We start from the raw sequence: 72089 nt of genomic DNA on the forward strand, positions 1-72089 counted from the left end.
TACATTTAAATTAACCCATAATTCTTATCCATACTTTGCCACACGACTCGTGGTTTGCTACCTCATTTTCTACACATCTTGCTTCCTCAGTGGCAGGCTGGCATCTCCTCTGACTCTGCCCTTGTTCTCCCTTCATTCTCCTAGTTTGATTGATCCCCTTATAATTAATTCCTGTCTGTCTACTGGCCAATCAGCTTTTTATTAAACCAATCGGAGTGGCAAATCTTTACAGTGAATAAAAGTATCATTCCACAGCATTAGAGTAACTGTAGAAAGCAAGAAAGTAAAAAGAAATCCTTGCTGGAGTACAGGATGCGGGAGAAATGGAGAAGTTTGGAATATCTGGGTACATGTGATCTGATTGGTTTGAGCTTATGCGGTTCTTGTGCATGCTGTTACAGTTTCTGTGAGTTCCTGTACATATCAGTCCTGTTGTGTCTGGAGGACACTGTTTCCTTGAACCCACTCATTATCTCTGGTTCTTACAGTCTTCTACCTCCTCTTTCACATAGATCTCTGACCTTTGAGGAGAAGGGTTTTTAATTTTTATGAATGAATTTTTTAACCCAAGGATTTTACATTCATTTTTGAGCTTTCTTCTGCCTTTCTGTGAAATATTTTGGTAAAGTAATAAAATGTTCATGTTTTCTGGAACCCCATTGAATTTATTTGAAATGGCTTGCTCAAAATTCTCTGGAAGTTTTCCCATACTGCTTATGTTCTAATAGTTCCTTGCACCTTACGTTGTTTTATTAGTTGAAGTCACAGTTTCTTGAAATCCTTTAATGTTTGCTAGCATGGGATGCCATCTGGACATTTGAAGATCAGATATTTATTTATTCCAGTCTTCATAAACTGAATTTGTGACCTTCTTTACAAAGATTCTGCTTATTTTCTGTGACTGATATATTAGGAGTTTCATTTTGGATTATTTTTCTTGTTTCAGTGATAGAGGGAAATCTGTGATCACATTTGTTCCAACTACACTATTCTATTGTATTGTTCAGAATTAGTGAATAAAATACGAAGAGGAGCCTCAGAAGTCTCTCTACAGAGCTGGGAACAGCCAAGTGCTTTTTTCTTTTGGTTTTACGAGACAGGGTTTCTCTGTATTGTTTTGGAGGCTGTCAGTCCAGCCTGGCCTCGAACTCACAGAGATCCGCCTGCCTCTGCCTCCCGAGTGCTGGGATTAAAGGCGTGTGCCACCACCGCCCTGCTTAGCCAAGTGCTTTGTTCTGTGGTCAGATAATGCAGGTTTTTGCCCAACTCTAGGCAGAGTCATCATGAGCGAATCAGCTGTAGGATTACATGTTACACCTATGACCAACCAAACTGTGTCACAGTCTGGACCTGCAGTCCTTTCTTGCCTTCAACCACAATAAGACTAGATTTAGAACAATCCTCTTGTTGCTATGTGCTGTCTATAGCTGAATTGGACTAATGGACCAAGAGCATTGCAACTAGAGACATGCTATGATAGCTGTGCTGACCTTGGTTGCACTTGAGTCTCACAGCTATAGGACCTTGTACAGAAGAGGGCAGTTCATTCTGAACCTGGAACTGATGTGACTGAAACTTGGTTCTATTCCAAAGTACATAGGTCTCCTCCTCCTGCTATAGCTTGTCTCACAGGTCTATCAATTCTGGCCTATGTGTGGCAAGTTCAGATTTTAGTAATTGCTTGTTGTCACCATGGCAGCCTGGCACTGGGCTCAGAGAAAGAGGTCTGCCCTATATTTTGTGCCCTGCCCTTCAGTAGGATGAGTCCTGCTTCCTGCTCTGTCGTTCGTTATTGGGGAAGACACTTGATCCAGGCCAGTTACAGTGGCTCAGTTCACAGGTGTTGGCCTTTTGGTAGGAGTCATGGGCTTAACCCAACACTGCATTTCACTGTGCCTGGAATGGTACTGGATTCCAAATCTATTATAATTATCTCCTCACAAGCAAGAGGTGCCTCTTTCTGTGGCAACAGTTGCTAGTAGTTGGGGAAAGGAAGATGTACGCACTTCTTTTTCTTCAATGAGATATTAACTTTCTTGTACTAGCAGCAAGTACCATGGTCCTGTACCTGATTTACTCACATTTCCTAAAGGGAGCCTGGAGAGCTATTCAATCAGTGTGGAGAAAGCACCAAATGATATTTATTGGCTGATATCTTGTGCTAATTCCCTATCACAGTTTTTCAAACCTACTTTTCATTAAAGTATTTTATTCTGTTTTCTCTTTGCTCCAAATGTTATCACTGCATCAGCCAGCTATAATGTTAGATGTTTGCCACAATCTGTTTCACTACATGCCATCATGAAAAACTGATTCACTTGAAGCAAGTACAGACTGGCAGGAATTTTGCATTCCTGTAGAACCTCTAAATAGATCGCAGAGTGGCTATTCTGTGAAGACATGACTTTCTTGAACTTAAAAATCGATCCCATCCCCTTTGTTGCCTGTTAGACTGCTGGCTTCCATGCCTACCATGGGTTCTTGGTTCTTCAGGGCTTCTTTAAAGTTGGGAAGAGGGACATGCATACAGACTACCCAATGCATGCTGTTTTTAGTCATGTTAATTTAGTGCTCCCTGTCCTTATATTGCTTTAAGTCTTTAGGAAATTTCCCAATTGTGAAAAAGTTACATTTGACACTTTTTCCAGTGTTCTTTTTTGCTTTTATGAAGGAACTGGTTTTATAGGGCCTTCCTTTATGATTTCAGGAGTCGATTTCTCTTGGAGTACTTTTGAATATTTTCCAAGCTCATTTTCCCAGACTCACGTCATTATAAAAAGTAAAGTTTTCCAGAGGTACCTGCTCATCTTCTATAGATGAGGGCTTCTGAAGACTACTGTTTTCTTCAATAGCACGTGCATTTGATTAGACTTTGAAATGCTTCATACATAAACTTACTTGAGTTAATCCAATATGCATTTGGAGGTATATTAGTATTATTTATTTGTTTGAACTTATGAGAGCAAGTACTGTCATTACCAATTATAACTATTTATTAAGAAGAAATTATTATTAACCATGAGCATTATTATTACAACTGACTAGTTTATTGAGTTTAGCTAGGGAATAAATGATTATTATCAGGCTCTCTAGATATTTGTCGTGGTTCCATTTCAGTGCTGCTTATGGTAATATTTATGTGCTAGATTTTTCTTTCATCTTCCAGATTCTCTGTTTTCCAGAAAGTTCGTGTACTTTTGACACCATCTTGTTCAATATCCACTTCCTTAGTGTGAATTTTTCCAAGATCTTTGCTGCTTAAAAGAGTTTGTATTATGAGGTCACCTTGCAAGATTAAAAAATTCAATGGTCTTCCCCTTAATGATCCATATTAAACCTACATAGGAACATACTGTGGTTTCCCATCAATGTACTTTCTTTGCCTTCCTGCTTAAGATTGTACACCTCTTCTCATTCTTCACCCATTCCACTTTCAGTTGAAGTCGCTAGTTCAAAGAGCTACTTCAGGTCACCACAGCCTCCTCCACCATGCCTTGCTCAAAGGCAAACACCACCTGCTATATTGGGTTTCTAGAAATTACTTGTCAAAGGCAGTTGTCCCTATGTTTTTCTTCTGTGAAGAAATGTTATCCAGTACTTGTTGAGAGCTCTTGGCACATGTGTTTGCTTCCTTAAATTTGGTAACTAGGCACTGTGAACAAATGAGGGCATCAGATATAAATATCACTTTAGACTTCACAGTACCCAGTCTTGCATGAACAGATAGAGGGAGAGCCAGAAATAGCAAAGTAATTCCAGAAATGCTTGATGTGGCAGTATTAAAATCACCTTACTTATTTTATGTGCATAAATGGTCCATTTCCTCAAGAAGCTTTTGACTCAGTATAACTGTAAATGTCAGTACATATATGACAGCTGTATTTCAACTTGGACATTAAAATATTTCTATGTCCTTAATCCACTGTTTGTCTCTTATAAAATGAACTAAGTTCAATTGTTCTAATTCAATTGAAACAAAATTCGAAGTGAAATTACAACAGTAATTTATAAACTCACAGCTGAATTCTTCAGTGAGGCAGCCAAAGTTCTTTAACAAGCACCTTTCACACAGTCCTGTCATCTTCCTGCCCTTAAAAAATCCCTGCTTTAACTGACTTTGATCCTATGCCAGCCTGCCAGCATATTGCATCCTCCACTCAAAGCATTATAAAAATAGAAGTGTCATAGGGGAACTGGGAAGCAGAAGAGTTCTTGGTGGCAGGGGATGAGACAGTGTGGGGATAAATGATGCCAAAGAACCAGGCATTGGTCAGAAGGGCATATTTGAAATTTTTCAGTTTTAGCTCTCTATAAAATGGGGCCAAAGAGCAAAGAAAATATAAAGAGATTTACTTTGTATTGAATAGTTTTATCCATGGTATTAAATATCCTCATTCAGATTATTGTGTGGAGGAAAAGTATATTGCCGAATCAGTTGGTCACATGTCTCTAGTTAAATTCCACACGTTAATTGGACTCTTAAGCATTCAGACCTAAAGTATGTGTGTCCTAGAAACCAAGTAGAATAACAGTGTGTTGCTAAGCTGAAGGAAACAGCTTCTTTTTTGTCACTTGGCTCCTAAGCCCTTATGTTGAATTACTCCTTGACTTCTTGGACATTTAAAACACATCATAATGTGTCTCTATATATTTGGTTGGAAATCCCCTTATTGAGGTAAGAGTGACATCATCATATTTGTTGACATGTTATTAGAGTAGAAATACAGATTTTCATGTATTGAGTTGAATAAAAAACATCATGGGGATATTTTATAAACTCCCTAGTAACAGATGTCCTGTGTGATGAGAATGATCCTTTATATTTGCATTGCACATTTGAAATTTACAATGACTGCAATGTATATTATCTAACTTAGTTCTTTTAACAACAATGTGACTAGATAATTACCATTTGCTCTCATTTACTTATGTTAGAACAAGACAGAGGGTTGGTTTAAACTGAACGATTCAGAGTGACACCCTTTGTGGAACAGCTGAGGATATTAGCTAGATGTTTTAAATTCCAGTCTTAATCTCATTTCTTCATTGCGAGGGTTACAAGATGAGAGGTGAAAAGATGTTATGCAGTCCCTGCACCATTTGTTTTGTTTTTCCACTTCAGATCTTTTTTGCTCTTTCTTCAAATAGTTTGTAACATTTACCACCCTCCTATGATAACATCAAGTTGCTTCAACAGGGTCCACTTCATCACAACACCTTCCCGTCTAATGACCACCCCCTAAAGCTGACTTTCTGGCACACACTTATGCTTTTAATTTTGAGTTTTAGTTTATATTTAATTGCGTAGCTTTATTTTATTACATAAATTTTATTTTAACTAAAAACATGTATTATACTTGGGGAATACCTTGGAGTAGAATTCCTGGGTAAGTTTATACTTTTTAGGAAAAGATTAGTCAGGTGTGATTGTGCACGCCCTTAATCTCAATACTCTATGGGCAGAGGTAGATGGATCTTTGTGAATTTGAGTTTAACCTGGTCTATATGCAGAGTTCCAGGCTATCCAGTGCAACATAGGGAGAAAATGAGGACCTATTTCAAAAAGAAAGAAAAAATAGTTTGGTTTTTAAAATTTATGTGTGTGTGTGTGTGTGTGTGTGTGTGTGTGTGTGTGTGTGTGTGTGTGTGTACATGCCTGAGGGTACAGTTAGCTGTAGATGTCAGCAAAATGTGTTGAATCTCTTAAAGATGAAGATATAGTCTGTTTTGTCCAATGATGTACAAGGAATGGAATTTAGGTCTTCTGTAAGAGGAGTGAGCATTCTTAACCACTGAACCCTCTCTCCACCCCTACAAACTGTTTTTGACAGTTGGTTGCACTTCCATCTGACATGAAGGAAGAAACCAATTTCTATATACCTTCAACAAAACTTTTTGCTAATATATATATATTTATATATTCTGTCTTTGTTCATTTGCATTGTAATAAAATACTTAAATACTTAAATCTGGGTAATTTGTAACATGTACAAATTACTTTCTCATCATTCAGGAGGCTGTGAAGTCCAAGATAAACACACCATGGATTCAGTGTCTGGTGAAGGCCCATTCCTTACATATGATGCTTCACATGTTATACACACTAAGTAACCTTGTAGCCTCTTAAAATGCTTAGTCTTACTGCAACCTGATATGCTGTATTTTGTTGATTAACTGTGGGAAGCATGCCATTTCTTGCCATTTCTTGAACAGAAATGGAGGAGGAATGAATTGGGGCATGGGGAGGACTGGGAGGAGCGGAGGGAAGGAAAGCGGCAGCTGGGATGTAAAACAAACAAACAAAAAGCAAATAAATGAAATGGGTTCTAATCCCATCCATAAGGCAGAGATCTGCCTGCCTTTGTGATGCAAATTCTGATATTAAAGACATGAGCCATGACATGGACCCAATACAACAGTATTAAGAAAGGGGACACTTAGGAGGTGATTGGGTCATAAAGGCATAGGCTCCATCTTCTCCTAAGAAGGAGGCATGATCACCACATGTGGGTGGTGGGGCCTGGGTATTGAACTCAGATTGTCAGGCTTGGTGTCAATTGCAATATCACTTGAAATAAGTGGGTCTTAAAATATTATATTACTTCAAATGAGTCAGATTAAAATTTTATGATTCTATGTACATGAAATAACTAGAATAGACAAATTTGTGGCTGCAGAAGTATATTATAGGCTATTAGAGGAAAATGGTGGGAATAACGGTTATTGCTTAGTGAATACAATTTCTATTGTTGGAGATGAAAATTTTTGGAAGAGTGTATGGTTACACAATGATGTGAACATAAATAATGTTACAATAATTGTTTCCTGGAATTTTAGATATCAGTTTACTTTCTCTTTATCACACTACCTACATTCTCTATGTCAAAGAAGTTTGCCCCAATTTACAATCCTACACAACAGGAGCCTGAAGGAATTGCCCTTAGTTTTTCTTTTGTAATTCTCTACTTATCTCAGTTCTACCTTCTTCTGTATCAAAATATCTCTCAAAACTATTTGCTTCCATTTAACACCAAGTTACCTACCTTCCTCATGAAGACTCATCTGATTCTTACCCATTTTCTTATACATATTTTCTTTTACCTCTCTTCTCTTCTTGGATTAACTGAAAATATGCATAGAATTCTTAGTAAGTTAGCATTGTCTGCAGAGTAGTTTCCAAAAGTTTTAGTTTGTAGTTCAACTAGATCTGTCATGTTCTGCTTCTTCTGCAATGTCAGGCCTCATGCTTCCAACCAACCTCACTCTCAATTCTAAACATAAAACATTTGCAAAGTGTTTACTGTCTGCCTCTTCACTAAGTCTCCTTGAGGTATTATATCTTATTGATTTATTTATCCTCCAAATTTAGCTCAGGAAATCACATGCCCTCTGGTGCAATAGTGGCATGAACCTCATAGGAGTAAACCAATCACATTCTGCTTGCATTTGAGTCCCACTCCATAAGATGATACCCATACATAGTACATTACTAGGTCAAGACCCTGTGGCTAGATAGGTTACAGGCCCTATTACTATTATTCTGCTAAATGTACACAGTATTAAACCATCTCCTAATTGTACTCATAGATCAGTGCATCTACCAAAACTCACCTAAGAAACTTCTATTTGCAGTAGGTGGTAATGAACACAGAAATTTATCAGCCCTAAATAAAACATACATACCACATCCTTTTCCCCTTCATCCCAGAGAACTTTGCTAAAGAGGGAGCAGGAAGAATGTAAAAGATAGAAGTGGTATGTGTCTTCTGGATATAGGAGGGAACCTACATAGATGAACTCACAATGGCTGTAATAACATGCAATCCCAAGCCAGACCAAATCCCAGCAGAGAGCTGGGTACAAAAATTCAGCTCACAGACAAGAACTATTGGCATTGTTAGATCCTGGGAAAAGGAGAATCAATTAGAGTGTATCATCTGCTATGTCAACAAGGCCACACATCCAAGATTATTTGGGCAACGAAATTTGAACTTGATGGGTTTAAAAGGAAAGGACACAAAAAAGGAAAGGGAGAAGAATATGACTAAAGCATGTTGAATGACATTCTCAAAGAGCTGACAAATATTTAAAGAAAATAACCTGGAATATACTAGGTACCTAATAACTATTTGATCATTTAATAAATAAAATTCACAAAATTTTGCCTTGCTGGATGGTGGTGCACACCTTTAATCCCAGTACTCAGGAGGCAGAGACAGATGGATGTCTGAGTTCCAGGAGAGCCTGGTCTACAGAGCAAATTCCAGGACAGCCAGGGAATTGTAGTGAGACCCTATTGTCCTGAAAGACTGACGGGGGAAGTCCTGTGTATATGTCAATAAAGCACTGTTGGCCAATAGGGAACCAAGATAGGTGGGACTAGGAATCCAGGAGGACTCTGGGAAGGAGAAACACAGGAGAAACACAGGGAGTCGAGATGTAACACCATGGGGTAGGAAGCCCAGAAACCTCTCCGGTAAGAGAAATACTTAGATTATCAATTAAGGGATAAATACTTAAGTCAAAGCTAGCCAGTAAGAAACAAGCAAGGCCAACAGCTTCATAATTAATATAGCCTCCTGTGTGTTCATTTGGGACTGATGCGGCTCTGGAACCAGGCTGGCGGGAAGGCTTCCCTTTACAAAAGACCAATAAAAATTAGAAAAAAAAACCACCACAACCATCACCACCACCACCACCACCAACAAAAATATCTCTGTATTTTCAAAGAGCTTACCGTCTGCATTGTGAAGCCTTTCTGGAAGCAAGCACAAAATCAGAAGACTCAAGGAATTTTTTTCATATTTAGATATATCTATTTCTTATTTATAGTAAATTTATTTATAGTAAGAAACATTAGACTCAGCAAATGTTGTTGAACAATTAAACAAATGAAATCCTGGAAAGTAGAAGAAGTTGGTGTTTGGGTTTTTAGATGAGAATGCAACCTATTTGTAGACTATCTTTTTGACTTCTCTTGTAGAAAGACAAACCAGACCAAACCAGCAATCTGGTGACATCCATAACAACACAGACATCTCAATGCTGTCAGCCATCCTCTGTGCCAGGACATGGACAGAGTTTCCCACCTCTTAGATAGTTTTTTTGACAAAGATATTCATCAGCCTAAGATCTTTACAAATTGTCAAATCTATTACATTATTTGATTTGTAAAATGCTATTAGAAGATTATTACAGTAGCAGTTACCTTCACATTTATACAAATTTGTAGATGAAGGTCCAGAGAAAGTTTTTTTTCACTTATTTTTCTTCTTGCTTCTCAGTCATTTATTCTTCATGCAAAACTACATGATTACTAAAAGTCAATACATTAGCACAAAGTGGGAGAAAAAGTGACCACCGGAGCCACAGTTTGCACCTGCACTGATTGGAGGAAGAGATGGGTAGACAGCAGTGCAAGAATACATTCAACAACATAAAGAGCAATATGGCAGGACCAGAAACTAGTGGTTCCACAACAGCAATATCTTAGTATCCCAATGTAGATGGAACAGAAGGAAACCACCTTAAAAATAACATTATGAAGATGACAGAAGCCTTTAAAGAGGAAATGAAAAATTCCCTTAAAGAAACAGAGGGAAAGATACCACAGGTTCAGGCAGGAGGTTTACAGTAGGTGGGTTGGCATTTGCTAAAATGTTCTTATCTGAGGGTAAAAAGGAAATAAACCATCTCACACATGTGTTCCTCTCATGACTCCTTTTTATTAATTCTTAAAATTTAAAATAAAAACAATCTTATTTTATATACCAATCCCAGTTCTCTCTCCCTTCTGTCCTCCCATTGCCCCCACCATCTCCCCATCCAATCCCCCATCCTCTCCTCTGGGAGCGTGAGGCCTCCCATGGGGGATTATCAAAGCCTGTCGAATCATTTGGGGCAGGAAGATACTCTCCCTGGTATCTGGACTTAGACAGTATCTCTCCATAGGGAATGGGCTCCCAAAGCCCATTCATGAACTAGGGATAAATACTGGTTCCATTGCCAGTGTCTCATAGATTACCCAAACCCCCCAACTGACACCTACTTCAGGGGACCTGGTTTAGTCTTATGCAGGTTCCACAGCTGTCAGTCTGGAGTCAGTAGCTTCTAAATACTCAGGTAAGCTGTTTCTGTGGATTTACCCAGCATGGTTTCGACCACTTTGCTCATTGTCATTGCTCCTCCCTCTCTATAACTGGATTCCAGGAGTTCAGCTCAGTGCTTAGCTGTGGATCTCTGCTTCTGCTTCCATCAGCTACTGGATGAGGGATCTAAGATAGCATTTAAGGTAGTCATCAATCTCATTATCTGGGAAGGGCATTTAAGGTAGCCTCTCCACTATTGCTTAAATTCTTAGTTGGGGTCATCCTTGTAGATCTCTGGGCATTTCCCTAGTGCCAGATTTCTTGTTATGCTCATAACATCTCTCTTTCCTTGCTCTCCTTCTCCATTCTTCCCCCAACTCTCTGTCAATAGGGCATACATATCTCTCAGAGAGTGGAAGGTGGACAAAATCTTAACAAAAGCAGATTCCTCTGAGGGAGGGACATGACTTGTAAAATGCCCTGGAAAGCTTAAGTCTCAAAGGAGATGTGACTTTGTAAAACTGTTCTTAACTGATTAAAGGGGACTTCTCAGAGCTTTATCAAAGAGAAAAACTAAGGCTATGTAGTGTGAGATCTGGAGGCCACAGATCTTACTGCTGGTGCCTTGGTGAGAAGGAATTGCCATTCTCTGGGGCCTTTTTGAGAATACAAAGCACCCAGTATATATCCTATATAAAGCCAAATTCATAGTAACAAATATTCAGGAGTTAATACCTAGAATAATATTGCTGCTTCTGTAATAAATGATAAACGTTTGTAGCAAAAAGACAAACAATAAAAGAATAAAAAAGAAATCAATAAATCCCTTAAAGAAAGCTAAGAAAACTATGAAAAAAGCAATCAAACAAGTGAAGGAAACAGTCCAAAACTTGAAAATTGAAATAGAGGCAATAAAAATCCTCATGAACTGAGGAAATTCTGGAGATGGAAAATCTGGGTAAATGAACAAGAGCTACAGATGCAAGAATAAACGAAGACAATGCAAGAGATGGAAGAGAGAATCTCAGGTGCTGAAGATACAATAGAGGAAATAGATTCATTGGTCAAATAAAATGTTAAATCTCACATATTCTTAACACAAAACATCCTGGAGATCTAGGACATCATGAAAAGACCAAATAATAGAGAAGAAGGAGAATAATTCCAGCTCAAAGGCACAGAAAATATATTTAACAAAACTCTAGAAGAAAACTTTCCCTATCTAAAGAAGAATATGCCTATGAAGGTACGAGAAGCTTACAGAACACCAAATTGACTGAACCCATAAAAAGTCCCCTCACCACGTAACAATCAAAACACAAAACCTACAGAATAAAGAAACAATACTAAGAGCTGCAAAGGAAAAAGGCCAAGTAACACATGAAGGCAGACCCATCAGAATTACACCCGACTTCTCAATGGAAACTCTGAAGGCCAGAAGGTCCCAGACAGATGTTCTGCAAACACTAAGAGACCATGGATGGCAGCCCAGACTTGTACAGCTATTCTGGAAATCAGTATGGTAGTTTCTCAGAAAGTTGGGTATCAATCTACCTCAAGACCTAGCAATATCATTCTTGGACATATATATAAAATAATACTCAATCATACTACAAGGACACTTGCTCAACAATATTCATACAACCTAGAAGCCCCTCAACAGAAGAATGTATAAGGAAAATGTGTACATTTACACAATAGAGTATTATTCAGCTATAAAAAAACAATGACATCATGAAATTTGCAGGAAAATGAATGGAACTAGACAAAAACATCCTGAGTGAGGTAACCCAGACTCAGAAATACAAAGCCAATATGTACTTACCTATAAGTAGATATTAGAGATAAAGAAAAGGATAACCATACTTCAATCCATAGCTCTAGAGAAGCGAGAGACAATTTCCAGTAATTGATAGAAACAGATGTAGAGATCCACAGCTAAGCACCAGGTTAAACTCCAGGAATTCAGCTGAAGAGAGGGTGGAGGGAATATATGAGCGAGGGAGATCAAGATCATGCCAGGGAAATCTACAGAGACAGCTGAAGCAAGCTGTAGACTGACATCTGTGAAGCCAACGATGGGACCACACTAGGACCTCAATATGTGGGAGACAGTTGTGAAGCTTGGGGGTCCCTGGCAATAGGACCAGGATCTATCCCTGGTACATGAGTTACTTGTTATAGCCCATTTCCTATGAAGGGATGACATGCTCAGACTTAATGCAGAGGGGATGGGCTTGGTCCTGCTCCAACTTAATGTGCCATTTTGTGTTGACTCCCCCTGGGAGCCCTTACCTGTTAGGAGGAGTGGATTGGGGAAGTGGGATGGAGGGAGGTGAGGGAGTGGGAGGAGGGTTGGGAGAAATTTGGTTGGAATGTATAATGAAATTAAATGAATAAATATTAAAAAAGAAATTATGAAAACATTGATGCACAATATGCACAAAGATATCTAGTAACAAATTTAACCAAGGAAGTGGAAAATCTTTATAGGGGAAATTATAAAACATCAGTAAAAGTAATTAAAGAAATAATTATAAAATTCATATGGAAACCTCAATAACCTGAAACTATGGAAGAACCAGAAGAAAACAGAATAAATCCCTAATGACACTGACATGAGCACATTTTAAAAAGATAATTACAAAAGCTTAGGAAACAGAATTAAAAAGAAATAGATGACATTGCATTAAATATAAAAATTTCTGAAGAGAAAATCAGAGATAATCCATAGAATGTAATTAATATCTACTTAGTAAGGCACACTCAGTTACACACAAAGCCCAATATCTGCAACCAATCCAATTAAGATGGGAAAATGTTTTGAATAGACATATAAAAAGAAGCAGAAGGAGCCAACTAATACATTTAAAATGATCAATATGATTAGCTTTCAGAGAAATTAAAATAAAAATACACTGAGCTATCTTACCCCAGTTACAGAAACTTTTAGAAGGATAACTAAAGAAGCAACGAATCTTGGTGGAGATATAGAGTAAAAAGGAAGACTTTACTATTCCTACATAATTATAATGACCATGAAGTATGGGAAGTCTTCAGCAAAACTAAAAACAGACTTACTGTATGATCAAGCTATCCCATTTTGGGGAATGTATACTGAAGTGTTTATTTACTTACTCTTTACCAATAAAAACTCAGGGGTCAGATATCGGGGTAAGAACCTAAATGAGCATAGAAGCAGCAGAGAAACCACCAGTGACCTACTCTGTCTCTCATTCTTCCATCCAAAAGGGCCAAGACCCTCTCTAAGTCCCACTCTACTACTACCCATCTCTCTATCTGTCCTCAGTCCTCCAACCTCTATGGTCAATTTTGGTCAGCTAGTAGCTAGCTCTGCCCTCTGATTCAAAGCAAACTTTATTGTCAGTATTCTAACTGTCAGAATGTAATCAAAATATCACACAACAGTATACAAATGAAATGAACTGAGATCAGCATATTAAATAGATACCTGGACTCCTATATTTATTGCTGCAATATTTATAATAGCTAAGACATGAAATCAAATTCAATACCCACCAAAGGATTAATAGAAAAAGAAAATACAGTACATATTCAGAATGAAATTATTCAGCCACAAAGAGGGACAAAATTTGTGTTATTTGCAACAAAATAGATGGAATTGAAGATTGCTATATAGGTAAAATGAACCAGACACAAAATGACATGTATCATGTTTTCTTTTGTACTTGGAGGTTAGAAAAAACAGTTGACATGAATGTAAAATGGTGAAATAGGGAAATGTAGAATGAGGGTAAATAAAGGAATGCTGGGTATGATCAATGCATACTGGGATATTACTCTGAATATAAAAATTAATGCATACTAATTAATTAAAATAGATAAAAATATTAGTTTCAGGCATTTACAAGTTAATATAAAACTCAGAAAATGTAGCAAACAAGCCAATGTTAACAAGTTTGAGACAATGCCATGAAGGTACCATCAAGAGAATAGCTGTTGACAGTTTATTTATAAAATATCTCTCTTCATTCTCCATTTTATCTATATCATCTCCAAGTTCTCTATTATGCATGCCTACTCCATGATACTTGCCATATAAAGGGTCTATTGTCCCTAGATATCTTTCTCTTTATGTCCTTGTTGACTGATGCCTTTTCTCTTGTTTTCCAGGACCAATTATCATTCATTCTATATAGAGAAGCCAAGTTAAGATGGAGAGAAGACGCCCATGGTATCATGTAAGAGAGGTCAGTAGTTACGAGGAGGGAACAGTACAAAAACTATGGATGCTGGGAAAGGATAGAGGCAGGAGGTTGATGAGTATATAAAGGATGCAGAAGGTGGTAGCCAGAGATGTCCAAAACATTTATCTACCTTCATGCTAGGGAAGGTTAATTAATGTTATAAGTTGTTTGTGCCCTTCATGCCTGCTTTCTACTGGAAGAATGAAAGCATCATGTGGATCAGTGCTTGAGGAAAACAAGCAGGAAGCAGGTCTGGGAAAGCTGAAGCTAGGCAGAAAAGAAATTCCCTAAAAGGAGGCCCATAAAGGAAAACATTAAAAGTAAGGGGAAAGGAATTGGAGTGGGAACACATGTAGGAATGGTTAATAAGTAATAGCCACATGTAGAATTTGAAATACAAGTAGGCATATATCAGTTCAGGGAGAGGACAGAAAAAGGACAGAAAAGAATATATCTAAGAATACAAGAGTTGTTTAAATGGTTAACATGATTGCTTATGGAAGAAAGAGGGAGTGGAAATAAGGAGAAAGATTACACAATGATAAGTAAAGGATATTACTTAGTTGTAAAAAAGTACAAGAGAATGAAGATGAAGAAATGTTAAAAGGCCAAAAGACACAGACTGTATGAATGTACAGAGTTCTATTGAATCAAAGAATGGGAAATGGAAGCCATTGAGGGCTTCTAGCAATAAATTTCAAGATGTCATTCTGTGCCTTCATCTTGTGATTTTATTTATCTTATTTTTGCCTAAAACATGTAGGTTCATTGTTTGATTTGCAAATTTTTCATTGCACCATAATATTAAAAATTCAGAACTTAGCACTACAAAATTCCCCTGTTAGTAAATACTGGAACTCTTCAATGCTGAAGATACTATACTGAATGTAAATTAACATCATCAAATATAAGGTTAGTCCCCAAAGAACAAGTAATTAGAGTCCTAACTCTGGAATACTAAGTAAGAGATTCTTTAGGTGTGTATGTGTGTGGTATATACATGCATGAGTGTGCATGTGGAGGTCTGAGATTGACATTAGATGACTTTCTTTATCATTCTCCACCTTATATATTGAAATCTGGTGCCAACCCAGAGCTTGCCGCAGCTATCTGATCAGCTTCCTCTTGGGAAGATTCTTGTGGAATGTTGCTTTAATTATGTAAAAGTGTCACATTTGTTTGTGGTGCATTTGTTTAAATATGTAAAGATGTATTGCTGTGTTACTTTGCCTGCATAAGACACTTGATTGGTCTAATAAGCTGAATAGCCAATAATGAGGCAGAAGAGGGATAAGCAGAGCTGGTGGACAGAGAGGGACATGCCTGTGGCCAGAATCCGGGCAGCTGCCAGCCAGTCAGCCATGGAGACAGAAGGAAAATAAGAGAGAGAGAGAGAGAGAGAGAGAGAGAGAGAGAGAGAGAGAGAGAGAGAGACACACACAGAGAGAGAGAGAGAGAGAGAGAGAGAGAGAGAGAGAGAGAGAGAGAGAGAGAGAGAGAGAGAGAGAGAGAGAGATGTAAAAAGCCCCAAGGCAAAACTTGGATAAAGAGAAACAGGTTAAAATAAAAGACAAGGCCAAGCATTCATAATTAATAACAAGTCTCCATATCATTATTTGGGAGCTGGTTGGTGGCCCCAAAGAAAGCCTGGTTAGAGAAGATATTCTTTGTCTTTGGCTGCAGAGAGCTAGATGACAGACATGCTGTCATGCCCAGTGGATTTTATGTGGGTTCCTAGGATACAAGTTCTGTTCCTCAAGCTTCTGTGGCAAGTATTTTATCTGCTGAGCAACCTCCCCAGCAAACCAAGGGAATTTTGTGATATATTAATACTTTAATTTCTCGCATTCATCTATAGTTAGAATTTAATAGGTGGTGAGAGTAGAATAAATAACCATTAGGAGTGGATAGAGACAATAAGGCAGAGCAAGGGAAATAGCTCAGCAGCAAACACAGGGTTAGTGCAGTGCAGGCTTAGTTCATGAGAGGTCCTATGAGGCTAATAATATATTGCAATACTAAATAGTCTCCGAATTGCTTCTACATTTGGGTTGTCTTCAACTTGGGAAGTGGTTAAACATCTTGATTCTTATTTGTTAGTGAGTTGAGGACTTGGGACATAAGGAAGAAAAGCTTAGGATGGGGTTGAAGCCTAAGTAATTTTCAGACCTCATTTAATGAGATTGGATTCTAAGGACTTGTTAAACAGTGCTAATAGATATCATTTAGAAAGTACTTATAATGTTCCAAATCCTTTGATTACATACTTTACATACTATTATGTAGTTACATGTTATCATAGTTCTCACACTAGGAAGAAAAAGACTCTGAGGGTATATGCCACTTGTATAATGTCACAGAGATATAAGAAGAGAGAGGTGGATGGTGTGACTTTGTATTTTGTGTTCTTTTCTTTTTCAATTTAAATTAGGAACAAGCTTGTTTTACGTGTCAATCCCAGTTCCTTCTCCCTTCCTCCTCCCTTGCCCCCCAACAGCCCCATATCCCATCCCCTTTCTGCTCCCCAGGAAGGTGAGGCCTTCCACGGTGAATCTTCAAAGTCTGTCATATCATTTGGAGCAGGGCCTAGGACCTACCCTGTGTGTCTAGGCTGAGAGAGTATCCCTCTGTATGAAATGGGATCCCAGAGTCGATTCGTACACTAGGGATAAATACTGATCAGAGGCCCCATAGATTGCCCAGGCCTCCTAACTGACACCCATGTTCAGGGAGTCTTGGATGGTTCCATTCTAGTTTCTCAGCTATCAGTCTGGGGTTCATGAGATCCCCCTTGTTCAGGTCAGCTGTTTCTGTGGGTTTCTCTAGCCTGGATCTGACACCTTTGCTCATCACTCATCCCTCTCTGCAACTGGATTCTAGGAGCTCGGGTCAGTATTTATTTGTGGCTGTCTGCTTCTGCTTCCATCAACTAATGGATGAAGGCTGTAGGATGGCATATAAGGTAGTCATCAATCTCATTATTTGGGAAGGGCATTGAAGGTAACCTCTCAAGCAGTGATTAGATCGTTAGTTGGTGTCATCCTTGTAGATCTCTGGACATTTCCCTAGTGCCAGATTTCTCTTTAAACCTATAATGGCTCCCTCTATTAAGGTATCTGTTTTATTGCTCTCCTCTATTCTTCCGCTGACTCAATCTTTCTGCTCCCTCATATACTCTTCTTCTCCCCTTCTCTTTCTCCTAACTCCCTCTCCCCTCCCAACATGCTTCCAATTTTCTCAGGAGATCTTGTCCCTTTCCCCTTCTACAGGGACCATATATGTCTCTCTTAGGGTCCTCCTTGTTTCCTAGTTTCTCTGTCAGTGTGGATTGTAGGCTGGCAATCCTTTGGTCTAAAATCCATATATGAGTGAATACATACCATGGTTGTCTTTTTGTGACTGGGTTACCTCATTCAGGATGATTTTCTTCTAGTTACATCCATTTGCCTGCAAATTTCAAGATTCCATTGCTTTTCTCCATTGAGGAATCCATTGTGTAAATGGAACATATTTTTTTTATCTATTCTTCAGTTGAGGGGTGTCTAGATTACTTCCAGGTTCTGGCTATTACAAATAATGCTGCTGTGAACATAGTTGAACAGATGTCCTTGTTGTATGAATGTGTAACTTTTGGGTATATGCCTAAGAGTTGAATTGCTGGATCTTGAGGTAGACTGATTCCCATTATTCTGGGAAACTGCCATACTGATTTCCAAAGGTGCTGTAAGAGTTTGTACTCCCATCAGTAGTGGAGGAGTGTTCCCCTTTCTCTACATCCTCTCAAGCATAACATATCGTTGGTTTTTTTTTATTTTAGCCATTCTGACAGGAGTGAGATGTTATCTCAAAGTTGTTTGATTTGCATTTTCCTGATGGCTAAGGATGTTGAACACTTTATTAAGAGTCTTTCAGCCATTTTAGATTCCTCTATTGAGAATTCTCTATTTAGTTCTGTACCCCACTTTTTAATTGGATTATTTGGTGTTTTGGTTACTAGCTTCTTGAGTTCTTTGTATATTTTGGAAATCAGCCCTCTGTCAGATGTGAAGTTGTTGAATATCTTTTCCCATTCTGTAGGCCACTTTAACTTTTCCTATTGTTGACAGTGTCCTTTGCCTTACAGAACCTTCTCAGTTTCAGGAGGTCCCATTTATTAATTGTCAATTTTAGTGTCTGTGCTATTGGTGTTACATTCAGAAAGCAGTCTCCGGTACCAATTCATTCAAGGGTACCTCCCACCTTCTCTTCTAAGAGGTTCAATGTGGCTGGATTTATGTCGAGGTCTTTGATCAATTTGGACTTAAGTTTTGTGCATGGCTATACATATGAATCTATCTGCAGTCTACTACATGCCAGCCTCCAGTAGTGCCAGTGCCATTTGTTGAAGATGCTTTCTTTTTTTCCATTGTATACTTTTAGCTTCTTTGTCAAAAATCAGGTGTTTGTAGGTGTGTGGTTAATATCAGGATTTTCAATTCGATTCCATTGGCCTACCTGTCTATGTTTGTGTTAGTACCAAGCTGTTTTCAGGACTATAGCTCTGTAGTAGAGCTTGAAGTCAGGGATGGTGATACCTCCAGAAGTTCATTTAATGTGCAGGTTTGTTTTCACTATCCTGTGTCTTTTGTTTTTCCATATAAAACTGAGCATTATTCTTTCAAGGTCTGCGAAGAATTATGTTGGGATTTTGCTCAGGATTGCATTGAATCTGTAGATTCCTTTGAAAGACCCTGGCCCAGTTTAAACAGGCAGCTGAGGCTTATGGAGAATTCCGTTCCCCCACAGCTACATAGTCATTGCCTATCAGAAGGGAGCTCAGTCCCAAGGACACAGGTTGTCGGGTATCTGCAGGTGGCTGGATGGCCAGCTCAGTAGGATTGAGCAAACACAGAGACCAATTGTTCCTCAGATAGGGCCAAGGCCGAGACTTGAGTTCCAAGAAAAACCTCAATTACCTCAATTGCCTGCGCTCTGAGCCCTAGCCTCATTTAAATTGCCCAATCAGGGTCCTGTTACTAGGCTTCTCGCTTCTGTACTGCGCTTTTTGCTATAAAAGAACCCCTGAGTCCCCAGCTCGGCGCGCTCAGTTCCCCGAGACTGAGACGCCCGGGTACCCGTATGTCACCAATAAAGCCTCTTGCTGTTGCATCCAAGTTCGTGGTCTCGCTGTTCCTTGGGTACGGGTCTCACTTCCGTGAAAGTATCCCTATTGGGGTCTTTCACCTTTTGTCAAGATTGGCATTTTTACTGTGTTGATTCCACCTATCCAAAATCAGGGGAAATCTTTCCATTTTCTTGTATCTTCTTTAATTTCCTCCTTTAACGATTCAATGTTCTTGATATACAGTTCTTTCACTTGTTTGGCTAGAGTTACCCCAAGATATTTTATGTTGTTTGTGCCAATTGTAAAGGGTGATGTTTCTCTGATTTCTTTGTAGGTTCATTCATCTTCTGTATATAGTAAAGCTACTTATCAGGTGTAGCAGTTCCCTGGTAGAGTTTTTTTGGGTGACTTATGATCATGTGGCTTTCCTTTTCCAGTTTGTTTATATGGTGGATTACATTGATGGATTTTCATATGTTGAACTATGCCTGCATCTCTGGGATGAAGCCTACTTGATCATGTTGGATGATTTCTCTGATATGTTCTTGAATTTGATTTTCTAGTATTTTATTGAGTATTTTTGCTTTAATGTTAATTAGGGATATTGGTTAGTAGTGGTCTTTCTTAGTTGTGTCTCTGTTTGGCTTGGGTAACAACGTAATTGTTGCCCCATAAAAGGAGTGTGGCAATGACCCTTCTCCTTCTATTTTGTGGAACAAATTAGCTTTTCTTTGAATTTCTGGTAGAATTTTGCAGTGAAATCATCTGGTCCTGGGCTTTTTTTTTGTTTGGGAAACTTTTGATTGCTGCTTCTACTTCATTAGGACTCATAGGTCTGTTTAAATTGCTTATCTATTCTTGATTTAATTTTGGTAATTGAAATCTATCCAGAAAATGGTCCATTTCCTTTGGATTTTTGAATTTTGTGGAGTACAGGTTTTCAAAGTATGACCTGATACTTTTCTGAATTTCCTCAGTGTCTGTTGTTATTTCCCCCTTTTCGTTTCTGATTTTGTTAATTTGTGTGTTCTTCCTCTGCCTTTTGGTTAGTTTTGATAAAGATTTGTCTATCTTGTTGATTTTCTCAAAGAAACACCTCTTTGCTACAATGATTCTTTGTATTGTTTTCTTTGTTTCTACTTTCAACCCTCAACTTGATTATTTCCTGGCATCTACTCCTCCAAGATGAGTTTGCTTCTTTTTGTTCTAGAGTTTTCAGTTGTGCTGTTAATTCTCTAGTGTGACTATTCCCCAGTTTCTTTTTTCTTCAATATATGTTTTTATTTAAATTAGAAACATGAATGCTTCATATGTCAATCAAGCTCCCTCTCCCACCCCTCCTCCCTTGTCCCTCCACCAGCCCTCCCAGCCTCCCACGCAATCCCCACATCATTCCCCAGGAAGGATGAGGCCCTCCTTGGGGAGATCTCCAAAGTATGTCATTTCATTCACAGAAGGACCTAGGCCCTTCCCCATGTATCCAGGCTGAGAGAACATCCCTCTATTTGGAATGGGCACCCAATGATCATTCATACACCATGGTAAACACTGATCTACTACCCAAGACTCCAGTGATTTCTGTGGCCTCCTCACTGGCAGTACATTCACGGAGTCTGGATCAGTCCCCTGTTGGCCTCTCAGGCATCAGTCTGGGATTCAAGAGCTCCCCCTTATCCGGTCAGCTGTCTTTGTGGGTTTCACCATCATGGTCTTGACCCATTTGCTCATCACTCCAGCATCTCTGTCACTAGGTTCCAGGAGTGCAGTTCAGTGTTTAGCTGTGGATATCTGTCTCTGCTTCCATCAGCCCCTGGATGAAGGTTCTAGGATGGTATATAGGGTAGTCAACAACCCTATCATCAAGGAGGGGCTATTAATGTAGTCTCTCCACTATTGCTTAGTTTTCCAGTTGGTGTTATCCTTGTAGATCTCTGGAGATCTCACTAGTGTCAGCTCTATCCTCAAGCCTATAATGACTCCATCTATTATGGTATCTCTCATCCTGCTCTCCTCTATTCTTACCTCGACTCAACCTCTCCAGTTTCTTCATATGGGCACTAAGTGCTATGAACTTTCCTCTTGATACTGCTTTCAAAGTGTCCCATAAATTTGGGTAAGTTGTGTCTTCATTCTCATTGAATTCTAAGATGTCTTTAATTTCTTTACCCAGAAATGGTGCAATTGTGCATTGTTAAATTTCCATGAGTTTGTAGGTTTTTTGCAATTTGTGTTCTTGTTGAATTCTAACTTTAAAGCATGGTGGTCTGTTAAGATACAGGAGATTATTCCATTTTTGTACCTATTGAGGTTTTTTTTTTCTGAGTATGTGGTCAATTTTAGAGAAGGTTCCATGTGGCGCTGAGAAGATATATTCTTCTGTGTTTGGATGGAATGTTCTACAGATGTCTGTTAAAACCAATTGGATCATAACTTCTGTTTGTTCCTTTATTTCTTCGTTAAGTTTCTGTCTGGTGTTCCTGTCTAGTGGTGAGAGCAGGGTTTTTAAGTATCCCTACAAGTGTGTGAGGTTGTATATGCGATTTGAGCTTTAGCAATGTTACTTTTATGAACTTGGGTGCCTTTGTATTTGTGGTATAGATGTTCAGAATCGAGATTTCATCCTGATGGATTTTTCCTTTGATGAATATGAAATGACTTTTTTCATCTCTTTTGATTTATTTTAGTTTGAAGTCTAATTTCTTAGATATTAGGATTGATACACCAACTTGTTTCTTGTGTCCATTTGATTGGAAATTCTTTTCCCAACCTTGTACTCTGAGGTAATGTCTGTCTTTACAGTTGAGGTGTGTTTCTTTTATGCAGCCGAAGGTTGGATTCTGTCTTCATACCCCTTCTGTTAGCCTGTGTCTTTTCATAGGCAAGTTAAGACCATTAATATTGAGGGAAATTAAGGACCACTGAGTGCTGATTCTTGCTTCTTTTGAATTTGTTGTTGGTGGTGTTGTATGTGGATTTACCCCACTTTTTCTTTTGACTTTTGGTAAAGTGGGATTCTCTATTGCCTATGTTTTTGTGAGTATAGTTAGTTGCCTTAGGTTGGAGTTTTCCTTCCAGTACTTTCTGTAAGGCTGAATTAGTGGATATGTATTGTTGATATCTGGTTTTGTCATGGAATATCTTGTTTTCTCCATCTATAGTGATTTAAAGTTTTGCTGGGTATAGTAGTCTGGACTGGCATCCATGGTCTTTTAGAGTTTGTAGAATATCTATCCAGGACCATATGGCTTTAAAAGTTTCCATGGAGAAATCAGGTGTAATTTTGACAGGTTTGCCTTTATATGTTACTTGGTCATTTTCCTTTGCTACTCTTAATATTCTTTCTTTATTCTGTAGGTTTGGTGTTTTGATTATTATGTGGCAATGGGACTTTTTGTGGTCCACTCTGTTTGGTGTTTGGTAAGCTTTTTGCACTTTAATTGGTATGTCTTTATTTAGGTTGGGAAAGTTTTCTTTTGTGATTTTGTTGAATATGTTTTCTGCCCCTTTGAGTTAGTTGGGTTTGTTCACCTTCTTCTATACCTATTATTGTTAGGTTTGTCCTTTTCATGGTGTCCCATATTTCCTGGATATTTCCTGTTAGGGATTTGTTGGATTTAAGATTTTCTTTGGTCAATGAATCCATTTCTCCTAGTGTATGTTCAATGCCTGAGATTCTCTCTTCCATCTTTTGTATTCTGTTGGTTATGCTTGCCTCTGCAGTTCCTGATCATTTACCAAGTTTTTCTCATTCTAGCATTCCCTCAGACTGTGTTTTTTATTTTCTCTGTTTAAGCTTTCAAACCTTACACTATTTGAACTGTTTCTTGCAATTTTTGGTTTGTCTTTCCCTCCATTTCTTAAAATTTGTTGTTTTTTTTTTCTTCCATTTCTTTAAAGTTCTTTTTTTCTCATTTCCTCTTTTACGGTCTCTATTATCTTCATTAAGTTGTTTTTAAGGTGGTTCTCTTCTGCTTCCTCTGTATTGGGATGTTCAGGTCTTGCTGGTGTAGAGTACCTAGATTCTGGTGGTGTAATATCGGTTTTTCTATTATCCCCCTCCCCCTTCTTCCAGTGGGTGTAGGTAGGGTCTCTTCCTCTCCTGGTGGTTACGGGTCCAATATTCTCTTCCAGTGGGTATAAGCAGATCCAATGCTTGGATGGGTCTCTAGATGGGTGCAGGCATGTCTGTGACAGTCCCTCTCCCTGTGGTTGGAGGCAGGACTAGAGCAGCCATGTCAGCAGTCTCTGGATGACTTCATTTCCCTGGGGCAAATCAGTCTCTCCCCTGAGTGGAGTTAGGACTCTCCCGTGAGTGGGGTGGGACCAACACATGGCTGTCAGCAGACTCATGGTTGCTTTATCTGCTGGGACGAGTTGACCTGCCTGCAGTCCCTGGGTCAGGCAATCCCAAAGAGGGCAAGCCGAAGTCCTGTTATTTTATTTTCTGCTGTTATTAATTCTGATATATTTTATTCGAAAATAAATGCATTGCCCTGAGACGGGAGTTGTAATTCAATTACTAGAGTACTTGCCTAGCATGCACAAAGCCCTGGGTTTGATCCCTAGCACTGTATTAAAAACCCTATGGGGTGGTACATGGTTGCAATCCCAACACACAGGGTGTAGGGGATGAGGAGAGGAAAGTCAAGCCTACCCTCAGCTACATATGCCATTTCAGTGCCAGTCTGACATACATGTGCTTCTACCTCAAGAGAAAGCAAAGAAATAAGAGAAACATTCTTCAGAGAAAAATTGTGCTTATTTTGTAATATGTACACCAGAGTTTTATTAATTTATTTTTACTTTAAATTACTTACTTTTGTTATTTTTCCAATTATAGTAGTACATATTAATTGTAGAAAATGAACATTTTCTCTTTGACATTTTCATACATATGTGTATATATATTAATTTAATCACATTCATAACCATTATGCCCCTTTGTCCTACTTCTTCCTCCCACTGGTCCTTTTCTGCTTCCCAAATGTCCCCCCCCCCATTACTTTCATGCTTTTAAGAAATGCTTACCAAAGTTAAATCTGGATTCCATATGTGAGAGGAAATGCATAGTTTTTTTTATTTTTCAGAATTTTGCTTGCTGCATTTAATATGATCATCTCCAGTTCCACTCCTTTTATTGAAAACGATATTTCATTTTTCTTTATGGCTGATTAGTGCCTATATTGTTGCATTTTTTCATATGTATATCTTTAACTATTGCTGCAATAAAAGGGGTTACACAGATAATGTCTGTGGTTGACTGACCTAGATTCCTTCAGATATAGACTCAGTAGTAGTATAGCTGGATCATACTGCAGTTCTACTTTTTATTTTTTGTGTGAAAGTTGTATACTGATTTCCATAACATCTGAACTAACATATATTGAAGACCATGATTTTTCCCCCAACGGCAGTTAGCCTGGCAAGGACTCATCTTTCTGGAACCTTCCACTTCCCCTTTGTATTTAGCCAATCACACCAGATTGTGAAGTCAAGATCCTACCAACGGAGTGAAAACCAGCAACCACCTTATATGAGGGAAGCTGTATTGGCCTTGGTGTGTTGCTAGTTTGGGTTCTGGCATACCATTTTTGGAAAAACAGTGCCTTGTTGGGATAATTTTGCTTTGTTTCTTTTGTTTTGTGTGGCACTGAGATTATTTAGTCTTTTATTTTAACAATTAACAGGGTGTCTTTATCCTTACATCTGAGCCAACATTTGTTTTTCTTGATGATAGCCAGGGTGGGTCAGGAAGATTCTGTGTAGTTTTGACTTGAATTTCCTTGATGGTTCAAGCTGTTAAACAACTTCCATATGTTTGCTGCCAATTATTTTATGGTTATTCTTTTGAGAAATAGCTATTCAAATAATTGTCTCACTTAGGACTAGATTATTCTTTTGGCATTTAATTTCTTTGAGTTCTGTGTATATTCTGTATGTTAATATTCTTTCCAGATAAAGATTTCCTTCCATTTTGTAGTTTGTCTTTTTTCTTTTATTTTTTATTTTTTTGCATTTTCTTTTATTGGAAATAGATTTTTAATACATTGTGCAGCCTAGGCTGCCCTGGAATTTACTTTATAGATCAGACTGACCTCAGACTCACAGAGATCTGCCTGCTTCTGCCTCCCAAGTGCTGGGAATAAAGGTATGCATCATCACACTCAGCTTTCTCTTTATTGTTGTAATTCTTTCTTTCCTTCCTTTCTTCCTCCCTCTTCCCCTCCCTCCCTCCTTCCTTCCTTTCTTCTCTTCTTCCTTTCTTCCCCTCTCCTCCTCCTTCTTCCTGTCTTTATCCTTTTTTTTCCTGATTCACCTCTCAAGCGCAAGAATAAGAAGTGTGCACCACCATACTGGCTGAGGGTATCTGTAAAAATTAAGTACTTGTAGTTGCATGGGCTCCTATGGCAATCTCTTGGTTGATGTGTCTTTTTTTCTATTATTCTACAGTAGAATCTGAAATCTTGTGTTTTGATGCTTCCAGCACTCATCTTTCTGTTCAGGATTGCTTTGTCTAAGGGTTTTTGGAATTTCTGTATGAATTATAGGAAAATTTTTTCAGATTCCTGAAAGATGTCATTGGAAAGTTTATGGAAATTACATTTAATTTATACCACCATTGTTAATACAGTCAATTTCACACTATTAATTTCTGCTTATCTATAATATAGGAGATCATCCCCTCTTCTAATGTCCTCTTCAGTTTATTTTTCAGTATTTTATAGGTTTTCTTAGATAATTCTTCCACTTATTTGGTTTGGTTTATTCATTTAACACTAAAGTTTAAGTTTAAGCAATAAATTTTGTTTATTTTTAAACAAAAATTCTGGTTCTTCTTGCTCCCTACTACCCTAATACTCCCTTTTCCCCTTAAAGTCTTTCCCATATTTATGACTTTTTAAAAAATGTCCCACTAAGTTTGAGTAGGATCATCTGTGTGATGATGATTTTACCAGTGTCTACACAACTGAATACTATGTCCTTCTCCTCGAATCTGTTAGTTGCCAATATTTCAGCAGTAAGATCTATGATCTCAAGAGCCTCTTTTCCAGCTGTAGTGGGCTCAAGTGAAGGCCCACTCCTTGCAGTTTTTAAAAATACTTACAGGAAAATATAAGGATACAAAAATCAACACACAATGTTCAGGAGCTATCTATACACAAAGAATACACGCACTGGTGGGATTCTTTTCCTGGTTTCTCCTGAGAAGCTCATTGCTCTGTCAAACAGGATTTGAATGCTATGCTGAAAAAGAATGTAGACAGTCTATGTCCTTGGAACCTTTTTGATTGTAGAGGGAAGTCTTTCACCTGTTTTTCACATTCAATATAATGTTTGCTATAGCGTTGTTAAGTTCCTTCTATTCTGAGTTTCTTCATCGATTTTTTTAAATCATGAAGTGATGTTGAAGTTTCCAAATTATTTCCTCTGGCATTTTGAAATGTAGGGTGCATTATTGTTATGTATAATTTCAATAAATATAATGGTGGAGATTCCTTTATGGCCTTAAACACATTGACTTAGGCTGTCAGCTTCATGGGCTTTGGATATAATTTTGAATTGATTTAGGAAATTATTTGTACAGCTATAGAGACAGTTGTATGAAAGCTTGATATTTGGCAAGGGCCATGTATTCTATTGTCAGTGTGATTGCTGGATAGATCAGGAAGGTCTTCTTCCAAATAATTTCCAAAACAATACCTGAAATGTCATCATTTGAGATCTAGACCCTCTGTTTAGTCATAATTTTCTTTGTCCAGTTTTAGAAGTAAACTGTCTCTACAAGTATTAAACTTTCAGAAGTTTTATTTGAGCAAACATACTGCCTATAATTATTATGCCCAACTTTTTAGTTAGTTCTTTTTGAAACAGGGTTGGTTTCTCTGTAGCTTTGGAGCCAGTTCTGAAACTCACTCTGTAGAACAGGCTGGCCTTGAACTCACAGAGATCCTCTCAGGATGGGTAACTTATTTTTTCTCTGTGAACTTGCTAAACTTCAAGTACAAGGTTAAAGGATATTTCATATTTTTTAAATAGCACATTGTTACTACATATAATTATTTGTTCTCAAAACCACTAATTGTTATACAAAATGTAGATGACATTTTTATAACTCTGATGTGAAAAATTGTCCCTTTGTAATATACAGAGGTTTTTAAAAAGTTCAAACTAGACCTTGCCTAGAGCACTCTAAAGTACCTCTTCTTCCATTAGGACTGTTTAGGACAATCTGCCTCAAATGTCTTCAATGAGCCCAACTGCCACCTAGGAAAGCTTGATTTCATTACCCTAAAATAAGGCCTTCCTAGATGGAAGTTGGGCTCAGGGGTTTCTGGGAGTCTCCACATTTTCTGCTTTTCTAGACATGAAATAAGAATGGCAGTATAGATCTTCCAGTGATTATTTTGCATCAATGAAGTGTTCTGTCTCTCAGTATTTTTAAGCAACAGTAAGTATTATTGGATTCAACAAATAACCATAACCAAATTCCTTAAAACATTCTAGTTCTCCATTTGAAAATCATAGATGAGCCATACTTTAAGGAGACTGTGTCACACAGCAGGCATGTATTCTGCTTCAAAAATTAAGAGTGATAGAAACTCCAGGGGATCGAACTAGGCCCTCTGTATGTGAGAGACAGTTGTGAAGTTTGGACTATCTGATGGGCCCCTGGCAGTAGGACCATGATGGAAACCTGGTACAGGACCTAACTTGTTGGAGCCCATTCCTTAGGCCATGCTCAGCCTTAATGCATGGGAGAGGGGTTTGGCCTTGCCCCAACTTATTATGACAAACTTTGTTGACTCCTCATGGGAGTAAACTGGGGGGAGGCAGAGGGTGAAAGGAGGCAGGGAGGGAGAACTGTGATTGGAATGTAAAATGAAATTTAAAAGAATAAGTAAATTATAAAGCAAAACAAAAAATAAAAATTAACAGACATGCATTCAGGCCTGAGTTCTACCATCAAGTCTCTAGTTATAAACTAAGAAAGTTATATAAACTCTATAACAGACACTTCAGTTGCCTCTGGTGCCTGTACTATTTATCATCCAAAGCTATTAAGTGAAAATTCTGGGAAAGTAGAAAGCCCTAGTCAAAAGTGATGGAATCATGGCCTTATATGGCTAAGGAGAGAATGCTTTCCACAAACTGAAATACACTCTTTTTCATACTAAAAATGTGAAATAAGCCTAATGTAAGAAAAATGTGAAAGTATAAACAGTAAAAGGATAACTGTCATTTTATCCATGTATTATAGACAGCTAGACTTGACTCTCAGTGCTCTTTCTCATGTGTTCCCTCTGTCTCCATGCACTCCTTGAATTACAACAGGGCTAAGTACTAACGAAATGATTGTAAGCTAAAAAATGTCATAAATCAAGGATGCGTTTAATAACACCAAACCTAGGAAACTACAGACTTTGTGACACACTGCACTGTAGAGTATCGGTTACTTGCCTTTAGATATTATGGCTGACTGGGAGATTTTGCTCATTGTTCTTGCAAAGCATTGCATGAGAGTATTGTACCTACATATTATTAGTTCAAGAAAAGATCATAATTCAAATCTGAAGTATGGTCTCTAACAATGTCTATCTTTTTCCCTCAATATATTTTTATTTAAATTAGAAACATGAATGCTTCACATGTCAATCCCAGTTCCCGCTGCCACCTCTCCTCCCAGCGCCCCATCCAATCCACACATGATTCCCCAGGGAGGATGAGGCCCTCCTTGGGGAGATCTCCAGAGTTTGTCATTTCATCCAGGGCAGGACCTAGGCCCTTCCCCATGTGTCCAGGCTGAGAGAGCATCCCTCTATTTGGATTGGGCTCCCAAAGTTCATTCATATGCCACGTTAAACACTGATCTACTACCCAAAGCCCTAGTGATTTCTGTTGCCTCCTCACTGACACTACACTCATGGAGTCTAGATCAGTCCCCTGTTGGCCTCTTAGCCATCAGTCTGGGGTTCAAGAGCTCTCCCTGCCTTTGTGGGTTTCACCAGCATGGTCTTGAACCCTTTGCTCATCACTCCAGCATCTCTGTCACTAGGTTCCAGGAGTTCAGTTCAGTGTTTAGCTGTGGGTATCTGTCTCTGCTTCCATCAGTCCCTGGATGAAGGTTCTAGGATGGTATATAGGGTAGTCATCAACCCTATCATCAAGGAGGGGCTATTAATGTAGTCTCTCCACTATTGCTTAGTTTTCCAGTTGGTGTTATCCTTGTAGATCTCTGGAGATCTCACTAGTGTCAGCTCTATCCTCAAGCCTATAATGACTCCATTAAATTTTTCTCTCCCTACCATTAAAACCAGGCTTTTAAATCCTTCATTATTAAAGTAAGCTTAGGGGTAATTTTACAAAAAACTACAGGCAACTAAGGAATTCTGAGAGTGGAAAAATAGTCTTCCCCAGGGAAGAGCACAGCAGTTGGTTATTCAATACCAAATGGCAAGCCCTGAAAACACCTATCTAAGTAACATACAGATTGAGAAGGCTTTGTTTAGAAATAGAGACATGCATGTAGACATGAATGCAATAACAATTTTAAAGGTTGCAAGTTTGAAAGAAAATAAGGAGAGGATACATACCCACCATCTTACATGGTTACCCATTTTGTATGTATATGGGAAAACAGCTAAAGCCTACTCATTTGGCAAAAATCCTGGCCATCCTAACTATGATTAATTATAATCCCCTCATTATACAGTAGTTATCTATATTGGCTAATAGTATAAATTTGGTGCTTTGTGTGACTTGAACTTTACCTTCCAATTTTATACTCCTTGGGAATAATTGTTTTATTTTCTATCTCTATTATTTTTAAGATCCTAACTATAAGGCAAATTTCTTTGTATTTACCTTATTTCACTGAGCATGATGTCTTCCATCTATATGACAAATGACAGGCTCTTCTATTAAAACTTTTTGGATATATATATATATATATACACACACACAAACATACATACATACATACATACATACATACATGCATTTGTCTGGGGGTAAGGGGGAAGCACATGCCATTGTGGTGATATTTTGTATATGACCTAACCAATAGGCCTTGCCTGAAGATTAGAGTGCAAAACCTAGCCATACTAGTTAGCCATAGAGGCCAGGCAGTGGTGGTATACACCATTAATCCCAGCACTCGGTAGACAGAGGCACACTGATCTCTGTTAGTTCAAGACATCCCTGAGCTACATGAAATTGATCCAGTCTAAAAAAGAAACAAACAGAGGTCACACAAAGGTGATCTCAGCACTTAGGATCCCACACCTTTAACCCCAGCACTAGAGAGGAATATAAGATGGGAGGAGACAGGAGCTCATGGCAGTCTGAGGAGCAGTGTAGTCAGGAGATGTAATCTAAGGACAGTATAGCCCCTGCTGTCTGAGAACTGGTAGAGGTGAGAACTCTAGTGGTTAGCCACTTTGCTTCTCTGCTCTTCAGTTTTACCCACAATATCTGTCTCTGGGTTTTTATTATTAAGACCTACTAGAATTCATGCTACATGCCATGGCGCATGTGTGTAATATTTTGTGTAAGAATAATGTGCATATGCCCCCTCTGTGTGTGTGTACAAGTATGAATTTATGAGTATAAGTGCATGTACTCAAGTGTGGAGGTCAGATCTTAACCTTAAGTGTTGGTCCTTGTCTTCCATCCTGTTTGAGACATGATGTCTCTTTTGATTTCTATTGATGTCCTTATTGTATGAATGTACAACTTTTGCGTATGTGCCTAAGAGTGGAATTGCTGGATCTTGTGGTAGACTGATTCCTATTTTCCCGAGGAACTGCCATATTGATTTCCAAAGAGGCTGTATGAGTTGGCACTCCCACCAGCAGTGGAGGAGTGTTCCCCTTTCTCCACATACTCTCCAACATAAACTGTCCTTGGTGGTTTTTCATCTTAGCCATTTTGATAGGAGTGAGATGGTATCTCAGAGTTGTTTTGATTTGCTAAGGATGTTGAGCACTTTCTTAATTATCTATCAGTCATTTTAGACTCCTCTATTGAGAATTCTCTAGTTAGTTCTGTATCCCACTTTTTAATAGGATTATTTGGTGTTTTGGAGACTAGCTTCTTGAGTTCTTTGTATATTATGAAAATCAGCCCTCTTTCAGACTTGCCATTGGTGAATATCTTTTCCCATTCTGTGGGCTGCCTTTTTGTCTTGTTGACTGTGTCCTTTGCCTTACAGAAGCATCTCAGTTTCAGGAGGTATCACTTATTAATTGTTTATCTCAATGCCCTTGCTACTGGTGTTATGTTCAGGAAGCAGTCTCTTGTACCAATTCATTCAAGGGTACTTCCCAATTTCTCTTCTAAGAGGTTCAGTGTGGCTGGATTTTTGTTGAGGTCTTCGATCCATTTGGGGTTAATTTTGTGCATGATGATGGATATGGATCTATCGGAAAAGTTCTACATCCCAGCATCCAGTTATGCCAGCATCATTTGTTGAAGATGCTTTCTTTATTCCATTGTATAATTGTAGCTTCTTTGTCAAAAATCAGGTGTTCATAGGTGTGTGGGTTAATACCAGGTTTTCAGTTATATTCCATCGGTCTACCTCTCTATTTTTATGCCAATACCAAGCTGTTTTCAGGACTATTGCTCTATAATAGAGCTTAAAGTCAGGGATGTTGATGCCTGCAGAAGTTCCTTTATTGTACAGGGTAGTTTTTTTTTATTCTGTGTCTTTTGTTTTTCCATATAATGTTGAGTGTTATTCTTTCAAGGTCTGTGAAGAATTGTGCTGGGATTTTGATGCGGATTGCATTGAATCTGTAGATTGCTTTTGGCAAGATTGTCATTTTTACTATGTGGATTGTACCTGTCCAAGAGCGTGGGAGATCTATCCATTTTCTGGTATCCTCTTTGATTTCTTTCTTTAGAGACTTACTGTAGCTAAGATTTCAAGCTCTGTGTTCAACAGGTATAGGGACTATGGATATCCTTATGTTATTTCTGATTTTGGTGAACATGCTTCCACTTTTCAAGACAATGATTTCCTTTGGACCTGCCTTGCAAACAATTTTAACTTCCTCTCCTGCAGCTTTTAATGTCCTTTCTGCATATCTGGGATAAAGCTTACTTGATTGTGGTAGGAGATATTTTTGATGTGCCCTTGAATTCAGTTTGTCTTTTATTGAGATTTTTTTGTATCTTTGTTTTCAAGGAGACTGGTCTATAGATTTTATATTTAGTTAACTTTTTAAAAAAATTGGTATCAGTGTAATGCCACTAATTCAAAGTTTCAGTCTCTTCATGGTATTACAGAACTGTCTCACATTCTGTTCATTAAAAAAAAGATCAAACTCCTTGGTCTTTACTGAGTGATAGACTTATACCTTGTCTTTCTGCCTTGATTATCATGTTTTTTGTTTATTTTTGTTCTTATTTTTTGAATAATTCATTCTATGTGTGTGGCTTTCCATTCACATTTTTATTTCATTCATTGAGTTTTTCATTTTTAGCATCATTTTAGTTGGATTTTCTTCAGCGATTCTACTTTTTTGTTGAATTAAATTTTCACATCTTGGATTGACATTCTTATTACATTATCTGTTTATTCTTGTTCTCTTGGAATGTATCTGTGTCTTTTATGAATTGTTTGAACATACTTATAGTCACTCTTTTGAATTCGTTGTCTGGAAGTTCTTTCAGGTCATTTTCATTAGGTGTCATTGTTATAATTTATGGAGGAGACATGTTGTTTTGGTTTTTCATGGTGTTTCTGTTTCTGCACTGAGACTATGCATTTGGAATAGTTGATTGCATTTCTTTCTTTTTATTCAGGTTGCCTTTCTTTTTTTAGTGGAATCATTTACAATGTTCAGGATAGGACTAACTCATAGTAGGATTTAAATACCCATTTTCCTGACTCACATGTACATTCATTCATACTCTCACTTTTACTTAAGACTTTAGCATGACTGTTTCTCTGTTTCAGTAGATAATTTATATTCCATGCTAGTTTAATGTCTTTGCAATATTCTTGTAACATTTTAATTTGCTCATTAAGCACTGAACAATTGTTAGAAATGTTTTCTTTGGGGAGAATTACATGTTTACATACTCATATGCTTGTAGGGTGGTTCAAACAACCAAGCATTTCTGTTTCAAAATAAAATGTGGTATGGAATTATTCCTCACTTATAATCTTACCACTCAATCTCATATTATTCGTGTTGTCTCTGTTAGATAGAAATGTTTATTCTTATCCAAACTTTAAATCTGACCACACGTTTCACAGCAATTCTGTCACATGTAAGCTATAAGGCTTCAAGTTACAAGGGACAAATGCTGAGTAAAGCATATCACTGATCTCAATTGCTTCCTTTTTTGTGGTTCTCAACACCTTTGAGAGCTAGAGTCAAAGAAAGCATAGCTTGACAAATTTGCAAGTGCTTCAAGAAACATATAAAAGTAGTGTCCAGGCACTGGACAGATGGTTCAATCAGTAAAATTCTTGTCCTTCGAGTATGCGGACCGTTATAAAAATGTACCGTTATAAAAATGCTGGTACAGTAGTGTGTGCCTGTAATTTTAGCACTGGGAAGGCAGACATAGGGAAAACCTTGGGGCTTGTGTTGCCAGCTAGTCTAGTCAAATTGCTAAGTTCCATGTTCAACAAGAGACTCTGTGCCAAAAAATAAAGTCAAGAGTTATTGAGGAATGACATTTGATGCCGCTTTTGCCCCCCACATGTGCACATACATATGCATGTGCACCTGCATGTACACACAAAGAAAACTACACTATATAGTTTAATTTTGTGATCAAGACAAGCCAGAGTTTTTAGCTTCCACTGAGATTGTGAATCATGATGTAAAGATACTATGCAAGAAGTCAGGAAAGGAATACCTAGTTTCAACTCATTTGCAAGCTTTCTGTAGGGCCTATGAAAATAATTTCCATTTTCTGGAACTCACTTTAATCATCTGGTAAATGAAAGGTGTCATAATAATAAATGTTCTCATTAGTTTCCTCAATTGAAAAGTGATCAAGACCCCCTGAATGGGGGTGTCAGTGAGGAGGCCTAGGTAATCTATTGAGCCTTTGGCAGTAGATCAGTATTCATCCCTAGTATACACATGGACTTTGGACTCCCATCAAACAATGTGAGATGCACTCTCACCCTGAACTCTTGGGGGAGGGTCTAGGCCCTGACCTGGATGAAATGACAGACTATGGCCACCCCCATGGAGGGCCTCACCCTCCCTGGGGAAATGAGGGGATAATGGGGGGGGGGCTGGGGGAGGGCACAGGAGGAGGGGAGGGAAAGGGAGAGGGACCTGGAACTGACTTGTGAAGCAACCATGTTTCTAATTTAAATTTAAATTTAAAAATAACTAAAAAAATTTAAAAAAAGAAAATTTAATTTATATCTATGAGTATATAAAGAGGTAGACCTTAGAAAGCTAGGATTTGATTTAGGGAGACATTGTTTACTTTGTTCCTGAATGTATTTCCTATATCTGAAATATTGCAGTTAGACAGCCTTGTTTTGTTTACATGTATTTAATGGTGAGAACCCCAAGATCGACAGTCTTGGCAAATTTCAAGAATATATAACAGTGTCACGAAATATAGTATGTATGATATCTATACATTTAAAAACATATTAATACCAAATGAATTTTGTTTCCTTTGATCAATTTCTCTACATTTTCCCCACCCCATCATCCACAGTAATGACCATTTTCTGTTCTATGAAGAAAATGGAGTTTGGGAAGTTGAAAAGATCAGGGCATGATTCATCCTTCCACTGACAATGCCAAGAGTCCTATTACTTGAATCATGCCATCTAGAGACCAAAGAACTGTGATGGGTTTCCAAACTCTAACCCTGTTTTGCTTCAGTTGCCCAAGTTCATATCCAGTCACTGTTCTTATCATCGCTGGTGCTTGTTGTTTCTTTGTTTGCTTAATTATTAGCTAATTTTTAAATTTCTTAAGAAAGGCTGCTTTTTTACAGGAAGCATTTCCTTCAGGGATGAACTAGTAAATTCAGAGTGTGGATAAGCACTAAGATTCATGCCTGATTATTATTTTCAAAGAGTAAATTTTGGTTTATCTGTGTCTACTGAAACAGATCTTTAATGTGAAGAATCAAGGAGGTCCATTTTGATCCCTATCCTAATTCAGCATTTGTTGCTGACTTAAAAGAAGGTGTTGGTGATGAGATTAAATACATAGATGGTATAAATCTGGGGGGCAGTATTAAACTTAAAGGCCTTAGTAAGTTCTGTAAAATCCAAAAACCATTTTGTGTTTGATAAGAACTTTTAGTGTTTGAATTGTGTACATGGTAGGAGAAAGAGAACTCATTGTTGTTTTTGTTCATTAGCACTTTTCTTTCAGGGCAGTTAGACAGTTGGATCAGATAATTTTTTGGCAACAAAAAGCTATCTTCTGTCTCTCTGTATCTCTATGTGTCTGTGTCTCTGTTCTCTCTGTCTCTCTGTCTCTCTCTCTCTCTCTCTCTCTCTCTGTCAATCTTGTTTAGATATGAGGTTATTTTATCAGGTAAGGATTAATTGTCAAAGTTAATTGTGCAGTTAGAGTTTACTGGAGAGTTAGTCCATGTTATTACATGCTTGTAATTTGATTTTTGCTGTTTAATGGTTTGGGTGAAAATATCTATAGTGCCAGATAATGTCACTATTTAATAACAACAAAACACCTCAAAATTATTTTTTTATTTTAGAAGCACTCCTGTTTACATATCAATCCCTCCATTCCCTCACCCTCTCATCCTCCCATGCTTCCTTCTGACCCTCAACCAACTTCCACCCACTCCCCATGGATAGTGAGGCCCTCAACAGAGGATCATCAAAGTCTGTCACATCATTTGTGGGAGAGCCCAGGCCCTCCTTCCCGTATCTGGGCTGCAATAATATCCCTCCATAGGGAATGGGCTCCAAAAGTCCATTTGTGCTCTGGGGATAAACACTTGCTCTACTGTTAGAGGTCTCATAGACTGCCCTGGCCTCCTAGCTGGCACCCATGTTCAGAGGTTTTGGTTCGGTCTAATGCTGGTACCCCAGCTTTATGATTAGGGTCTCCATACTCTCACTATGTCAACTGTTTCTGTGGGCTTCTCCAGCAGTGTCTTAGCTCCTCTGCTCATCCCTCCTCCCTCTCTGCAACTGGTATCCAGGAGTATGGCTCAGTGTTTAGCTATGGGTTACTGTTTCTGCTTCAGTCAACTACTAGGCTCTAGGAATGGCAACCAAGATAGTCATCAATCTCATTATAGGGGAAGGGCATCAAAGGCAGCCTCTCCACCATTGCCTAGATTCATAGTCAGGATCATCCCTGTGGATCCCCTAACATTTCCCCTGTGCCAGACCTCTCTCCAAAACTGTACTGGCTTCCTCTATTGAGGCATCTCCTTTCTTGCCATCCCCTGTTCCTTCCCTGTCTCAGTCCTCCTGTTCTCCCCTCTTCTCCCCCTGGCCCCTTCCTACCTCCCTCCTCTCTCCCCATACCCATACTCCCAATTTGCTCAGGGATTCTTGCCCCCCTCCCGTTATCTTGGGGGATCATGCATTCTTCTCTTGGGGTTGTCCTTGTTTCCTAGTTTCTCTGGTGTTGTGGATTGTAGACTGGTAGTCCTTTGTTCTATGTCTAAGTCTAATATCCATATATGAGTGAGTACATACTCTGTCTTTCTGTGATTGGGTTACCTCACTCAGGGTGTTTTTTTTCCAGTTCCATCCATTTGCCTGCAAATTTCAAGATTTTGGTTTTTTTTCCCCGCTGAGTAATACTCCATTGTGTAAATGTACCACATTTTCACCATCCACTCTTTTTGGTTGAGGAGCATCTAAGTTACTTCCAGGTTCTGGCTATTACAAACAACACTGGTATGAACATAGCTTAACATATGTCCTTGCTGTATGAATGTGCATTATTTGGTTATATGACCAAGATTGGAATTGATGGAACTTGAGGTAGACTGATTCCCATTTTTCCTGAGAAACCGCCATACTGATTTCCTAAGAGGGTGTACAAGTTTGTTCTCCCACCAGCAGTGGAGGAGTGTTTCCCTTTCTCCACATCCTCTACACCAGAGACTGTCATTAGTGTTTTTGATTGTATACATTCTGACAGGAATAAGATGATATCTCAGAGTTGTTTTGATTTGCATTTCCCTGATGACTAAGAATGTGGAGCTCTTTCTTAGGTATCTTTCAGTCATTTTAGATTACTCTTCTGAGAATTCTCTATTTCTGTACTTCACCTTTTAGTTGGATTTTTTGGTGTTTGGTTGGCTAGCTTCTTCAGTTCTTTGTATATTTTTGGACATCAGACCTCTGTCAGATGTTGGAGAAGATCTTTTCCCATTCTGTGGGATGCCTTTTTGTCTTGCTGACTGTGTCCTTTGTCTTACAGAATCTTCTCAGTTTCAGGAGGTCCCATTTATAAATTGTTGATCTCAGTGTCCTTGTCACTGGTGTTATGTTCAGGAAGCATTCTACTGTAATAGTTCATTCAAGGGTACCTCCCAATTACTCTTCTAAGAGGTTCAATATGACTGGATTTATGTTGAGGTCTTTAATCCATTTGGATTTAAGTTTTCTTCATGGTGATGAGTAAGGATCTATCTGCAATCTTTTACATGTCTGCATCCAGTTGTGCCAGCATCACTTGTTGAAGATGCTTTCTTTTTCCATTGTATAACTTTAGCTTCTTTGCCAAAAAATCAAGTGTAGGTGTGTGAATTAATATCATGGTTTTCAGTTGGATTCCATTGGTCTACCTGTCTGTTTTTGGGCCAATACTAAGCTGTTTTCAGGATTATGTTTCTATAATAGAGCTTGAAGACAGGGTTGGTGATGCCTCCGGAAGTTCCGTTATTGTATAGGGTTGTGGCTATCGTGGGTTTTTTATTTTTCCATATTAAGTTGAGCATAGATCTTTCAAGATCTGTGAAGAATTGTGTTGGGATTTTGATAGGGATTGCACTGAATCTGTTTATTGCTTTTGGCAAGATTGTTATTTTTACTATGTTGATTCTATCTATCCAAGAGCATGGGAAAATTTTCCATTTTCTGGTATCTTTTTTAGTTCCTTTTTTTAAGGACTCAAAGTTATTACTGTACAGGTCTTTCACTTTTGTGGTTAGCATTACTCCAAGATATTTTATGCTCTTTGTGGCTATTGTAAAGGGTGATGTTTCTCTGATATCTTTCTCAGCCCATTTATCATCTGTATACAGTAGAGCTACTGATCTTTTTTAGTTAACTTTGTATCCTGCCACTTTGCTGAAGGTATTTATCAGCTGTAGGAGTTCTCTAGTAGGGTTTTTGGGTCACTCATGTAAACTATCATATCATCTGCAAATAGTGAAAATTTGATTTCTTTTCCAATTTGTATCCTTTTGTTGTCTTATTGCTCTAGCTAGGACTTCAAGTACAATATTGAAGAGATATGGAGAGAGTGGACAGCCTTGTCTTGTTCCTGATTTCAGAGGAATCGCTTTGAGTTTCTCTCCATTTGTTTTAATGTTGGCTGTTGATTTACTGTATATTGCTTTTATTATGTTCAGGGATGCTCCTGTTATCCCTGATCTCTCCAAGACCTTTATAATGAAGGGGTCTCGGATTTCATCAAAGGCTTTTCCTGCATCTAGTGAGATGATCATGTAGTTTTCTTTTTCAGGTTGTTTATATGGTGGATTACATTGATGGATTTTCATATGTTCAACCATCCCTGCAACCATGGGATGAAGTCTACTTGATCATATTGGATGATTTTTCTTATGTGTTCCTGGATTCGATTTGCCAGTATTTTGTGGAGTATTTTTGCATCGATGTTCATGAGGGATATTGGTCTGTAGTTCTCTTTCTTAGTTGTGCTTTGTGTGGCTTGGGTATCAAGGTCATTGTAGCCTCTTAACAAAACTGGCAATGCCCTTTCTGCTTCTATTGTGTGGAACACTTTGAGGAGTAATGGTATTAGCTCTTCTTTGAATTTCTTGTAGAATTCTACACTGAAACCATCTGACCCTGAGCTTTTTTTGGTTGGGAGACTTTTGATGACTGCTTCTATTTCATTAGGGGTTATAGGTCTGTTTACATTGCTTATCTGTTCTTGATTTAATTTTGGTAGTGATACCCATTCAAGAAATTGTCATTTCCATTAAATTTTCAAATTTTGTGGAGTACAGGTTTTCAAAGTATGCCCTGATGATTATCTTGATTTCCTCAGTGTCCATTGTTATGTCCCCCTTTTTATTTCCGATTTGTTAATTACCTTGCTCTCTCACTGCCTTTTGGTTAGTTTGGATAAAGGTTTGTCTATCTTGTTGATTTTCTCAAAGAACCAATTCTTTGTTTCTTTGATTCTTTGTATGTTTTCCTAGTTTATAATTTTTTATTTCAGCCCTCAATGTGATTATTTCCTGGCATCTACTCTTCTAGTGTGTGTTTGCTTCTTTTTGTTCTAGAGCTTTCAGTTGTGCGGTTAATTCTCTAGTGTGACTATTCTCCAGTTTCTTCATATGTGCATTTAGTGCTATGAACTTTCCTGTTAGTATTGCCTTCAAAGTGTCCTATAAATTTGGGCATGTTGTGTCTTAATTTTCATTGAATTTTAGGAAGTTCTCAATTTTTTTCTTTAATTCTTCCTTGACCCAGGGTTGGTGCAATTGTGCATTGTTCAATTTCCATGAGTTTGTAGGGTTTCTGCAATTTGTGATCTTGGTGAATTCTAATTTTAAATAATGATGGTCTGATAAAGTACAGGGGGTTATTCCATTTTTTGTATCTGTTGAGGTTTGCTATGTTGCCAAGTATGTGGTTGATTTTAGAGAAGGTCCCATGTGGCACTGAGAAGAAGATACATTCTTTTATGTTTGGGTGGAATGTTCTATAGATGTCTGTTTAACACAATCGGGTCAAAACTACTGTTAGTTCCTTTGTTTCTTTTTTTGAGTGTGTTTCTGGTTGTCCTGTCTGGTGGTGAGAGTGGGGTGCTGAAGTCTCCCTCCAAAACTATATAAGGTCTTATGCATGAACTGAGTTCTAGTAATGTCTCTTTTAAGAACATGGGCACCCTTGTGTTTGAAGCATAGATGTTCAGGACTGAGACTTCTTTCTGATGGGTTTTTCCCGTGATGAATATGAAATGACCTTCTTTATCTCTTTTGATTGATTTTAGTTTGAAGTCTAATTTGTTCGATACTAGGATAGCTAAACCAGCTTGTTTCTTGGATTCATTTGATTGGAAAATCTTATCCCACCCCTTTACTCTGAGGTAATGTCTGTCTTTGAAGTTGATGTGTGTTTCTTCTATGCAGAAGAAGGATGGGTTCTGTCTTCATATCCATTCTGTTACCCTGTGCCTTTTATAGGCAAATTAAGACCATTAATATTGAGGGAGATTAAGGGCCATTGAGTATTAATTCTTATTTGTTTTTTATTTGTTGTTGGTAGTGTTATTGTTTGTGGATTTACCCCTTCCACTTTTCTTTTGTCTTTTGGTAAAATTGGATTATCTATTGCCTATATATTTTTGTGTGTAATTAACTTCCTTGGGTTGAAGTTTTCCTTCCAGAACTTTCTATAGGGCTGGATTTGTGGATACCTATTGCTTAAATCTGGTTGTCATTGAATATCTTGTTTTCTCCATCTATAGTGATTTAAAGCTTTGCTGGTTATAGTTGTCTGGGCTGTTATCCGTGGTCTGTTAGTGTTGGTAGAATATCTATCAAGAACCTTCTGGTTTTCAGAGTTTGAATGGAGAAGTCAGGTGATTCTGATAGGTTTGCCTTTGTATGTTACTGGCCTTTTTCCTTTGCTGCTCTTAATATTCTTTTTTATTTCTGTATGTTTGGGGTTTTTACTATTATGTTGTGAGGGGACTTCCTTTTGTGGTCCACTCAATTTGGTGTTCTTTAGGCTTCTTTTACTTTCATTGGCATATCTTTCTTTAGGTTGGGAAAGTTTTCTTCTATGATTTTGTTGAATATGTTTTCTGTACCTTTGAGCTGGGTTTCTTCACCTTCTTCTATACCTATTATTCTTAGATTTGGGTTTTTCACGGTGTCCCATATAAATCCTGGATATTTTGTGTTAGTGATTTGTTGGACTTAAGATTTTCTTTGGTCAATGAATGTATTTATCCTGTTGAAACTTCAGTGCCTGAAATTCTGTCTTTTAACTGTATTCTGTTTGTTATACTTGCATCTTTAGTTCTGATAGTTTACTCACCTTTTGTTTCATATTTTTATTTAACTTTTTACACCTGTCACTCTCAGTTCCCTCTCCCTCCCCTCCTCACCAACCCCCAATCCTGCCAATCCCTCACCCCCACTCCATCCCTCTTCTGCTCCCCAGTGAGGGCAAGGGCTTCCATGAGGGATTTTCAGGGTCTGTCACATCATCCTGAGAAGGGTCTAGGTTCTTCCCCATGTGTCCAGACTAAAAGAGCATCCCTCCATGTGGTATGTGTTCCCAGAGTCCCTCTGTATGCCAGGAATAAACACTGCTCTACTCTACAAGGTCCCACAGATTGTCAAGGCCTCCTCTCTGCCACCCAGGTTCAGTGGGAGGAATGTCTGGATCAGTCCCATGCTGGACCCTGAGTCATCAGTCTGGGGTCCATGTGTTCTCCCTTGTTTAGGTCAGCTGCCTCTGTGGGTTTCGCCATCCTGTTCTTGATTCCCTTGGTCATCACTCTTCTTTGCAACTGGGTTTCAGGAGCTCAGTTCGGTTCACAGTTCAGGGTGTCTGCCTCTGCCTCCATCAGCCACTGGATGAGAGTTCTAGGATGGCATATAAGGTAGTCATCATTCTCATTATCACGGGAGGGCATTTAACATAGCCTAAATGCCAGCTGGTGTCATTCTTGTAAATCTGTGAAGATCTCACTAGTGCCAGATCTCTCGTCTAACTTATAATAGCTCCCCCTTTTCTGGTATCTCCCATCCTTTTCTCCTCTATTCTTACCCTGGCTCAACCTTCCTGCTCTCCCATGTCCTCCTCTCCCCTCCTCTTTTCTCCCTCTCTTTCTCCCATCTACTTCTGCCCTCCCCTTCTCCCCCCAAACTAATTAGGAGATCTCATTCCATAACCCTTCTCCTGGTTACCATGCATATCTCTCTTAGGGTCCTCCCTGTACCCCAGCCTCTCTGGTGGTGGAATTGTGGCCTGGCAGTGCCCTGGTCTATGTCTCAAATCCATGTATGAGTGAGTACATACCATGTTTCTCTTTTTGTGACTGGATCACCTCACTCGGAATGGTTTCTTCTAGTGCCATCCATTTGCCTGGAAATTTCAAGATTCCATTTTTTTCTGCTGAGTAGTCCTCCATTGTGTAAAAGTACCTCATATTCTCTATCCACTCTTCAGTTGAGGGCCATCTAGGTTCTTTCCAGGTTCTGGCTATTTCAAATAATGCTGCTATGAACATAATTGAGCAGATGTCCTTGTTGTATGATGGTACATCTTTTGTGTATATGCCTAAGAGTGGAATTGCTGGATCTTGTGTTAGACTGATTTCTATTTTCCTGAGGAATCTCCATACCGATCTACAAAGTGGCTACACAAGTTGGCACTCCCACCAGCAGTGGAGGAGTGTTCCCCTTTCTCCACATCCTCTCCAGCATAAACTGTCATCAGTGTTTTTGATTTTAGCCATTCTGACAGGAGTGGGATGGTATCTCAGTTTACTCACCTTTTCTAATTCCAGCATTCCTTCAGACTGGTTTTTTTATTGTCTCTCTTTCAGATTTCAAACCTTGCACTGTTTCAATTGTTTCTTGTAATTTTTTGTTTGTCTTTTCTTCCATTTCTTTAAAAGATTTTCTCATTTCTTCTTTTAGTGTCTCTATCATTTTCATGATATTGTTTCATCTGTGTTGTCATGTTCAGATCTTGATGGTGTAGAGTCCCTAGACTCTGGTGGTGTCATATTGTTTTTCCTGTCACTGGATTTGTTCTTGTATTGTTGTCTTCCCATCCCTTCTTTCAGTGGGTACAGGTGGGGTCTCTTCCTTTCCTGGTGAGTACAGGTCCAAGGTTCTCTTTTGGTGGGTGCAAGCAGGTCCAATTCACTGATGGGTCTCAAGGTGGGTGTAGTTGGGTCTCAGGCACTCCCCGGGAGGTGGGAGCTCTGCCTTCTCCCATCTGCCCTCTGCCCTGAATGGGGGTGGGTATAGGCAGACTCTCTCAGTAGACTTCGAGTTGCTCAGTCTTCTGGGGGTGAGTTGAGCTTGCTGCAGTTCCCAGTCTGGGAGATCCAAGAAAGAGCAAGCAGAAGGAAGTGGGGACCAGGAAGGGGGCCTGGAACTCACCTCTGCCCTCTGGCCTCTGCCCTGAGTGGGGGTGGGAGTAGGCCAGCTCTCTCAGCAGTCTTCTGTTCTCAGTCCTCAGGGGGCTAGTGGAGCTTGCTGCAGTTCCTAGTCCAGGAGATCCCGGAGAGTCCTTTTTTAACTCTTAATATTTTTCTTTATTCCTTAAGTTTGGTGTTTTGATTATTATGTGGTGGGTGGACTTGTTTTTGTGGTCCAGCCTATTTGGTGTTCTGTTATCTTCTTGTACTTTCATAGGCATATCTTTCTTTAGTTGGGGAAGTTTTCTTCTATGCTTTTGTTGAATATGTTTTCTGTACCTTTGAGCTGTATTTCTTCACCATCTTCTATACCTATTAATCTTATGTTTGACCTTTGCAATGTGCCCCATATTTCCTGAATATTTTGTGTTTGGGATTTGTTGGACTTGACATTTTCCTTGGTTGATGACGGTATATCCTCTCTTGAGTCTTCAACACCTGAGATTCTCTCTTCCATCTCTTGTACTCTATTGGGTATACTTATATCTGTAGTTCCTGATAGTTTACCCAGTGTTTCTCTTTCCAGCATCCCATCATTCTTTGTTTTCTTTATTGTTTTTATTTCAACTTTCAAGCCTATAACTGTCTGAATTGTTTTCTTTACTTGTTTGGTTGTTTTTTCTTGGCTTTCTTTAGATTCTTTAAGGGATTCACGTATTTCTTGAATTTTTTGGTTTGTCTTTACCTACATTTCTTGTGTTTCTTGTTTGGTTTGTTTTTCTTCTATTTTTAAGGGATTTTCTCATTCCCTCTTTAAGGGTCTCTATCATCTTCATAAAATAGTTTTCGAGGTGTTTCTCTTCTGCTTCATCTGCATTGGGCTTTTCAAGTCTTGCTAGTATGGAGTCCCTAGATTCTGGTGTGTCATATTTGTCTTTCTGTTGTTGAGTGTATTCTTATACTGTTGTCTTCTGATCCCTTCTTTGAATGGTTGAAGGTGGGGTCTTGCCTTTTCCTCAAGTCTCCTGGTGGCATATATGGGCCAAGATGTCAGTGTCTGCAACTCTAGATATCTGGCATTTCCTGGTATTCTCCTCACTCAAGCGTGGGGCACAGGACAGAGGGAGTCCAAGGGTGAGGTGTGACCAGATTTAGGATCGTCCTTCCTGCTACTCTATGAGAGGAGCAGACCCCGAAAGATTCAAGGGGTTATGATGACAGGAATTGGGGCCAGAGCAGAGCCCACACTTACCTCAAGCAGAGGGCAGAGGGCAGATGGGACCACCTCAAAATTCTAACCATGAGAGTTTAGCTTATTATGTGTAAGGTACTGTGATGAGCTATAGAAAGCAAAATTTTCCTTTTTTGGATCTTGATGATCCTTTCCAAAGAGATGGGAACTTGATATTAATTCCAGCCAAACGATTGAAGACTTTCAGGTTCGCATAACCAAAGGCTTTTTTTTCTTTTTTCTTTTGGTCAAACCCATAATTCTTCAGCAAGCTTGCATAGGGAAATTAAGCAGTGAAAATTTGACCTACTTGCACACTCATTAGGCATAATGCAAGGCTTAATATTAGAGAGGGTTTATGCGTGTGAATCTGAGTGCATGCTTGCCCGTGTGTGTGTGTGTGTGTGTGTGTGTGTGTGTGTGTGTGTGTGTGTGTGTGTGTGTGATACTGAGAATGGAACCTAAGGCTTCATAATGCTAAGTGCTCTACCACTGAGCTATAGCCCTAGCTTAATTCATTTGTTTTTTAAATGTGTGTCCTTTCAAATGAAATGGGAGCCCCCTACTGTTCTGCTAATCAAGGAATGAAGTTGAAAATATGTTTTGGCTTTGGTAGGGGGCAAAAATAGCTGGTGCCAGAGCTCATACATTGAAATAGACTAGGGGGTCTGTTTTCTGGTCTATCATTCTCCAGTGGTAGATCATTAATGACAAATATGTTAGCTGGGAGTCCCCAGCTGCCATCAGTTCATTTCCCAGTTGTTTGGGGGGATAATCCTTGTTAGGTATGAGTTTGCAATTCCACAGGTATTACAATGTCAGGGCAAGTCCCCACTTCCGGTTGAACGTTTTTACCACAGCAAAAATTGGATTGTCTGCAAAATGTTGATCTTCCATAAAATAAGTAGCAGCACCTTTTAAGAAACTTTGAACTATGTTTGAAGTAGTGAAGAATTCTGGGAAGATCATGGCTGTGCATTCCTAAAATTGTGATGCTGTATTAGGGTTTCTGATTTCTGTGGTCTCTCATACTTGTCACCAGAGGCCTGGCCACTTTGCTTCAACTCTTTGCATTCTCACATTTTAAACAATGATTTATTTTGGGCTGGAGAGATGGCTCAGAGGTTAAGAACACTGGCTGCTCTTGCAGAGGACCCAGGTTTGGTTCCCAGCACCCATGTAAATCCAGTTCCAGGGAAATATGGTGTCCTTTTCTGGCCACCAGCAATGCACACATGTGGCACATCCACATACATGCAGGCAAATCACTCATAAAAATTAAAAAACATTTTTGAATTTTTGTGTATATGTAATTGTGTGACCACCTGGTGCCCTGGAAAGCCAGAAAGTGTTAGATTCCCCTGCGATTGGAGTTACAGGCAGTTATGAAATGGTCAATGTGGGTGCTAAGGATCAAACTCCCTTTTCAAAGGGTACGTGCTCATAACTGTTGAGCGTTCTTTCCAACCCCTGAAGCTTGACAAGTAAACTTATTCATTTTGATTCTACTGGAAGTAGTCTTCAGTCAAGCGTGTGAATGCTAGTTCTGGCTTTATTTGTGTTGCTGAGTTTTGCCAGCTGAAAATGGAACACTTAGCTAATAGTATAGAGTGTGTTGTTTTCTTTTCAGTGCTATGTGAAGGTTGATAACAAGTATACATACAAGTTAATACCGTTACTTGAGCTCCATTGCAGGTCTGGGAGCATTTGGAATTTGCTTTCATTTGACTATTCAGGTTAAAATTCCTGAACTGCCTTTCTTCTTTTTTTCCTTCCTTCCCTCCTTTTTCATCTCCTTTTAGCTTATGTCTTTTCTGTCTGTCTCTGTCCTTCTGTTTCTCTATTTCTGTTTCTCCACTCCCACCTCTTGGTAAAATACCATAAAACGAAGGGACAAAACCCTCTGCATTTCTTATTATAACATCTTATGGAATCACCAAGAAGTTGTGAATTTTAGGCTATTGCATCCTTAAGACTCTGACTCACCCTTGAAGTTCCATTTTATTTTCCTTGCATGTGGATGTTTATTTACTTATAGCCCGCCTTCTTTCACAAAGGATTTGAGTTGCCAAGCTTTAACTTGTTCAAAACTTCAGGTGGTGTTCCAACTGATGAAGGCTGCATTCCTCACATCTTCAAAGGGAAAATAAGAAGTTATTGCAAAAATAGAAGTATCAACTTTTCCACATTACACAAAAAACTATTAAGAGCAGTGATTCAGACATTTCCTGTGAAATCTGTTTTACAAATTTCTTGGCAGAGCCATTAGACGAACAGCTTACTCAAGGCTTCCAGTGAAATGCAGCTCAGAAAACAAGAGATATAAACAGAACGTTTGCCCTGGTTCTGTTTACCTACACCACCCCCTGGGGAGTGTATCTGCTTGGATTCTTCATCATGTAAGTATGACCTCTATTTCTGAATATGTCTAATTAGAAGCATTAAGCATGTCTGTAACTAATCTCAACAAACATGTCTGTCAGTTTGGATATGAAGAAAAATGTAGTCAAATTGCCAGCAGATGTGAACATGAGCGATTTTTTTTGCCTTAAATTGTATGCAGTGTACTCATTAAGTACCTAACTCATACTATGTATTACTTCCTGTTAGCAGATTTTTGTACACATGTACATATGAATGTTTATGTTTGTGTTCTTCCCACTAGATTCTGAACTTGTGGAGGGCAGGCTGCAAATCTGTATCAAATATTTTTATCTTCAGTGTCATAATAGTACAGATTAGAGGCTGTTTTGGTGGATTAAGAAATGAAACTGTATAGTCAATCGTAATACCTTTGGGAACTGGTCGTATTTTCCATTTTCAGTTCGACTGGTCTGATTTTATAAATAAATTAGCTTGGTTTTTTACCAAAAAAAAGCCCTTTGTATTTTGTGAGCACCCATGATTAAGCTTGGCGATGTAAACAGAGTCCATTCATCAGCTTTAATTCACATGATCATGTTTCAAGTTGCTCTTTTTTTAAAAAATGCATTTACATTTCTCTTTAAAATAGTTAATGAAACATAACTGTCACAAAGATCACCACCTTTAATGTGATGAGTTTGAGCATACGCACACATCCACGAAGTTATTGTCACAATCAATGTGATAAACACAATCAGATTGCTTCTGTGTGGTTGGGAGTTGTTGGGTTTCACATCCTTCTGAGTGATGTAACTTGACATTTGCACATACTCACTCATGCAAGGGTCTTTGAAGTGCTATTTCCTGGCCCAGATAAGGAGATATGGTCATCTACAGAATTCTAAACAGCAGTTTTCTGACTCAGTTTCCTGCCCTGGCCCAGGTTCCTCTAAGAATTATTCATGAAAGACTCCCCTTTCTCATCAACAAAGGCATAAATGTGACGACTAGACTAAGATTAGCTTGGCTGACTATTGATTTTGGGGGGGCTAGGGGGAGAATCTTCCAGTTCTCTCTCTCTCTCTCTCTCTCTCTCTCTCTCTCTCTCTCTCTGATGATTTGAATAAGTCATCTGGTTTTGTTTTAAAAGTGAGAAAGAGGTAAGTGGAAAAGGATGTGCATGGGGTAGTATATAAGACCTGACCTCAACATAGTTGTTTTTTGTGATTCAAATCCTTCTGAGCACAATGACAAGTAAAAGATATTATCCTTGTCTTCATTTTTTATTCTTCCTCTTTCTGTATTTCATATTGTTCCCAGTGCCTTTCTATTTATTCCATTTGTAAACACATTGAGACCCACGTCTTTTGATATACCTGTGCCAATCACCTAAGATACTTTTTCTTTCCTTCCACTTTATAAGAATTGAAAATTTTAGCCGGGCGGTGGTGGCGCACGCCTTTAATCCCAGCACTCGGGAGACAGAGGCAGGCAGATTGCTGTGAGTTCGAGGCTGGACTGGACCGACAGCCTCGAAAACAATAGAGAGAAACCCTGTCTCGTAAAAACTAAAAAAAAAAGAATTGAAAAATTTACCCCTTCCCTTTCCTTCCTCCAAACACTTCTGTATCCTCTCCTTATTTTCTTTCAAACTTGCAACCTTTAAAAATTGTTATTGCATTCATGTCTACATACATGTCTTTATTTCTAAACAAAGCCTTCTCAATCTGTATGTTACTTAGATATGTGTTTTCAGGGCTTGCCATTTGGTATTGAATAACCAACTGCTGTGCTCTTCCCTGGGGAAGACTATTTTTCCACTCTCAGAATTCCTTAGTTGCCTATAGTTTTTTGTAAAATTACCCCTAAGCTTACTTTAATAATGAAGGATTTAAAAGCCTGGTTTTAATGGTAGGGAGAGAAAAAATACACCAGGGTTGATTTTTTAAAAAAAATTCTTTGTGTTTTGACATCCTACCCTATAATTCTACATTAATGAAAATGATCCAAAGGTAAGTTGTAGTTGAATCTTAGAAAACACGTTAGGATGCAAAAAAAAATTGTTGGTTAGACAACAATTTTGCCTCCTGAGTGCTGGAACAGAAGGCATGCACCATCATGCCAACCTTAGGATCACTTTTTTAAGGCAGTGCAAAATATTAAAAGAACCTGTCAGCCGGGCGGTGGTGGCGCACGCCTTTAATCCCAGCACTCAGGAGGCAGAGGCAGGCGGATCTCTGTGAGTTCGAGGCTGGGCTGGACCAACAGCCTCCAAAACAATACAGAGAAACCCTGTCTCGTAAAACCAAAAAAAAAAAAAAAAAGAACCTGTCATTCTTTCATCCCAGTAACATGATGTATGGTTCTAAACATGTTATTGAATTTGATTTGCTACAGGTTTTATTGAGTAGTTTTTCAGCTATGTCCATCAGGCATAGTGCTTCATAATTCCCTTGTTTGTCAGAGATGGTATTTGCAGGACTCCAACTAAAAGTTGCAAAGTGGCCATTGAGCTTTGTTTAACATGGCGTTAAGAACAAAACAGAACATTCCATGAGCAAATACGCACTTCTGAAGAGATGATCCACATCAAAAATTTGAAATATCTGATTGAAAAGCCTGGCTTCCACCTCTTAGAAAATTAAAAAGATACGACAACACAGCGTAATGGCCCTGATACCCTGAAGCTAATTATTATCCTCCACCAAGGGACTCATTCGGATTGACTTTCTGAACACTTAGACATTTTAAATTGTGTCTCCCACGTGTATATTCTCCTAGTCATGCTTTCTTGAGACAAAGAGCTTTAAGCAGCTCACATATCCAACTGCATTCTGGAATTTTGAGACACTATCAGAGACATAGATGCTTATGTAGTTTTCTCTGCAGTGAAAATACCCCCACTTTACACTTTGTATCAAATTACATTTCAGATTACCTTCTGCTTTGTCTAACAAATCACTAAATAAGAGTTAATATTTACTATCTCTTCGATATTTTTAACACAGAGAGAAAACAGTTATGCTGTATGTAGGATAGTTTTATTTCAGCTTCACACAAGCAAAAGTCATCTGAGAGGAGGGAAAAAGCCTCAATAAGATCAGACTGTATGCAAGTCCGTGGGGTATTTTCTTAATTGATTGATGGCAGAGGGCCAAGCCCATTGTGGGTGGAACTAACCATGGGCTGGCGGCCCTGGGTCTTATAAGAAAGCAGCATGGCAGAGCATTGGTGGCGCATGCCTTTAATCCCAGCACTCAGGAGGCAGAGCCAGGAGGATCTCTGTGAGTTCGAGGCCAGCCTGGTCTACAGAGCCAGTGCCAGGATAGGTTTCAAAGCTATACTGAGAATCTCTATCTCGAAAAACCAAAAAAAAAAGCTATGTTTAATGACTGGATAAGGGGGAACTCTTGAACCCCAGACTGATGGCTGAGAGGCCAACAGGGGACTGATCCAGACACCATGAGTGTAGTATCAGTGAGGAGCCCTCAGAAATCTCTGGGACCTTGGGTGTATGAATGAACTTTGGGAGCCCATTCCACATGGAGGGATGCTCTCAGCCTGGACACATGGGGAAGGGCCTAGGTCTGCCCTGGATGAAATGACAGACTCTGGAGATATCCCCAAGGAGGGCCTCACCCTCTCAGGGGAATGATATGGGGATTGGGTGGGGGGCTGGGGGATTGGTGGAGGGACAAGGGAGGAGGGGTGGGAGAGGGAGCTGGGATTGACATGTGAAGCATTCATGTTTCTAATTTAAATGAAACATATATTGAGGGGGAAAAAAGAAAAGAAAGCAGCATGAACAAGCCATGGGAAGCAAGTCAGTAATCAACACCCCTCCATGACCTCTGTATAAGTCCCTACCTCCAAGTTCCTGCCCTGTTTGAGTTCCTACCCTGATTTCCTTAGATGATGAGCTGTGATATGGAAGCATAAGCCATATAAATCCTTTCCTCCCCAAGTTGCTTAGATCATGCTGTTTCATTACAGCAATGATAATCTTAACTAGAAAATGCTAATAATGTGTAATGATTTCCTTATGAGGAGGTTCACCATGTCACTCTTTTAATACCTGGCTCACAAAAAGCTCTTCATTATTGCCACAATGGTAGATATGACAGATGTCATAGAGATTTCATATGAATGGAAAGAATGTTCTAGACATGCTACTTTTAAATGCAAAAGATACCAATATGAAGAATTATTTGGGGACTGTAGAAGAAACACTTGTTAGCTTTGAAAAATATTTCTGTGTAAAGGAGGAGAGAATATTTAAATATCACATTTTCTTTCATTCTCTTAATTTTATTTAAAAATTATAAGTGTAACATTTTCCTCTCATTTCTAGTACACCAATCAAGAAGAATACTGTTTTTCCCCACTAGATATCTTCTCCAAGAATTTTCATTATTCTGATACAGGAATCTATCTGCTCACGGAAATTTCTTTTACTTTTTCTGGCCACTGTAAGTGATCAGAGGAAAAATTCAAACACTGAAACATCAGCTTATATATAGAAAACTTTGAAACCAAAGAAAGGTGTTTTATGTTGTTTGAGAATGGGTCTCCCTAACACAGAACTGGCTGTCCTGGAACTTACTGTTTAGATTAGATTAGCTTTGAACTCAGAGATCTGCTGCCCTCTGCTTCCTGAGTGCTTCTATTAAAGGTGTGGGCCACCACACCCAGCACTGGAAAAAAGATTTTGTTTTTGCCATCAATTGGCACTAAAAGCAAGATGTCATTTCATATGCCTGTGTGACATAATTTGAAACTGGGTCTAGCCATGGGAAACATATTAACACCACTAAATCTCTTGCACAGAACCATAGTTTCAAGAGTTTTATGTTGTTTTGCATATAATCTTCTATCATTTTTATTCTCTACCTTTCTCCAGGAATCCTGCCCAGCTTCACATTTTAAAACATCGAGACCATATGAAAGACCTCCGAAGGTACCTGGTGTTCAAATACATCCAATATCTAGTCCTACCTTCTCCAAATACCATCATCACTCTACTGGGATTGCTTGCCAGTCTGTATGTTATGCTGATACTGACATTTCCTTCTGTATCCAGAAAATCCACTGTGGTGTTTATTAGTAACATAGCTCAGGCAGACATCTTAGCTGGCTGCAGCATTTTGTCTGCCATTACAACAGGTATGATAAGGAGTGAAACATCTTCAGCTTCTTTTCAATCTGGCTTGAGGCAGAATTTCCAAATAGCAAATGTACATGCCAGTTCCCTGTTACTCAGCTGTGTTAGCCTTGAGGCTTTTCTGATTACCTTTCTTCCAGTAGAGACACGCCACATAAGGAATGTTAGATGTGCCAGAGTAGCTTCTAAGATCATCTGGACTGCTGTAATTACTGAGTGTTTCCTTTATCAGCTTGAATGCATCAAATGTCTTGACATCTCTCATAGGCAAGTTCAGCTATTGTTGAATTTCTGTTATGATACCACAGCATGGCTGAAATTGCTTATTTACCCAATTGGAATTCTTTTAAGAATCTTCAATGTATATCTTTTTTATAAAATGTATTTCTGAGACTGTTGTAGTTAGTTTGTTAGGAATGTAAGATGTGGTGTTCAGTTGTTTTAGCAAACACTCATATTTAATGGGGCTGTGAAGACGTTTCACAGATACAATTAACTTTTAACTTGTTACTATTAACTTAAAGAGACTAGCATCAGTAGTGAAAATAGACCTCATGTAATCAGATGAAGGCCTTGAGAGAACTGCACAGGTTTTCCAGCAAAAGGAATATTTCCTGAAGACTGTTAACTTGAGGATCCAAGCTGTTGCCTGCAATGCATATTTCAGCCTCAAGACTACAGCACCTGTGTTCCTGATGATCCCGCTTTGTGACTCTGAAAAACTATGTAAGACAGTTAACTTCAAAGAAAGAGAAAAATGCAACCTGCTCAGTTTGCATGATGTCTGTATAATGTATGAATATTTTCAGGGCTGACAATTTAGTACTGGATAACCAATCAGCTTGCTCCTCCCTGGGGAAGACTATCTCTCCTGCTCTCAGCATCCCTTAGTTGCCTGTAGTTCATAATGTAGGTGTGAGGTCTCATGGGCTTTCCCCTTGCACATTAGCATATCTGTTGGTGTCATTGTTGTTCAGTTAATGTTCAGGCAGTCATGTAGGTGAGACTTCATGGATGTAGCTTCTGACATTCCTAGAAGAGACAGTCTCTTGGAAAACTCCCTTAACTTCTGGCTCTTAGAAATTTTTCACCTTCTCTTCTGTAATTACAACTGATGAAAAAAGAGTCTTTGAATTGAAAGAGAGCAAGGAGGAGTATATGGGAGGGTTAGGAGGGAGGAAATGGAAAATACTGTAATCATATTATAATGTCAAAATAAAAAATAGAGAATGTCATATCCTATATACTCTGTTTATTTTTATTTTTAATTTTGGAAAACCCTGAACAATGCTGAATTTTTGCTGCTGAGAAACAGAGAAAGAGATTCTTACAAGTTTTCTGAATTAGTTTTGGGGTTTTGAAATTTCTTCTCTAATGCAACTAGATTTAAGAGCATTGGTATATTTATTTCTAGTAGTAAAATATACATAATATGATGTGTCAAGAAGTGTAAGATATCACTATTGACTACACTCAATCAAATTTCCTGGTGAGCACACACATGAGAGAGAGACAGAGAGACTTTGAAGCCACTATGTAGCTGAGACTGGCCTTTGGCACCTGACCTTCCTGATTCCACCTCCCAAGTGCTGAGATGATAGACATGTAATATCACACCTGGCTGGGTAACCTAGAGCATCCTTATAAAATTAATGAGCTTACAGAGATTGAACAATTTCTCCTCATTTTGCCAAGTGTAAAAGGAAAGGAATGAATTAAAGACTTTTAATTCAAGTGCTGTATTAGTTACTTGAAAACATCGAAATCTTCCCTAAAAGACTTACCTGTAGTGACAACGCTGATGTGATGAAAAATTGAATTTAATATTCTCATTTGAGCAAGTTGCAACTTAAATAGAACTTCTAAGCTTGTAGGATGTCTACTGTTAAGTGAAGACATTGACTAGGAAGGAAGGGCATATTCAAAATTGACATGTGGATAAATGGGCACATGCCAATGAATTGAGGACACTAAGCCACTAAGGTGAGCCAAGTTCCTTTTGTCAGTAGAAGCAGTCTCATCAAAGGAAGAACTCTACTTTGTCAGACAAACTGTTACAGAATCTCCAATAAGGCTGCCTTGCACCACTCAAATTTCTTCCTGGGGCCTTCCTAACTATCTCTTTGTTATTTCTGGGTATATAATTAGATCAAGTCCCAGCAAGCACAAAAAGGTGAGGTTTGTTGCATAAGGATGCTTGTTAAGATCCAAAACAAGTGTATGATTTTTTCCAATTTATAGATGGGAACTTGAATGAAATGTTTAGTACTAGATATTAAGGGTGGAGGATACGAGTAAGGAGGACATAGCATTGGATTATTCCACATAAGATTATAGATATTGAAAACTTAGAGTGACTACTAGCACATAGTCTTTTACCTCAAATGTAAAAAAAACATTTATTGGAGATTGATAAAATTAATTTTTAAACTAATGTACTTTATTATTTCTTTGAGAATTTCATATACTGTATTTTGATTATATTCACTTCTGCTCCTTGCTGAAACTCTTTCCATATCCATCCCCTTCTCCTCACCCCCTGAACTTTGGTGTTCTGTCTCCTAAATATTTTTTAAAGAAGATACTGTCTTGTAACAGATCTCTTGGTCCTCTGGCTCTTAGAATTTTCTGTCTTCTCTTCCACTACATTCCTTGAGCTTTAGGTATAGCATTTGTGTTATAAATGTATTAACTGGCAAGGGGCATTTGATGGAGAGGAGTGGAGGAGAAGAGAGGAGAGGTGAGGAGATAAGAAGGAGGAGAAAAAACGAGGGAGAAAGAGAGGGAGATGCCTGGGACCAGCCAGCCAGGCAGATACCAGCCAGTTAGATATAATAGGACATACAGAAAGAAAAGGTAAGAAGCCCCAAGGCAAAACATAAATAAAGAGAAAAAAGTTAAGTTACAAGAGCTAGCAAGAAATGAACATAAGATTGAACATTCATAACTAATAATAAGTATCTATGTCATGATTTGGGAGCTGGTTGGTGGCCCAAAAGTAAGCCTGGTATACATGAGATTAGGAGAAAAAATCCCAGCAGTAAAAATGTTCAAAGGCAAAATTAGTTAACTATGAGACAGGGAATAAAAACTAATATATCAATCCATTAACAAGAAAGACAAACTAAGTTAGGTGTGGTGGTGTGTGACTTTAATTCCAGCATTTGGAAGGCAGAAACAGGCAATTTTCTATGGGTTTGAGGCCAATCTGTCTGCATAGGCAAATTCCAAATGAGTCAGGGTACATAGTGAGACATTGTCTAAAACAACAAGCCAAAAAACAGAGGTTCAAATGGATGGAACTAGAAAAACTTACCCTGAGTGAGGTCACCCAGACCCAGAAAGACAAACATGGTATGTACTCACACATAAGTGGATATTAGCTATAAATGATAACCATGCCACAATCCACAGCCCCAGAAAGACTAGGTAACAAGGAGGGCCGAAAGATGGATGTATGGATCTCTCTGGGAAGGGGAAATAGAAGAGATCTCTTCAGTGGACTGTGGGTAGAGATGGGAATTGAGGGATCGGATTGGAGTATTGGTGGAGGCGAAGAGTACTGAAAGAGATGTCTGGAAGGGGTGCTTATTAGGGTCAGGTAGAAACCTCATGCAAGACAAAGTCACTTGAATCTACAAGGATGACCCCAGCTAAGACCCCTATCAATAATGGAACAGGAGCCTGAACTGGCCTTCTTCTCTAATAAGATTGGTGACAACCATCACCACAGAACCTTCCTCCAGTAAGTGATGGAAATAGATGCAGAGAGTCACAGTCAAACATTAGGATGAATCTGGGGAATCCTGCTTAACAGGGGGAAGGAGGATTGTAGAAGATAAAGGGGTCAAGGACATCACAAGAAAACTTACAGAAACAACTAATCTGGGCTCATAGGAGCTCACAGAAACGGAACTGACAACCAGAAAGCCTGCATGGGACTGACCTAGGCACTCTGAACATATCTGACAGTTGGGTAGCTTGGTCTGCTTGTGGGACTCCTAACAGTGGGAGCAGGAACTGTACATAATGCTTTGGTTTTGGGAACCTAGTCCTTATACTTGTTGCCCAGCCTTAATACAAAGGGAGGAGCTTAGTCCTACTTCAACTTGATATGAAATGCTTTGTTGACACCCATGGGGGGTCTGCCCCTTTCTGAACAGAAACAGAGGAGGAATGGATTGAGGGGAGGCTGAGGGGAAGGGGGGATGGGAGGAGAATGGGGAGGGAAACCAGTTAGGATATAAAACAAATAAATTAATTTTAAAAATGAAGAAAATCCAGATAAGGGAAGAGTTGTGCATTGTGTAATTTCATTTATATAATATTGTAGTTTAAAAAACCTATAGGGAATAAAAATAAGGCTTTCTAGGGACTTTGATGAGACAGAGTTGATTTAAAAGGAATAGCACACATTTTTGTACAACAGAATGACTATTGCAACTTACATTTTGCAAAGTTTCTAGAATCTTTATTTATTACTCTAAAGTTTTTTAAATGTCTAGGGAAGTTGACATACCTCAAATTAATTTCATTTATCCAATAATCCAGTATCATTGAACAAAAGGCAAGAGCATGGCACATTGAAAATATGACTGACTAATGAGTCTAAAATTGGTTCAAAGAATCATCAGGATGATAAAGTGTACTCTGGAAAGTATATGCAAGCATGTCAATTCCATTCTTTCCATTCTTTCTTTCTTTTGTTTTTTTTCTTTTGTTTTTTCCAGACAGGGTTTCTCTGTATTGTTTTGGAGGCTCTGTAGACCAGGCTGGCCTTGAACTCACAGAGACCTGCCTGGCTCTGCCTCCCGAGTGCTGGGACTAAAAGTGTGCACCACCAACACCTGGCTGTCAATTCCATTCTTATGCACCAAGTTGCTCAAGTCAAAACCAGAAGCCATGAGTTGAGTTCATGATGGAGTTTACTCAAAGCCAAACTGTGAAAGATATTGTCTAAGAGTGAATCTAATAAAAGATGATTAATAAGTGATGTGTGAAATAACCAGAGTATGTGTTGCTAAAAAATGTATAAAATGTATGTAAAACCCCACAAATCAAAGAGAAAAAGCTAAAAGCAAAGAGGAGCACTAATTACTAAATTACTTAAACTGGTCATAGCCATTGTGGGCAGATGAACCATGCATGCATCTCATTTGTAAAATTAGGATGAAGCCTGATTCTGAGTGGGTAAGAAGCTAGAATAGATGATCTTAATATAGTTTCTTATCTTAATAAATACTTTTATGCCTTTGTTTTTGGATAGAACACTGTCCTCTGATTATCAAATACTGAACTGATTATGTGGGACAGAAGAAATTTGATGAATATGATTACAAAGACAATAGGGAAAACAAAACAGGTTTAAAAGCTATTCTGTGGGAATTACAGATAGAAATGCATTTTGCAAAGAAGATTTACATGAAAAAATTTTGTTTCCTTTTCTTCTCTTTATTTAATTTTTATTTAAATTAGAAACAATCTTGTTTTACATGTCAATCCCAGTTCCCTTGCTCTACCCTCTTCCCCTGCCTCACCCCCTTTCTTCTTCTCAGGGAGGGTAAGGCCTTCCATGAGGAATATTCAAAGTCTGTCAAATCATTTGGAGCAGGGCCGAAAACCTTCCCCATGTGTCTAGGATGAGAGAGTATCCCTAAATGTGGAATGGGCTCTCAAAGTCCATTCTTATACTTGGAATAAATACTGACCAGAGGCCCAATGGACTGCTCTGGCCCCCTAACTGACACCCATGTTCAGGGGGTCTGGGCCAGTCCTATGCTGGTTTCCCAGCTATCAGTCTGGGGTCCATGAGCTCCCTCTTGTTCAGGTCAGCTGTTTCTGTGGGTTTCTCCAGCTTGGACTTGACCCCTTTGCTCATCACTCCTCACTCCAAAACTGTACTCCAGTAGTTCGGCTCAGTGTTTAGCTGTGGATCTCTGCTTCTGCTTCCATCAGCTACTGGATGAAGGCTCTAGGATGGCATATCAGTTAGTAATCAATCTCATGATTGGGGAAGGCCATTTAATGTAGCCTCTCCACTATTGTTTAGATTGTTAGATGATGTCATCCTTGTAGACCTCTAGACATTTCCCTAGCGACAGATTTCTCTTTAAACCTATAATGACTCCTTCTATTGTGGTACCTCTTTTCTTGCTCTCCTCTATTCTACACCTGACTCAATCTTCCTACTCCTTCAAGTACTACTCTCTCCTTGCCTTCTGCCCTTTTCTTTCTCCTAACTCCCTCTCCCCTCCACTCATGTTCTCAATTAGCTCAGGAGATCTTGTACCTTTCCCTTTTTCTGGGGGACCATGTATGTCTCTTTTAGGGTCCTTGTTTCCTGGATTCTCTGACAATGTGGATTGTAGGCTAGTAATCTTTTGCTCTATGTCTAAAATCAATATATGAGTGAGTACATACCATGATTGTCTTTTTGTGACTGGGTTACCTCACTCAGGATGGTCTCTTCTAGTTCCATCCATTTTCCTGCGAATTTCAAGATTCCGTTGTTTTTTTCAGCTGAGTAGTACTCCATTGTGTAAATGTATCAGTGTTTTCAATTCGATTCCATTGGTCTACTGTCTATTTTTGTGCCAGTACCAAGCTGTTTTCAGACTATAGCTATATAATAGAGCTTGAAGTCAGGGATGGTGATGCCTCTGAAAGTTCCTTTATTGTACAGAGTTGTTTTGGCTATCTTGCGTCTCTTGTTTTTCCATATAAAGTTGATTATTGTTCTTTCAAGGTATGTGAAGAATTCTGCCGGGAATTTGATGGGGATCCCATTGAATCTGTAAATTGCTTTTGGCAAGATTAGCATTTTTACTATGTTGATCCTACCTATCCAAGAGCGTGGGAGATCTTTCCATTTTTTGGTATCTTCCTTAATTTCCTTCTTTAAAGACTCAAAGTTCTTGTTATACAGTTTTTTCACTTGTTTGATAAATGTTATCCCAAGATATTCCATGCTGTTTGTGGCAATTGTAAAGGGTGATGTTTATCTGATTTCTTTTTCAGCCCTTTTATCTAAGTCTGTATATAGTAGGGCTAATGATTTTTTTTTAGTTAATCTTGTATCCTGCCACTTTGCAGAAGGTTTTTATCAGCTGTAGGAGTCCTCTGGTAGAATTCTTCCCATTACTTATATAAACTATCATATCATCTACAAATAGTGAAAGTTAGACTTCCTCTTTTCCAATTTGTATTTCCTTGATCTCCTTTTGTTGTTGTCATATTGCCCTAGCTAGAACTTATTGAAGAGATATAGAAAGAGTGGACAGCCTTATCTTGTTACTGACTTTAGAAGAATCACATTGAGTTTCTTTCCATTTAATTTGATGTTGGCTGTTGATTTGCTGTATATTGCTTTCATTATGTTCAGGTATGTTTCTGTTATCCCTGAACTCTCTAAAAACTTTATCATGCAGGGGTGTTGGATTTTGTCAAAGGCTTTTTCAGCAGGTAATGAGATGATCATGTAGTTTTTCTTTTTCAGTTTGTTTATATGGTAGATTACATTGATGGATTTTCATATGTTAAAGCATCCTTGCATCCCTGGAATGAAGCCTACTTGATTACAGTGGATGATTCCTCTGATGTGTTCTTGGATTCAATTTGCCAGTATTTTATTGAGTATTTTTGCATCAAGGTTCATGAGGGATATTGGTCTGTAGTTCTCTTTCTTAGATGTTTCTTTGTGTTGCTTGGGTACCAAGGTAATTGAAGACATGTAAAAAGAGTTTGGCAATGACCTTACTGCTTCTATTGTGCAGAATACTTTGAGGAGAATTGGTATTAGGTGTTCTTTGAATTTCTATTAGAATTCTGCACTGAAACCATCTGGCCCTGGGGTTTTTTTAGTTGGGAGAATTTTTGATGACTTTTTATTTCATTAGGGATTATAGGTTATTATTGTTTATCTGTTCTTAATTTAATTATGATAAGTGATATTTATCTAGAAAATAAATAATTTCCTTTATACTTTCAAATTTTGTGGAGTACAATCTTTCAAAGTATGACCTTATGATTCTCTGGATTTCCTCAGTGTTCATTGGTATGTCCCCCTTTTCATTTCTGATTTTTTTAATTTGCATGTTCTCTCTCTGCCTTTTGGTTAGTTTTAGTTTTGATAAAGTTTTGTCTATCTTGTTGATTTTCTCGAAGAAACACTTCTTCATTACTTGATTCTTTGTCTTGTTTTCCTATTTTCTACTTTATTGATTTCAGACCTCAATTTGATTATTTCTTGGTATCAACTCCTCTGGGGTGAATTTGCTTCTTTTTGTTCTAGAGATTTCAGTTGTCCTGTTAATTCTCTAGTGTGATTATTCTCCTGTTTATTCATGTGGGCACGTAGTGCTGTGAACTTTCTTCTTAGCACTGCTTTCAAAGTGTTCCATAAGTTTGGTTCTGTTGTGTCTTCATTATCATTGAATTCTAGGAAGTCTTTAATTTCCTTTTTTATTTCTTCCTTGACCCAGAAATGGTACAATTGTGCATTGTCCAATTTCCATGAGTTTGTAGGGTTTCTGCAATTTGTGTTTTTGTTGAATTCTAACTTTGGTGCATGGTGGTCTTTTGAGATACTGGGAGTTATTCTAATACTTTTGTACCAATTGAGGTTTCCTATATTGCTGAATATGTGGTCGATGTGAGAAGTTTCCATGGGGCACTGAGAAGAACATATATTCTTTTGTGTTTGGATGTAATGTTATATAGTTGTCTGTTAAACCCAATTGGGTCATAGCTTCTATTAGTTCCTTTGTTTCTTTGTTAAGTTTCTGTTTGGTGGCTCTGTCTAGTGGTGAGAATGGGCTGTTGAAGTCTCCCACTATAATTGTGTGAGTTTTTATGTGTGATTTGAGTTTTAGTAACGTTTCTTTTTATGAATGTGGATGCCTTTGCATATGGGGCATTGATGTCCAGAATAGAGCCTTCGTCGTGATGGATTTTTCCTGTGATAGATATGAAATGACCTTCTTCATCTCTTTTGATTGATTTTAGTTTAAAGTCTAATTTGCTAGATATTAGGATTGCTACACCTACTTGTTTCTTGGGTCCATTTGATTGGAAAATCTTATCCCAACTTTTTACTCTGAGGTACCATCTGTCTTTGGAGCTGAGAGGTGTTTCTTTTTTGCAGCAGAAGCATGAATTTTGTCTTCATTTCCATTCTGTTAGCCTGTGTCTTTTTATAGGCAAGTGAAGTCCATTAATATTGAGGGAAGTTAAGGACCACTGATTGTTCATTCTTGTTTGTTTTGGATTTGTTGTTGTTGTGTGTGGATTTTCTTTTGGTTGTTGTCAAAGTGGGATTATCTATTGCCTATTTTTTGTGGGTGTAGTTTATGTCCTTGGGTTGGATTTTTCCTTCCAGGACTTTCTGTGGGGCTGGATTTGTGGATACCTATTGCTTTAACATGGTTTTTCTGTGGAATATCTTGTTTTCTCCATCTATAGTGATTGAAAGCTTTGCTGGGTATAGTAGCATGGGCTGGAATCTGTGGTCTCTTAGTGTTTGTAGAACATCTATCCAGGACCTTCTGGTTTTCAGAGTTTCTAGGGAAAAGTCAAGGTTTCCTTTATATGTTACTTAGCATTTTTCCTTTGCTTCTCTGAATATTCTTCATTTACTCTGTGTGTTTGGTGTTCTGATTATTATATGGCAAGGGGATTTCTTTGTGTTCTACTCTATTTGGTGTTCTGTAAGCTTCTTGTACTTTTATTGGCATGTCTTTTTTTAGGTTAAGAAAGTTTACTTCTATGATTTTTTTTGAATACGTATTCTGCACTTTTGAGGTGGATTTCTTCACCTTCTTCTATACCTATTATTGTTAGGTTTGGCTTTTTCAAGATGTCCCATATTTCCTGGATATTTTGTGTTATGGATTTTTTGAATTTATGATTGTCTTTGATTGATGAATCTATTACTCCTAGTGTTTCTTCAATGCCTGAGATTCTCTCTTCCAACTCTTGTATTCAGTTGGTTATGTTTGCATCTGTAGTTCCTGATCATTTACTTAGCTTTTCTATGTCCAACATTCCCCCAGTTTGTGTTTTCTTTATTGTCTCTATTTTAATTTTCCAAGTCTTGAACTGTTTGAATTGCTTCCTTCATCTGTTTGATTGTTTTTTCTTGACCTTCTTTAGGCGATTTGTTGATTTCTTGTATTTTTTCATTTGTTTTTTTTCTTTTATTTCTCTAAGGGATTTTCTCATATCCTCTTTGAGGGCCTCCATCATTTTCATGAAGTTGTTTTTAAGGTCATTCCGTTCTGCTCCATCTGTGTTTGGATGTTCAAGTCTTGCTGGTGTAGAGTCCCTAGACTCTGGTGGCATCATATTGGTTTTTCTGTTTTTAAATATGTTTTTATATTGTCATCTTCCCATCCCTTCTTCCAGTAGGTGCAGATGGCGTCTCTTTCTCTCCTGCTGGGTACATGTACAAGGTTCTCTTCCAGTGAGTACAAGCAGATCCAATACTCCGATGGCTCTTCTCTTTCCATGAGTGGAGGCTGGACTAGCACCAGGATGTTGGCAGACCCTGGATGGGCTGTTCTGCTGGGACGGCTTTCCTGTGTGGAGGCCCCAAGCCTCAGGAGGCTCTGAGTGGGGCACTGGAAGCTTGTTTTCTTTTAAAAAGAATGGGTGATCCATGAGCTCCCCCCTTGTTCAGGTCAGCTGTTTCTGTGGGTTTCATCTGCCCAGTCATGACCCCTTTGCTCATTACTCCTCCCTCTCTGCAACTGGGTTCCAGGAGTTCAGTTCAGTGTTTAGCTGTGGGTATCTGCCTCTGCTTCCATCAGCCACTTTGTGAAGACTCTAGGATGACATACAAGGTAGTTGACAATCTCATTATTGGAGAAGGGCATTTAAGGTAGCCTCTCCACTATTGCTTAGATTGTCAGTTGGTGTCATCCTTGTAGGTCTCTGGAAATCTCATTAGTGCCAGATCTCTCCTCAAATCTAAAATGGAGAGTCGAGTGGGGATTGGATGGGGGGCTCTGAGAAAGGAGGGGAGGGAGGGGGAGCCGGGATTGACATGTGAAGAAAGCTTGTTTCTAATTTAAATAAAAACACTAAAACAAAAAGAATTGGTGAACTGTATTTACCACTTAAATTATGGCAGAGGAATTTTCTCTTTATGTCACTGCAAGTACCTTTGTCCTAATACATTCTTGGCAGTGGGATCTCCGAGGTCCAGATAGATTTGTGATTTCATAACAAAGAATGACCTTTCAGGAACACTGGATTAGAATAAAAGACAGTTATCTAGACAAAAGTGTCAGCAGAAGATAATGATACAACTAACAAAAATACTCTGAAACTACTTTTAAAAGCAGAGTGAACATCATCTATTTATATTACCATCCTTGTTTGATACAGAGAACAATGATTTCATGTGTTAAATTCAGAAATCTACAGGCTGAAACTGTACAATAATTCTCTATTGATATAAAATATCAATCCAGTGAAAACTACACATTAGTTAAGCCAGGTGATACTCATGTGGAATAAGTTCCGAATGACTTTACCCATCTAGAAAGCATCTTCAAAACTACAATTAAGGGGAAATATCCTATAAATCTCCAGGCATATAGATTTTTGCCGATCTTGCCAACATTTTTCAGAATATTGACAAGACTTTATATGTGACAGCAGCCATAATTAATTTGCCTATTATCTCATTTTTACCTAGTAACTCTCAAACTGACCCTATATAAGGACTAAAGATTCATTCATGGATATACTAAGATTAGAATGTTCATCTTTTAATCAGCAAAAGATACAGAAATCTCACCAAACTGGTCACTGAACTTCTGGTTAATTTCAGCTGGAGGCACATTTACGTAAATACAAAGCATCCAAAAGAACATAGCATAATAGTTATGCCTATCTTATGCAACTATTAAGACCCTGCATGAAACATAAAAAGATTTTTATATGATTAGTAAAGTTGAAATCAAATGTAATACATCTTAGGCAGATTCCCACCCAAATAGATGAATTGCTTCATCTTTTTGTACTTTTTAGAAAAAAAGTCAATTACTGATACAGTTTTGACAATTTTTTTATTCACTCCAAGTGCTCTATTTGCCAAGCAATGGTAGAGAATAATTTGATTTGACTTAAAATGCATGCATACAAAAATGCGACTTACCAGCTGGCAGGGTATTCATTCTACGTGATATAGGCAGACCCTTGTCTCTTGTCAGGAAGTAAGGCACAAAAACAAGTGTTGTTTGAGTGAGAAGTCCTCCATAAGCTCATGTATTTGAACACTTTGTACCCAGTTGATAGCACTGACTGGAAAGGTGCTTCAGCCTTACTGCAACATAGTAAGAGTTGACTTTGAAGTTTTACAGTCCCTCTTCACTTCCTGTCCTGTTCCTTTCACTTCTTCCTGCCACTGCTGCAAGGCCATGCCTTCCTGACATGAGACACTCTGTCATGAGACACTTTATCTCTCTGGAAGTATATTCTCAAGATGTTTTGATCATGGTATTTTATCACAGGAACAGAAAAATAAATAGTAGAGAAAGTAACTAGTTGAAGGTGTGTGGCGACAGGTCAATATGATGAGAACCAAAAAGACAGAAATTAGTTCTATGATCAGCATAGAGAATATCTAGGAAGTCCTTCTGCACTAGCCAAGGACTGAACACATCCTGATGAACTAATCAGGTGGAAGACAACTCACAAAAGCACCTGAGAAAAATGAAAGAATTCTATTGTAACTAGACAGTGAGATACACTGAAAAACAAGATGGGAAAGGTAAATTGAAATGGCCTGGAGAGCTAAGTGACTTTTTAATTTTGTCTTTCTGTAATTAAGGAGCTGCTATAAGTTTTATGCAAGATATTTGTGTGAGGAATGCTTTTTTTAAGGAAAATTCATTTAGAATAGACAGTTGCTGTTCTCCAGAAAGCAAAATGCCCAGGATTAAGTTAGATAAGTATACTGATAGCAGTACAGTGCTTTTGCATACAGCATATTTTCTAACATTGAAGAAATTGTACACCATGTTCCCTATCTTTCAGGAAGGAATTTCTCTCAAATAAAACCAGAAGCCTGCAATTACAGAGTTATAAATCCTATTGCAACCTAAGCCCTTTCATAATACCAGTGATAAACCCAAAATCAAGGCAGAGGAAGCAACCTAATGCAGGGCCACATAACTAGTTCTTGCCTTTTGAAAAATTAAAGTTATATTGAGTTTATGAGTGTATTATATTAATTAGATAAAAGGTTAAAATTATTAACATTAAAAGTTGAAAATACACCTAATCATAGAGAATTTCTGTCAAAAATAGACAATGTCTCCAATGTTTAGAATAACTGAAGAGTCTTATGTTCAAATCTAAAGTTTAAAAATCACCATTGACTGTAGCAGTTAATAACAGAAACCCAGACACAGATACTGGGGTTCAAGCTGAAGATCAGAGAAGCAAAGCAGCCAGCCAGTAGCTCTTACCTTTGCTTCAGACTGGGGAGGGAGATGATCCTGGTTCCATGAATCCTCAGTGTGGCTGGAGACTGAATGCCTTCTTGTCTTCAGATTAATTGCCCTGAGACTGAGTACTGAATATCTTGCTCCTATCTTATATACCTCTCTAGTGCTGGGATTAAAGGGGGTGATCTCTGTTTCTTTTTGGACTGATTCATTTTCATATAGCTTTGGGTGGTCTTGAACTCACAGAGATCCATCTGCCTCTGTCTCCTGAGTCCTGGGATTATCAATGTATGCCACCACTGCCCAGCTTCTATGGCTGTGGCTAGTTTTGCATTCTGATCTTCAGTGGCTTTATTAGATCATAAACAATATATCACCAAAAATATTACAATGTACAATGACTACATCCAATATATACAGACCGTAGGTACATCAGCAATGTCTAGTTCATTTGCATTTGACAAATTCAGAGAAAATACTCCATTATCTAGCCTATCTTGGTGAGTCAAAAGTCTTGTGCCTAATTTACTTTCTATTCTAATTTGCATTATCAAATTATCTTTTAGTATCTCTCAACTTTATATACTTTGCATTTCTTTAGTGAGTTTCTTTTCTGAGTCTGGTAAACAAGGAAAACTATAACTGTACTATCTATTCTTTAATTCCCTCAGAGACCTGAGAAGGAATTAATATGAACCGAATAAGCAGGAAGTGCAAGTAAGTAATTTCCAAAAATTGTGAGAAATGACAAAAACAGCTGCCTGCTTGGACAGTCACCCAAGGTTCTTCCACAATGCTGGAACATTCGTCTTCAGGTTACAGGCCTAGACTTTTCTGTGAAGCAGGATTTTTTAATAACTGTCCTGCCTTGTCTTTGCAAGGTTTTACAGTCACTCTCTATTATGTCCTGCTTGTCCAATTTGAACAACGTACTATCAGCAGCCGAGGCAAGTGCACTTTCTTGCGCAGTGGCTAAATTTTGCCACAAAGAAAGTAAACTCTTGGTGGAGTTTCTTCAATGCTCATCATCTTCTTTTTAGTAAATTGGTGCTTCCAGGAGCAGATATACCTCATTGTCATAAAAAATAACCTATGCTATTAAAACATCTTAAATGCCATATTCTGTAGATCTCAGAAGTGTTTGAAGACTGCCTGCCTATCTAAAATATATCCTTTTGACTTTGAAAACATACCTAATATGACTACAAGTTTGATTGTAATAGATGACTAATTACTAATCTACATTTCCTTATTATCCTATATAGTTGGTAATAATAACTTTAAAGGACTATAAATTTGCATTGCATTATTAAATGAGCTGTACAGGTAAAATACCTTTAACAAGATTAGAAATGTATGTCTAGTATATTTTAACAAAATTAACCTCAAATTTATCAATATATAATATTTGTATACAATATACAGTAGTCTAATCCAATGTAAAAAATTTAAAACTAGTAGCCGCTTTTTAGAAGTAGATTCAATAACCTACCCATTTGACCCCATCTGTGTCCCCTTTTCTTTTATGACAATTAACAATAACAACTGCAACCAGTCTTCCTAAACAATGACAAATATCCATAACCTATTGAATGACAGAAAACCACCCACCCCACCTCTTAGGAATGTGGGTGTTATGTTCTTAAATTTACTTCCTGCTGTCTAGGGGTGACAGCATCTTTAGGGGATCCTGAAAAGAAAATTTTGGATTAATTGTCAAGCTGTATCATTTGTTGTCCACTCTCTGTATAATGGGAAAGTGCAGGGCTTGTCTCAGGTCCTGGCTAGAGTAGTCTGTGAGACTGGATCATCTCAGCTAGTCACCTCAAAATTTTTCTGATCAGTTTGTAGTACAAAGCCAATATTTACTTATGTTGCTCAGCTTAATGGTGTAATCATAGTCCTGGTGGAATTGTCATTGTGGGGTTCCACTTTTTTTGGAGACTTCAGATATTTCATTAGGTCAGATTATTCCTTTTCTTGATAATATTTTTCTGGGTAGTTTCCCTTCTTCTGTAGATGCTTATTTTAATTGCGTTCTAAAGAATTATGTTTTGTGCATCCACCTTAATCTTCTAACAAAACATTTTCAACAATTAAATGTAATGTTATGTTTTAAGAATTAGGCAGAAAGTAGAATTTGGAAGCTAATTTGAAAGAAAATTTAGCATCTGCTACTAAATCTTTACTCAAATGATATCAAGTTCAAACAAACGAGGGAAGCTACTGAAATGGAAGGATTTATAAGTCTGTGCTTCAATAGGGGAGTGGACTAGGGACATAGTTCATTATAAATGAGAGACGTGCTTACTAGTGTTGAATGAGAAATTTATGGGACAATTATGTAACAGTTCAACTATCCAGTACTGTCTGAAAAAGAGTTCCAAATAAGTAAGTTTTCCAGAAAGCTCATAGTCTTAAGAATCAAATCTCATCTATTAAAAAAAGACATTTTATAGAGACATACATCAACATCCAGAGAAGCAGAAAGAGACAAAATCTCCTGAGCAAATTGGGAGCTTGTTGGAGGGGGTAGGAGAAAGGGGAGGCATGGAGGAGAAAATGGGGGATCAGGAAGATCAAGGAGAGGGAAAAATAGACAAAGAGAGCAAGAAAAGAGATACCTGAATAGAGGAAGCCATTATTATAGGTTTAAAGAGAAATACAGCACTAGGGACATGTCCAGAGATCCACAAAGACGACCTCAACTAAGAATCTAAGCAATAGTGGAGAGGCTACCTTTAAATGTCCTCCCTCTATAATGAGACTGATGACTACCTTAAATACCATCATAGAGCCTTCATTCAGTATATGATGGAAGCAGAAGCAGAGATACACAGCTAAACACTGAATCGAACACCTGGAATCTAGTTGTAGAGAGGGAGGAGCAAAGGGGTCAAGACCATGCTGGGGAAACACACAGAAAGAGCTGACCTGAGCAAGTGGGAGCTCATGGACCCCAGTCTCACAGCTGGGAAATCAGCATAGCTCAGAACCAGGCCCTCTGAATGTGGGTATCAGTTGTGTGGCCTGGGCAGTCTATGGGATCTCTGGCAGTGGAACCAGTATTTATCCGTAGTGCACAAATGGGCTTTGGGAGCCCATTCCCTATGGAGAGATACTCTCTCAGCCTAGATACAAGGGGGAAGGGCCTAGGTTCTGCCCCAAATGATGTGACAGACTTTGATGATCCCTCATGGAAGACCTCACTATCCCTGGGGAGTGGATGGGGGGTAGGATGGAGGTTTGGTGGGGGACATGGGAGGATGGAAGGGAGAAAGAACTGGGATTGGCATGTAAAATAAGATTGTTTTTAATTTAAATTAAAAAATAAGAAAATATCTCCCTCAGTTTCCCTTCTTCTTGTAAAAAGGGGACACTGCACATTTGCTTTAAATGATTGAGTTCAGGCACAACAAAGTCAAATCCATAATCAAACAGTTTTATCAATTCTCTGTATATAGATTTAAGTGAGAAATAAATTTAAATGGAGCAACTACTGTTTGCCTGCAGTCTATCCCAATTGTCACACCTGTAACTCTATACTTACTCAGCATTACCAAAAGAGTTCATATTTTGCCTTTCTTTTCTACATTTTTTCTCCAAATAATTCTTGGCAGCATCCCTTTCCATTGAAAAAGAAAGAACCATTTAGCATTTGACTTTTTCCTGGCCCTCGTTGTGATTCTTTTTAAGCTCTTAATTAAGCTTTCTCTGTGTCTAAGGTCTTCCTGACCTCTTGGTATTGGTATTGGCCCCAACAAGGGCAAGCATTGAGTGATTTAGTATTCCTAAAAAAGCAGATTTCTTTGTTGTCCAAAGAATGGGAAGAGTCACAACTAACCCTTGATTTTACCTTACAAGAGTTAGTGAATAAAACTTTTAACTTGAGTTTTTTGTTTGGGGACAAAATACACTAACTCAGGGACTGCTCTAGCCAGGAAGCTGTCCAAAACTTGAGTTCCTTATGGAGCGTTTCTAGTTCCCCTTTTTGATCTCTAAGGAGTTAAGTGTCATAAAAGGGGAATCAATGCTTTTCTGCTGATTGCAAATAATTCTTTTATTCTTCCCCATAATCTCCACAATCACGAAAATAATTAAAGAGAGAACAAGGAACAATTGATTTTCAGTCTTCGCAGTTATGTTAGGGAAAACACCAAGGAAGGAAATACTGGAAAAATCAGTCATGTCCAGGATGCCTGCTTTTGTTAACCTTTTGCTTTCAAATGATATATGATCCTATTCCTCTTCCTAGAATTATTCCAAGTTAAATCCTAGAGTACATATTCTACATGAATATAGGTCTAAACTCTCAGTCTTTTTCCTCCTTCCCAATCCCAAAATGTTCCTGTATTGATTTCAAATCTAGTAATCCAAAGACAAAACCTGTAGAGATGTTTGTGCTTAAAAACTTGGTCCTGGCACTTTAACCTTTATGATGGGGCCTTTTATTTAAAACCCAGATTAATCAACTATTCTGATTTACTGCATAATGCATTGAAAACCAGGAAAAGTGTACATCTAGACAAAAATGCCTATCAATAGACCCTGCTTAGTGTATCTGCTTAAGGCATCTCAAGAGTTAATCATTAGGGAAACCTAAATTCCCCTGAGCCATGCAAGAGACGGGTTAAAGAAATTGTGTTTTCTAGATAAAACCGGGAAATTGTGCATATGAATTCACAGTGATTGTGACAGCATGTACAAAACCTGCCAGTCAAAACCCCATAATAGAGGAAGGAAGGTGGGCATGAAATCCCATCACTATCTGAGAAGCTATTGTTATTTGGTAGCTGCTGGGAGAGACAGGTTAGTTCTCTTAAATGACGTGACTCCTTGTAGGCTGACCACACTCCACTAGTTGGATAACACAAGCTGAACTCAATGAAATTAAAAGAAGAATAAATCTCAAATTTGGGTGGAAAAGAATGAGAGGGTGGAGAGGGTAGTTGTGAAAGGAGTTGGAGAGGTGAGTATGTTCAAAATACAATGTGTGAACTTCTCAAAAAATTAGGAAATTTAATATTTAAAAGGGGGGAATTTATCTAAATACTTCTTCCCCAAATGTCCTTGCTCCAAATTTTCTAATCAACATTCTTTCTGAACTCCTCACTAGGCATCCAAGTTATGAGTGATAGCCTATATAACCTAACATCTAGTCATTTCTCATTCTAACTAACCGAAATGTACACCACTCAAAGGTCTGTTCACTGGGAAATTCCATTCATCACTGTCCCTTTGGCACATCCCAGAAAAAGGTCACAGTGTTGCATTCATCCACTGCTATATGGAACATGTATAACCATCTATAAACCAGGCTTGAGTCTTTTCCACATTTGTCAGAAAATCAAAGGAAGTCGTCATGAGTCCATAGGTACACAAGAAGAAACCAATGGACTTTCAGGTGTTGCAAAGTAGAAGCTACCTCCATGTTATCTGATTAAGAAGAGCCAACATAAGATGGAGAACTCTACTCAAAGAGAGAAAAGAAACAGGCTTCAGGAATTTCCAAAGTCAATGATTTAACAGCAGAAAAGTGCAGAGAAAAAGACAAGTGCCACATTGGAAAGAAAGTTGAACACAGCTCCAGCTGCCCTAGCAAGAAGGAGGAAAAAGCAGAACCCCTGTCCTTTCATAGGATAAGCAAGACAACCTGTGAGAAGAGATACACAGCCCTACAAGCAGGTCAAGCTCACAGCCCTCTAAGCTTCAAATGCAGTTGTGGATTTTGATGAGCCAATAACTCCTCTGACAGATTAATCAGCAGTGGAGATCATATGATACAAAGAACAGTGACCACCAGGCGCTATCTTGAGAGGAATCCTATTATTCAAAACTGAGATACCCTGGAAGCCTCATAATAGGGAAAAAAGACAAGTCAGGGAGCTTGAATTTAACCTGCCACAGCCCCAAGATGAATGACAGTCCTGGAAGAAGTTACAGAAAGCTGACCATCTGAAAAGTTCAGGCAGTGGGCAGCTCTGTTTAGGCAGCATCCCACTGGCCAGTGGTCAGTTTCCTCAACTGCGAGCAATCCAGAAGTTTGATAGGGCCTAGAATCAGGACAGCAGTTGACCTCTAATCACTGCAAAGAGTACATCTTGGGAGTCTCAGGAGGGTAAGAAAACCTGACAAACTCACAGATTGCAAAGTGAAATGTGG

The 72089-nt window shown here is 38.5% G+C and overlaps 1 protein-coding gene across 2 annotated transcripts; it reads left to right on the plus strand.

Moving 5' to 3' along the window:
- Window positions 1-4597: 4597 nt before the first annotated feature.
- LOC101826582 (P2Y purinoceptor 6-like) lies at window positions 4598-53708 on the plus strand. 2 transcript variants are annotated; one of them, XM_040744320.1, is made up of 4 exons: window positions 4598-4675; window positions 14244-14320; window positions 47209-47347; window positions 52213-53708. In XM_040744320.1, coding segments are annotated over exons 3-4 (654 nt in total). In that variant the 5' UTR covers window positions 4598-4675; window positions 14244-14320; window positions 47209-47345; the 3' UTR covers window positions 52865-53708. The 2 variants fall into 2 exon arrangements, with proteins under 2 accessions (XP_040600254.1, XP_040600255.1); XM_040744321.1 differs by lacking the exons at window positions 4598-4675; window positions 14244-14320 and having other exon boundaries at window positions 47111-47347.
- The last annotated feature ends 18381 nt before the right edge of the window (window positions 53709-72089 follow it).

The sequence above is a fragment of the Mesocricetus auratus genome, unplaced genomic scaffold (assembly GCF_017639785.1).
Source record: "Mesocricetus auratus isolate SY011 unplaced genomic scaffold, BCM_Maur_2.0 Super-Scaffold_100003, whole genome shotgun sequence".
Classification (NCBI taxonomy): domain Eukaryota; kingdom Metazoa; phylum Chordata; class Mammalia; order Rodentia; family Cricetidae; genus Mesocricetus; species Mesocricetus auratus.